The sequence below is a fragment of the Acanthopagrus latus genome, chromosome 6 (genome assembly GCF_904848185.1).
Source record: "Acanthopagrus latus isolate v.2019 chromosome 6, fAcaLat1.1, whole genome shotgun sequence".
NCBI lineage: Eukaryota > Metazoa > Chordata > Actinopteri > Spariformes > Sparidae > Acanthopagrus > Acanthopagrus latus.
Genome location: NC_051044.1, coordinates 30,888,488 through 30,960,576, shown reverse-complemented (window position 1 = coordinate 30,960,576; position 72,089 = coordinate 30,888,488). Strand labels below are relative to the sequence as shown.

General features: G+C 41.7%; 2 protein-coding genes across 7 annotated transcripts in view; both read left to right on the top strand.

Moving 5' to 3' along the window:
* The window catches only part of setd5 (SET domain containing 5), a 43,516-nt gene extending 19,697 nt beyond the window's left edge, over positions 1-23,819 (top strand). The window contains exons 1-25 of one of the 5 annotated variants that reach the window (XM_037099907.1): positions 1,210-1,228; positions 2,234-2,494; positions 4,883-4,985; positions 5,378-5,637; positions 6,257-6,312; positions 6,421-6,608; positions 6,821-6,859; positions 6,962-7,252; positions 7,611-7,759; positions 8,425-8,542; positions 8,663-8,772; positions 9,058-9,307; positions 9,492-9,575; positions 10,939-11,100; positions 11,194-11,571; positions 11,698-11,958; positions 12,182-12,299; positions 12,480-12,709; positions 17,006-17,062; positions 17,166-17,651; positions 18,054-18,146; positions 20,558-20,841; positions 20,972-21,093; positions 21,875-21,963; positions 22,281-23,819. In XM_037099907.1, the coding sequence (XP_036955802.1) occupies positions 2,424-2,494; positions 4,883-4,985; positions 5,378-5,637; positions 6,257-6,312; positions 6,421-6,608; positions 6,821-6,859; positions 6,962-7,252; positions 7,611-7,759; positions 8,425-8,542; positions 8,663-8,772; positions 9,058-9,307; positions 9,492-9,575; positions 10,939-11,100; positions 11,194-11,571; positions 11,698-11,958; positions 12,182-12,299; positions 12,480-12,709; positions 17,006-17,062; positions 17,166-17,651; positions 18,054-18,146; positions 20,558-20,841; positions 20,972-21,093; positions 21,875-21,963; positions 22,281-22,853 (4,572 nt within the window). In that variant the 5' untranslated portion in view covers positions 1,210-1,228; positions 2,234-2,423 and the 3' untranslated portion in view covers positions 22,854-23,819. Of the gene's footprint in view, positions 1-1,209; positions 1,229-2,233; positions 2,495-4,882; positions 4,986-5,377; positions 5,638-6,256; positions 6,313-6,420; positions 6,609-6,820; positions 6,860-6,961; positions 7,253-7,610; positions 7,760-8,424; positions 8,543-8,662; positions 8,773-9,057; positions 9,308-9,491; positions 9,576-10,938; positions 11,101-11,193; positions 11,572-11,697; positions 11,959-12,181; positions 12,300-12,479; positions 12,710-17,005; positions 17,063-17,165; positions 17,652-18,053; positions 18,147-20,557; positions 20,842-20,971; positions 21,094-21,874; positions 21,964-22,280 lie in introns of those variants that run through there. The other 4 variants (XM_037099908.1, XM_037099905.1, XM_037099910.1 and 1 more) reach the window with 4 other exon arrangements.
* An 8,031-nt stretch (positions 23,820-31,850) lies between these two features.
* mtmr14 (myotubularin related protein 14) lies at positions 31,851-70,131 on the top strand. Of its 2 annotated transcripts, none has more exons than XM_037100705.1 (19): positions 31,851-32,235; positions 33,987-34,135; positions 35,451-35,559; positions 37,362-37,437; positions 48,468-48,528; positions 48,772-48,894; positions 49,481-49,554; positions 52,353-52,423; positions 53,196-53,270; positions 53,724-53,790; positions 55,572-55,657; positions 56,141-56,217; positions 56,827-56,863; positions 59,959-60,029; positions 60,317-60,375; positions 61,488-61,620; positions 63,702-63,878; positions 66,599-66,802; positions 67,434-70,131. In XM_037100705.1, the coding sequence occupies exons 1-19, from the start codon at positions 32,218-32,220 to the stop codon at positions 67,612-67,614; spliced, it is 1,848 nt and encodes a 615-aa protein (XP_036956600.1). In that variant the 5' UTR covers positions 31,851-32,217; the 3' UTR covers positions 67,615-70,131. The 2 variants fall into 2 exon arrangements, with proteins under 2 accessions (XP_036956600.1, XP_036956599.1); XM_037100704.1 differs by having other exon boundaries at positions 31,853-32,713.
* The last annotated feature ends 1,958 nt before the right edge of the window (positions 70,132-72,089 follow it).

The following is a 72,089-nucleotide window of genomic DNA, read 5'->3' as shown; positions in this document are numbered from 1 at the left end:
TTCTGCAGCCGTGGCTGCTGTCTCTGGCCCTGCGTCTGACTTGGCGGCTGGGCAAGTGAGCAAGCAGGGAGGACAGAGAGGAAGAGAGAACCAGTAAGAGCAGAGGAGTGTGGGTCAACGTTTCAGAGGAGTGTGGTCACATGACAAGAGGGTCGGGCCTCATGTTCGATGACTCACCCCTCCTGGTGTCTGGAAGGAATGCGCCTCCTGCTGGTTCCCTTTGTTAGTGCGTCCTGATGGGAGCCTGAATGTAAGATGAGCTATAAAGCCCCTGTTTGATTTTCTTTTCCTTGAATAGCCCCCCCCCCCTTCCCCATGCTGAAATCCTCTGTATGCATGAGAGACATCATGTACTCACGAAGTTGTCATTTTAGATGCAGTCAGATGAAAGCTCTCTTATAGTGTCACGTAAAAGACTTAATTGTCAACATGAGTCAGCAAATTTGGGTCCTGATCAGGTGTGTAGAAGATGGATTCCTGTGTTGGGATTTTGTGAACTCGACAACCCTTTGTCAATGTTCAACTGAGATAACTGTTGTGACCTTTTATTACACGAGCCTTGTTTATATGTGACCTCACTTCCTTTTTGGCCTTCATTTTCCCTTCAGTAGTTATTTTACTAGTAACTAGTAACTGTGCCAAGGATAATTTTGATTTAGGATGATGTAGTGTGAAACCTTTTTGTAAAATAATGCTCTAAAAGAAAATGTGACTGGGAATTCCGCCTTTAAGATAAATTAAGTAACTGGGCCATCCATCTCGACCATTGATCAGCCATTGATCTTTTACTTTTACCACTTCCCAAGATGACCTATTCTTGTTTAATGGTCTTAATGATGTCACTCTGTTTATTATACAATAGAAGAACAGTTTTAGTAACAAACTCTGCTGTGTATAATTTAATGTATACAGGTAGATTTTAGCATACATTCAAGAGAATAGCCAATAAGCTTTCTATTCAAGACATTTTGATGCATCATAGCAGGAGAGGCAGTGGTGTAACTGATTAAATTTAATTGCATCTTATGTTGTCAGTTTCAGGTCACTGTTTTGTGCAATTTGAATGGACTGATAGACTAGCCCTATTCACGGAGAGACGCATCATCACTGCACAGAAGGATTGCCTTTATGTCGCCTTTCTTTGTTCACACTGAGCCAAGCAGTGCCAGCTTAAAGCCACTCCAGTGTGTCATTTCATACAGCATGCAGGCATCGCGGAACCACAGAGGTGTGACAGCACACAATGTAACTTTAACATCCGTGGTTTTAGTGCTGGGCGGTATGACCAAAAATGTATATCAAGGTACTTTTAAAAATTCTAACGGTTTCACGGTATATGAAGGTATTTTTTGTATCTATCTATCTAAAAGGGAGGTTTAATATTCCCTCTTTCCCAAAAAGCCGCCACTTAACTAGGGTTGCCATATACATGTGATGTGACGTGAAGTTGGGTGTGAACAGTGACCTACAACATATGCATTGGAAGAACTGTGGCGACACTTGATAGATTTACTTGATTATTGACCCGTGGCCCATATTCTCACCTCCACAGTCAAACACACTTCGATGTTAAACCTCCATCCGTGGATGAGATCATTAACTACAATGTCTATCCTAGCCATCTTCACCCTAACGTAACACCAGAGCTCTACTGTTTACCCTCACCACGCCTCGCAGTTTCACCACGCCTGTTTAGAAGCGCAACATTGAAAATGGTCCGGTCTGAAACAGTGTCGTGCGGCGCAGCGTAGCGTTTGGAATGTTGTGTAATCAAATTCACCTGTATGGGGGTATATTAAAAATTCATATTGTAACGAAAATATACACCGGTATTCGATGTGAACCGGTATATCGCCCAGCTCTACGTGTTTTGTTTTTTTTATGCATTCATATTTCCACCCGTTAATCTAAATCTAATATAATCGCATCAGTAAACAATGAGATAGTGTTTTCTGGGAGAAAGTTCACTGAGGTTCCATTGGGAGTGCTTACCTTCAGGTTCCAGAAACAGTAACACCATTCTCACTATCCTTTCAATGCAGGAATCGTGTGCTGTTGCTACTCCTCGCCATCTAAAAAATTGATCATGCTCTATGTGTGGTTGTTGTTTTGTTCTTGTTTTTAAGGATTTTTGATTTTATTTCTTCCAATTTCTAATATTGCTTCCAAATTCTAATAACTGAATCAACTACTGACTAAATCTGTCTCTCTGCCTGTTAACCTCTCTCCTAAGGTCCCTCATGACCGTGAGCCGTGGCCTACGGCTCGGTGGCGCCCCACCTCTGGAGTGGTCAGCTGCTCTAGTCAGGACCCTGTGATTCTTCTGTTTACCTCTCCTCCTCCCCCCATCCCATCCTGTCCCTCCCCTCCCCCTCCCCCTCCCCCCTCTTCCCCCCCTCCCACGCGCCGCTGTGCTGGACGTCATGAGCATAGTAATCGCGCTGGGAGTCACTACACCTGAAACGTCTTACTCAGATATGGCTGCTGGATCAGAGTAAGTAGCCGCTACCAGCTGTGTGGGACTTTTTTTTTTTTTCTTGACGAAAATATCTGTGCATTAACAACCCAGGTCTTATTTTGGTTGTCTTTCTCTACACTCCAACCTATTTGCTGATATCTTGGATATGGAAACATCTGGCTCAAGCAAAACATGCAATGTCTTAAGTTGTAAACAAATTGCTTTGTCCACCTGCTTATCTGCACCACCTAAATAAGTGCTGTAACGCAGTTGCTCATGCAAATCCAAATAAACAAACAAAAACTACCAAAAAATGAATGCTGAAGTTAGAAAAGAGTAGGGTTGGGCCAACGGATGATACCAACCATAAACATAATATACGTAGACGCCTCATTGACTGACGCTGCCTATTGGAGCTGACGTATCAGCATGGCCACCATCTTGGATGGGTCTCCAGTGCGACCCCCCTGCATTTATTTCTACTGAAGAAGGTGTATCCACAACTAAAATAATCATAACCTCCCGAATTTTTACCAGATTTTCACACAAACGGCAGAGTTTTAGTTATGATACAGGACGCTGTCACAAAGATTGTTTAAAAAAAAAAAAAAAAGGTAATCCCCCGCGATGTGGTAACAACACTGCGCCGGTTATTGCAACCATAAACTGCACAAAATATGGTCACAGTTGCTCGCTCTCCGTTGATTCCAATTGAATCTGGTGCTAGCCTACAGTGAGAAGACCCAACCAAGATGGCAGCGTCTCGGGATTATGTTCTAGCACGCCATGAGGCGTCTACGTATATTATGTCTATGATACCAACATCCATTGCAGACACTCTAAAAGTCATTGAGCCTTGTAACATTGTAACATCATAATTTAAGATGCCTGCCATCAGAGAGCACACCAAGTAGTGTATTAAGTCAGGAGTTGTTTCTTTGTGATATGTTGGAGAGAGAATGAAAACTTTGTTGGTGTTAAGTCACCTAATGTTAAGTCTCTATTTCACATTTATTGTTTTCTTATCAAATCTGCCCAGATGGTTTAACCCAAGTCTGTGTGTCACTGTAACTGTGTATTTCTCAACCACAATTGAGAGACCACATTTCACAAGACAATTAAACAAGTAACTTCCAAAAACATTCACTACAAATTCTTTGTAAACATGTAGAGCAAATATTAATTGATAACCAATATTGAAAACACTACAGCAACTGAAACTAAGAAAAGTTAAATCACACAACTATGTGACTGTTTTTACAGAATATTAAAACAGGCAGTCATTAACTTGTTCTTTTTTCAGAACTTGGGGTGTCAGCAGACCTTTAGACTGACTATTTATCAGGGAAACACTTAAAAAGAGAACATTTAAAATTTGTAATTTTTGTACAGTGTGTTATGATGGCAGTCACTAACCACTCACTTGTTGCCCAGAATGCTCACAAAAGCAGCAATGGTAGGTTCTTTCTTATTAAAAAAAAAACGATAAACACAATAAGATAACCAGTAATTTAGCTTTTTTGTATTTGAGCTGTAAGTTTCTAACTTGTAGCTTATTTATACCAGAGGAGGAAAAAGGCTCAGATGCAGTGCTCAAAATTGGAGGATGTAGTATTGGGTAGCTCTGATAAGATTTGTTGTTATAACAGACTTTGTTCCTTTTGTCTGAACCCCTGTGGTAAATGTATTATACATTACAATCCGTTGTATAAACTGTATAAAATGGCCACACCTGTGACAACATGTTTCTCTCTAGTCTACACAGGTGCAGCAGTTTGATGTCATGAGCACGACAGCAGCTTGTTGCACTTGTTCCTATTCCCCAACAGCTTTATCTTCTACTCTGTATTTAACTAGTGATCAGAGTGTGTACATGCTGTACATCAATGAAGGCAATTTATCGGCTAGACGTTCACCTATACGGATAAAAAGCTGGTAACATAAATTTCCAAATATCAGGCTTATTATTTATCAGCTAATAATTTATACTTTTTAGTCTTCCCAAATCTCAGTCAGTAGGATTGATTCTAACACACAAGAAAACACATCCTCTGCTGAATCTAAATCTAGGCTCTATAATATAACATTTTGTCATTTTGATTCTATTGACATTAAAGGTTGCTCCAGAAATAGAGTAGCAGGGGATGGAAGGCAAGGTTCTTCACTGTCTGAGACCCCAGTTAAAGGCCGAAAGAAGTTGCATAACATAATGGCGCCCACATTCCATTTCCTAAATTGCTGTCTTCCCTGGCTAGAGAGTAAATTCAGGGTCTTGGTGCCACCTAGTGACTGTTCTATTTTATTAAAACTGTTGTTTGCATAAGAGCTCTTGTAAAGTAGATGGAAAGTATGCACTGTTTTATAGATACAATTCCTGTTTAATTAGTATTCCTTCAAATAATACATTTTTTTTGTACTTTCCAGCCCTGAGTCAGTTGAAGCAAGCCCTGCCGTGAATGAGAAAAACTACAACAACCACAGCTGTGGGAGCGCACAGAGTCATGGGTATCGGGGACTACCATATGCTGTGAGTTCATACAGTTCTTTTCTAGTCATCAGTTCTAATCATAGCATGTCTAATTGTATGAAATTGGTAGTAATCTCTATTAATCAAGGATAAGTTACAAGCAATTTAAAAGCTAAAGTAGTAACTCAGTTAATCCGTCCAATCTTTTCTTGTTTTCTAAACTTTTCAAGTTCCTTGTTCAATTAAAATGAAACAGCAAGTGTTAAACTAAGGACTGATAGTGCTTCTAGTTTCAAGTACATGAATGTCTATCCTACTTTTAGTCTTCTGTAACCACAAACTACTTCCGTTATTAACAACTGTACTGTTTCACATACCTGTTTTGTTGCCCTCATTTTCATTCGTCTCCATTTTCCGTTTCCCTTTTTTGCCTGAACACCCGTTGTTTGAAGATGCAACAGTCTTCCGTTGTGTGTTGTCAGGATCACAACTATGGCGCACCCCCTCCCCCCACCCCACCCGCCTCCCCGCTCTCCCAAACCATCATTCCCCGTCTGGATCTCAATGGCGTGGTACACGCCTCCCGCTATCATGAACCTGAGGAAAACTCGGCTGACAGCGACAGCTCCTCAGAGGAGGACGGTGCGATGGCCAGCTGGTGTCACTGCAGCCTGACTTCGGATGGCCTGCTAATCAAATGTGACAACTGCAGGTGAGAGATGAAAAACCTGCCCAGTCTGGATGCTGGAGCATAAACAGTATCAGGCACAAACATGGAACGATCAGACAAAGTTTTGGAATTTTTTGAGAAAGGAGAGCAAAACACTGCTCTGCCATTGAGAAGAGTAGTACACCCCTTAAGGCTTAGTTATTATTAAAATGTGTTATTAAATTGTGTATCATATCTCCTGGTTTTAAAACTGCAAATGATAATGGTGGGATCAAAGCTCTGTTTCCCCTTAAGACAGCTTTTAAATGATAAACTATGTTATTAAATAACATCCACTGTGTTGAGATTGCAGTGGAATTTATTTTATTTTGTAGATACAATACTTACTTTGGTCAAACTTAATATTCTTAAACATGATGTGAAACCCCGCACAATGGTCAATTATCACTGTTTCTAAACCTCAACTGTGACCAAACCTTAGGCTTGATTAACAATCCTCTCTAAAATGTTAGGCTTGCAGAATCTACTACCATTTGCAAAAGTCAGTTAAAAGGTTTAGCTTTCTGCCTGGTCAGATAGAAATTTTGTTGCTGAGATCATTTGAATCATAGCCTATTTAAAATTATGTGCTGATGTGTTTTATTGCCTTTTTTTGTTGCAGGGGACTAGACAGGAGGAAAGGAGAAGGCCAACACAGAAAAACGGAAAATGTCTCAGGTTCATTGTTTTGTCTTGCTACATTAATTTCAAGTCTAATGTCAAGTCTCATATAAATTAAGAATGAATATTCTCATGTGATGATTTTTTTGTTTGTTTTTTGAAAAGCGGGAGAGAGCAGCGCCACTGAGAGTGGTGATGAAGAGGTGTCACCCTCCACCATCTCCTACACCGCCACCCAGCATACGCCAACCAGCATCAAACTTACTGTCAACCGGGTCAAAAGAAGCAAATCAAAAAAGAGGAAGAAGAGTATAGAGAAGGCCCGTGGAACACCAAAGGGCAAGAAAGTCAAGGTGAGCAAACTGTAGGGAAGTGGAGTGGTTAAGAGTGAGTCTAGCAAATAACAATTGACAAAGTGAAGGAATTAATAAATGTTAAGATCTGTGTGATGGAAGTTTTATCTTTTTGGTACTATATTGTCATATTAGGAATAGGTCAGTTTTGTTTTTGATTAGAGAAAAGTGGCTGTCCATGTATTGAATTGGGTTCATTTTCCCTCTTTCAGGCTTTCAGAGAGGGTTCAAGGAAGTCCATGAGGATGAAGGTGAGACTGGAGTTAACCAGACATTTATTTTCAATCATGCGTCTCCTTTTGGGTAAAGAAAAACTTGTGTCAAGACCTTGTCTATTTGTTTGTTCTGCCTAGAACTCAACAACAGAGGCCAACGTGTTGGATGAAAACACAGTAGAGGGATGGGAGAGCAGGATCCGCCAGTGGACGGACCAGTATGAGGAGGCTCTAGCCAACCAGTACAGCGCTGATGTCCAGACACTTCTTCAGCTTCACTGCGCCACAGGCACCCCTGTCTCAAAGGCTGAAAGTGGCGCCACAACACCTCCTTCCTCTACACAGATCCACACCTCAGTTGTCACCATGGATACCATCAACCGCACTGAGCTGGCTTGTAACAACACAGTGCTGGGCTCACAGATGCAGGTCAGCCACAGTCCTGATTCAAACTCACAACTGCACTATCAACAAAACAATATGTTGATTCAGCTTATGTCACAATGCAACTGTAGCAATGTAAAATTGCAACTAGCCTATAAAAACTAAGCATAAAGTAACAAATTATAGAACTGATTTTTTTAACTGAGTAGATCAAATTAGAGCAAGAAAGCCTGTCCAAGACAAGACATCACTTGCTTCAGCCTGATCCTGAGTTGCAGGATTCAAGACATGCACTGCCTGCATGGCAAATAAGCAGTGACAATGGTGTCATGATGCCTGAATACAATACAGTGAATGTTTTCCTGTAGTTGCAAATGAACAATATGTGATTTGCTGTTTATAGCTCCAGTTGGGGCGGGTAACACGGGTGCAGAAGCACAGGAAGATCCTCAGAGCAGCCAAGAACCTGGATCCAGACACACTCATCATTGAATATCGGGGAAAGGTCATGCTCAAACAACAGTTTGAAGTTAACGGGCACTTCTTCAAAAAGTAAGAGATCATGGTATATGTGTTCTTGGACTACTGTGCTGCAGACACTCAGGTCCACTGACAATGAAAAATATTACAATGTAGTTTGACCCCGTAGGTTGCCAAAAAATTATGCCTTAGCTTGCCACTCAGACAGCTCCCACAATTCCAACAAAAGGAAGAGGGGTAAAGACAAGTTGTCCATTTCAAGAGTTTTTGAATCCTGAAGCAAGAATTGTTTGACTGCTAGAGGTCACAAAACTATCTCCACTCCACCTTTGTCTGACTGCCCTTTTCCACCTGGAAACTGAAACTCTTCTCATGACACTTTCAAAATGAAACAGCTTGGTTACTAGGAGATGACAGTCACAGTTACCTACTTCCAGAGTATTACAAATGCAATATAAATTAGATTTTACACATTTTAAGTGATTATCCGCACCTCTGAAACATTTTATCTTATTGCATCACTGTAAATATCAACTGTGAGTACATCAGTCTGCAAAAATGTAAATATTCTTTCCACTTCCTCCTTAATCCCTGTAAATTTCTGTTTTACAAATGGACTTAAATTATTTGATGTTACTTACTTGTATATCAAATTAACTGCATTAAGTCTACTAAACAACATGTTCTATGACCTTTAAACTGCTTTGACACCACTGTTATCATCTTCTTTCCTCAAGACCCTACCCATTTGTGCTGTTCTACTCAAAGTTCAATGATGTAGAGATGTGTGTAGATGCAAGGACCTTTGGAAATGACGCACGCTTTATCAGGAGGTCCTGTACACCCAATGCTGAGGTCAGCCAGCAAGCTTTTTTAAAGTCTCAATATTACCAGTAACATATCCCTTCTGTGCACTGAGTTTTGTTAAGTTGCTTTATTTGGTTTGGTTTTAGTGTCATGTCTTTCCTTTCCCAGGTCCGGCATATGATTGCTGATGGCATGATCCATCTTTGTATCTATGCTGTCAGTCAAATAGCAAAGGATGCTGAGGTCACCATTGGATTTGACTATGAGTTCAATAGCTGGTCAGTACTGCCCCACAACGAGTATCTCTTCTTCCACATGCTTTTAAACCAGCAACTAGAAAGAAAGTGAAATCCATACAACATTTGCATATGTAGTGATAATCCAACTCCTTTCAGTAACATACTGTAAGTATAAATGTATCCACGGTATTATGAAGTCTAAAGGGGATATAATTTTTCCTTTGATCTATCTTAAAACACATGCTAAGCTTATTGCTCCAAGGTTTCTTGTCTTCACCCTTTGCCATTTCATTCATCATAATGTTCTCTTTTATAACAAACCAGTAATTACAAAGTGGACTGTGCCTGCCATAAGGGCAACCAGAACTGCCCAGTGCAGAAGCACAACCTGAGCCCCAGGGAGAGCTTGCTGAGTGCCCCCTCCCTGCCACCTCCCTCCCCACTTGTTGGTGCTGAGACCCGACGGAGAAAAGCCCGCAGGAGAGAGCTGGAGGGCTGTGTTGTGGGTGACAGCAACCAGACCCTGGACCAGCACCAGGAGGCCAAAGAACTGCAAGGGACCAGTGACACAGAGGTGTGTGCGTTGTGTGTGCCTGTGCCAGATAAATTATTTTAAATATATCTAAGTGAGGTTAAAAAGACTGTAAAAATTGTGCTCGCAGCTTTTGAAAATTTTTATGTCAGCCAGACACTTCCGGTTTGTATATCACATGCTATCTAAGATGTTGTCCTTATGTGCTGCCTTTTTGTGCCATTAGGAGAGATTGCTGGATGATATGAAGGCAGAGGAGGGAGACGAAGGAGAGATGGATGAAAATGGGGTTGCCATCTCCTGTAAAAGGGTATGACATTTTGAATATTTTTCTTATTTTATTAGTACCCACTGATTCCTGGGATTCAACAATATTTTCTTTTATTTGCTCTTCCCTTTAGCGGAAAATTGGAGCAGTGGTCGTGACCACTATTACCAAAAAAAGAGAAAAAAATCCTGTCTACACAGTCCACAATTTGTTTGTCCAATGCACAGAGACATACGTTTTAGATTATTGGAACTTAAAATAATGCCTTATATAATCAAATTTGGATCAGTCTATATGTTTAAATGATTGGAGTGTTTAATTATTTAGGAAAACAATAACTACTATTGGGCAACTGATCCTAATTAATACTATAAAAACCCTGGAATGATTGCGTGCATGCAGCACATGAGTCATTGCTTACCTGCTGTTCCTATATTCTTTTGCAAACAGGGCCTTATGCAGAGAGCGTGTTTTTAGGGATGGCACCGATCTGATTGATGAAACAGATGGATGGCTGCTGAGTTGTTTCAGATTGCTATGAGCGCTGCTTATGGATTTGTGCAAAAACTTCAGAGAAACACAGGCTGGTCAAATCCTGTGAGAGATGGGAGATGGGTCAGGATTAGCAGTCCTCTATGAGCTGTCTTCTTTCAATAGTACTGAAAACATAATGTCATTCATGGTCAAGTAGCATTCCTGTGCACTGCTAACCAGCAGGTAGAGCTAAAGAATGTTTTTTTGCTCTAGCGCCAAATAGATTGCATGCATATACAGATCAATCCATTCTGGTTCCTCAAGATGTATCACTCTATTAAAGTCCAAAGAATAGTTCCGTGGGGATGCATCTGGCTCAGTGAGATGGTGGACATGGGCTGGCTGATAGGTAAATGATTTGTAAATCTAAAACACACTCTCCATTTTTATATTTTTATAAAATTGCTTTTATAAAGGTTACATAGGTGACCAAGGCTATGCCCTCAATCCATTGCTGATGACCCCCCTGGCAAATCCCCAGACAAGATAGGAGCGCTCTGACAACAATGGTAGAGTGCACAATTGGAGTGTTGAAGGCCGGGTTAATGTGCCCTACAATTGTAACACCATTGCTGACTCTGTGGAAGGTTACATGTTTACGTTGTTTTATATGATTTAACAGTACCTTAATTTCACTGCTGCTGACATTCTCCCTCATCTTTCAACCCTTTTTGGTGGCATCTCTCTAATTGCTGTGCCAGTGTCTGCTTTTTGCACATGGCACAACACCTGCCCTTATATGGTGTTTAGTGGGCGTAACCTATGCTAATTAAAAATCATTGGACATGCACCATCAGTAAATCAAAAGACAAAATGTCTCAGGTACACTGCATGTGTAATTCCTCTCCTGTGTGTCTGCCTATTCATGTAGACTTGTAACAGCCTGGACAAGAGGCGGAGGAGAGTAGGAGGAGCAGAGGTAAAGGAGGAGGGTGTTGAGACTGAGGACGTGTCAGGAAACCCTGCAGGGAACACCTCCGTAACCCACAACCCTGGAGTGGGGGTCAGCACACGACGCACCACCTATGTCATGGTCTGTGACAGAAATCAAGTTGTTTCATCTGCACTTGTGAATCTTCCTTGTTAGTGTTGGATCTATTCAATCTATTCAATCCTTCCTCCACAGGAAGGGCCATCGGTTGAAGAAAAGACCTTGTTACCCCCCCTGCCTGCCCCAGTCGCCCCCCCTAAACCTGCACGACCTGCCAAACCCCGGCCCAAAAGTCGGATCTCTCGCTACCGGTCAAGTTCATCCCAACGTGCCCGGCGCCAGCGCCAAGCTCTTGCCCAGCAGGCAGCTGCTGCCGCTGCGGCCGCAGCAACGGCAGCGACACCATCATCTGCTGATCAAGGTGCCGCTCTTGATGAGGAGGGATCTCAGGGCCCATATGGTCCTGAACATGGCCATGGAGAGAGCTGTCTAGGGGGTCATCTCCTAGATGGAGATGGCCAGGGTCTAAACTGCATAAACAGAGGCAACTTGCGCTATCCTAAAACTAAGAAGGTTTGTCAACATTAGAGATTGTAGATATCATTTTTTGACTGTCAACTGAGCTTGCCTAATATTTATTGATGTTTATATTCCATGCAGACACAGAGTTGATCAGTTAATGTTTGTCTTTGCTCTCAGTACCTGGTAACAGAGTGGTTGAATGACAAGGTCCCTGGAGGGGACAAAGTCCACCAAGAGGTGCCTGTTGAACGCCCGCTGCGGATAACCACTGACCCCACGGTGCTGGCCACCACACTCAACATGCTACCAGGCCTTTCCCATTCATCGCTTATCTGCACCACACCCAGACACTACGTCCGCTTCGGCTCTCCCTTCAACCCAGAGAGACGCAGGCCCCGCCCACTCCAAATGGACGGCACTTATGGCTGCTACAAGAAGGTGAGAAGTATTGTAAAATGATGGGAGTTAGGAATATAAAATACCTATACACAGTATCTTGTCATCATACAGTGCAGCCCTTTATGCAGACTTCCACTCACGTTCTATTATAAAATGTATTAAATTCTGTTCAAACCTTTCGTCTAAAGTCTTATCTGGTTGTGAAAATGTAAACATATGTTTCAGTTTTTGTCTTTATGCTAACATTTCTGTCCTGATGCAGAGATGGATAAAGCAGCTGGAGGATGAGAGCTGTTCAGCCAGTGTGGAGGATGGCACAGAGTCCACCTCCTCCCAGCAAAGTACCAGTAGCAGATCCACCCCCAACCCTCTGTCCACCGGTATGTACAGTCCAACCTCCATCTGGATGACAGATTTACTTTTACTTAAGAAGATTAATCTTAACTGCTTCCTCTGATGTATAGTATAAAATACTCGACTGTTGTAACCCTTGTATCTTGTCATGTGTTTCCGTACATTTTTCCATATTTTTTTCCACATTGTGTGTTTCAAAATCACAGAACTCAATGCACCGTTTAAGAAGCGTCGCTCCAAGTATATGCCAGAGGTGACCCCAGCACCCTCGGACCACCTGCTTCGCCCGCTGTCACCCATCACACCACCGCTCCCAGAGGACTCCCTCCATCCGCTGCTCCACACCCATTGTGGTTCCCTGCTGCCCAATGGTCTGGCCTACTCACCCATGCCCTCACTGCCCGCCAGCCGCTGCAACACGCCACTGCAATTTGAAGTATGGGCTTACTTTGCACAACTTGCTTACATAAGTATTAGGGAGTAATTGTTTTATGAATCTTGTCCTTAATGGAAATCGTGTTGTAATCAAGTGGCTGAGTTGTCACTGCAAGCTCTTTGCTACCCAAGAGCCAGACATTGATGTATAGTTTGTGTTTATTTCTGCATAAAGTAAATGTGTATTTAAGAGATCAAAGTCTCAGTCACCAAACAAATTAAACATTAGTTCCAAGACACTCTCAGTTGTTTTGAAAAATATTACAAAAACCTATATGCCCAGATGGCCTGTAAGGGGGACAGCCTCCAGGCTCTGAGGGGTTTAGAGCAGAATGGTATCAGACTTGTAGTGACTATTAATCCCCATTGTTGCTCAGAGCATTTAAATGGGTCCTTAAGAAAGGAGAAATTCCTCCATCTTGGAGGGAAGCGATTTATAACTGTGATACCAAAAGGGAAAGATGGGACAGACTGCTCTAATTACTGCCCAGTTAGTTTGTTGAACCAGGATTATAAGGGCGTTTTCACACTTATAGTTCGTTTGCTCTGGTCCCGAATCAGTGCGTTCACATGACACTCAAGAAAACTGAATTACTGGGTTAGTCTATGATTGGATCTTGCATGCATGTATGCATGTATACACCTTAGTCTGACTAAAATCGGACCAGATCGGATTTTTCATGCGATTGATAATCGCATTACTAGAATAATTACGCATGTATATGCTCCAGTGGATCGGATCGGATTTTGTGTTCTGCACAGGCACGATATTTTTTCCTCGGGGCCGCAAGCCGGAAGTAGATGGACAGCAGTGGTGTCGTCTTTCCTCCGAAATCACCTCAAGAAAGAGCATCATTGTGCATCTAGTTTGTGCAATTATCATGTACACCATATACGAAGTGTACAAAGATGGAGCTTCGTCTCGCTCTTCGTACGCCATCCTCCTTAAATGCTGAGGCAGCTGGTGAAGTAAAGAGGTCAGCCGGAGGTGTTTCTGTTACCACTAGTTGAAATGGGTACAGCGCCACCTAGCGTACCGGGGTCTGACATGCTCCGGCCCAGTAATCCGATTTTCTCACCAGCATGTATACTGGGATAATTGCAGTTGTCTGATTGAGTGGCATAGTGGAACTATGGCTGTAATCTGACTAAGATGTGCATGTAAGCGCACTGAATGTTGTATATTGCCTCCAGTTTGGTTTGTGTTCACACAGCAGCATTTACGAGTGGACCAAAATGTGTGATGTGCGAGGAAACTGCTGTCTAATTGGTCCGAATTTAGAAAACAATACAGCAGTTAAGCTGAATTTGGCACCGAGCAAACAGGAAGTCAAGCACTGAAACAACAATATGACATCCGGTTACTTTTCAAAATAAAACACTCAATGTTGACACCAACACACGAATCTCAAAAAAAAGACAAACACAAGCTCTTCTGCTGATCCTTCGGTTGGGAACACTTCCTGCTGTTGTTTTTATGACACATAGCTATTATTGCAGTTGCGAGTGATCATGTGATTATCGCGGGAACTCCTCGGCCTTGCGACGCCAGCCGTCTACTTTACTGCGCTGTGGCAGATTCAGTACATAACCGGTGGGTGTTGCCGGATGGCAGATGGCGGCGCAAAACCGGATCGGAGCCGTGCGCAGCAGACAGTATCCAGTGGAAATTTGGGGTTAAGCACTGACACTTCCTGCAGTTGGTTTGGATCATGTTCTCACCACAAACAAACCGTACCAGAGTTTGTTTGGAACCGGACCAAGACCACCTCTTCAACAAGGTTTTGGCCCAGTTGTTTTGGTCCACACCCGAGTGTGATTGATGTGTTGACACCTTCCCAAACGAACTGCATCAAGGGGGTAAACGCTCCAGGATTCGATTCTGCTGAACTAAACAAGGCAGGTGTGAAAACGCCCCAAGCTCTTCACATCAATTCTAGCAAAACACTTAGAAATAATACTTCCAGATACTACACAGTTGGATCAAACAGGTTTCATCAAACAGAGGCAAACATAGGATAACGTTAGGAGGACATTACATGTAATTAACCATATAAACAAAGATAATTCAGAGGCTGTCCTGTTAGGGTTAGATGCAGAGAAGGCATTAGACTCTGTTGATTGGTCTTTCTTCTACAAGATAATAGATTCCAGTTCCACGATGATTTTGTTAGGGCAAAACAAGCCTCATACTATAAACCAACAGCTAAAATTTGGATCAATGGAGAATTATCAAATATTTTTGAATTGGAAAGGGGATGTCGACAAGGTTGCCCCGTGTCCCCGCTCTTATTCGCCATCTTCATAGAGCCCTTTAGTCAGTGGATAAGACAGAATGAGAAGATAAAGGGGATCATGGTGTCCCAAGAAGAACACAAAATTGCCCACAACTAGCAAAAGACAAAGGAGGCCTCTGTCTCCTGAATTTGAAAAATTACTACCAAGTGGTGCAGATAAAAATTTGAGTTAACATCTGCAACCCTTCTTATATAGCGAGGTGGAAAGACATAGAATGTCAGATATCTAGTGATATTTCGTTACAGGCAGTCATTGCGGACAGGGGGTTGGTTGCCTGTCTAAAAGACATAAACCCACTGATAAAAATGTCAATTAAGATTTGGCACAGGGTAGTCAATGAAAACAAGGCCAAAGAACCATACTGGCTCATAAGATGGATAGGATATGACTCAGATTTCTTACCAAACAGGATGGAAGCAAGATTTAAACAGTGGGCTGTGTTAATAAAACACTGTGACCTCTATGAAGGGGGCACACTTCGACAATTCCAGGGTCTTAAAAATCGATTTAGTTTAACCAGTCAGGATTTTTATTGATTTTTGCAACTTAAACATTACCTAGAGAAAATTATGAGAAAGGAAGAATTGCAACAAACTAATTTGGGTATAGTGAAGATATTTCTACTTGGCTACAGGTCAGACCCTGGACGTGGAAGGTGTTACAAGAGGCAGAAGGGAATGATACTGATATATAAAGGAGAAATTGGAGGAGAGTAACATTGTGATGCAGATGGAAATGTGGGAAAAAATAATTTCACAACAGTGGAAAAGTACATCTGCTCTGTCCTGGAGAGAATTTGGGTGGAAGAGTATAGTTAGGTTTTTTAGAGTTCTAGCTCAAAGGATTTCTCTGGGAGCAAGTACATCTTGTTGGAGATCCTGTGGCAAGAATAAGGCAACATATTTTCATGTGTTTTGAGACTGACGGGTCATTTCAAAATATTGGAATGAAATTAAATTGACCATGGAGAAATCATTCCATCAGAGTCTGTGACTTTATGTCTGGGATTAAGACCAGACACTGTGAAGGGGCCGGAAAATAAATATATGTATAATAGCCTATATACTAGTGAGTAAGAAAGCAATCACAAGGAAATGGTTGGTATAATATTCTCCTACAGTTGAGGACTGGATCAAAGTGGTTCAGGATATTTTTATAATGGTGAAGCCAACATTCATTCTCAGCCGTGAACAAGATAAGTGTGAGAGTTACTGGAAAACCTGGATAAACTTTATAACAACTTTAAGGCAAGATACTGGGTGATGTGATAAACCCCCCTAGTTTTTGACTGTACTCATCTGGTTCAGTTTTCTTTCTTTGTGTCAGTAACTAGAGAGTTATACATGTATGCAGCAAACTATCTTACTTAATCTATAATTACCATGTCATTACCATTTGTGCTGTTGATTTTGCCATGGCAGTTATTATAACCCACTACAAGATATTGTTTGCAGGAAATGTTATGAATGAGGAAAGGTATATTTGGAGCAGACAAATGTATTAATTTCACAGCTGTTGTTGTCTATTTTATTTACTGCTGTATATTTACCTATTTTATTTATTCTGTTTTTATTTTTCTAGTTATCATTACCATTTCTTATTTTGTGGACTCTTAAGTTCCCTACCAGTTCAGAACTGGTGTAGGAATACTGTTGTAATGATGTGAATTTTTCTTTCTTAATTAATGGCATGTATACAAACATGTATAACTTATCTTTCTTCAAATTAAAATATTAATAACAAAAAGAGATCAAAGTCAGTTAATTTAAACCTCCCCTTGAGTATATTTAGTGTTTGGAATTATACACCATTACATATGAAGAGCATTGTTAATCAATGAGAATAAACAACTGTTGGTATTCAAATGAACTTTTTGATGCCTGACATAGTCTTTGAATTAAATACTGTGAGAAGTACTACTAAACTTCGACACAAACACACCACCGAAACTTAATTTGCTAGTATTTGTTTCTAATAGCCTTTGCATTTTTTTCTTTAGAACATATCATCCCCCGAGGCATCTCCTGTTCACCGGCCTGAGTCCATCTCTCCTGAGGTAGGTTCCCATCTCTCTGCCACTTTTGTAATGCAAAGAGACAAACTACTGCCTTTTAGCTCTTCCTGTGTCAATTTCATCTCTGTTCTTTCTCCACATCCAGCCATGTCTTCAGACAGACTTTGACATCCCTCGGCCTCAGTTCCCAGACCTGTCACTGCCCTCCAGCTTGGAGAGCCCTGTGGCTATGACATCAGAAGACTTTTCCCTCCCTGGAGGCCCTTCAGGCCATGATTCCCATGGCCTGTCATCTGTAGGGACTTGTTCCCTTAACCCAGTGTTATGTCCTTCCTCAGACCTAACGCCCCAAAACAGGGAGCAGGCCTTCAGGACAGAGTTCAACCTCATATATACCTGCTCCCCCCTCAACGCAAACCTTGGGAACCCTGTGGCCACTGACCGCCGCCTCTCCCAGTCAGAAGGCGGTTTCTCCCCAGCAGAGTCCTTCCACAGTTCCATAAGTGGTCAGGGGATACTGGGAGATGTGGGCACTGGTTCCATGTCACCCTACGGCGAGCCTTATTATGGGGGAGGCTACCCAGATAGTGGCACACCTCCTCACACAAGCAACCCACCGCAAAAAAAGAAGGCAAGTTCTCCACATCTTAATGAGTTGAATGTGAAAACTGTTTTGTATCAGCAAGTTTTCATATAAATCGGCAGCAGTTTCATCTGCTCTTTCCAGCACAAATTTCTTTGAGTGTGATATGTGCAAACTGGAAAACCACTGTTCATGATGTGCCTTTCCCCTTGCTCTGTTGCCCGTTGACTTTGTTTTAAATATTCCAATTGTTCCTTTGTGTCAGGTCGTCAAATCCAAAAGCACCAGGCATTTTTAAAACATATTGAACCATTTATTTTATGTGTATATCTGAAATGATTTCACTCTGTAGCTTTTACCCCCCCCCCCCCCCCCCAAGTTCCCTTCCTCACCCTCGCTGCTCCTTGACACTCTTTGCCAAGTCTCTCTTCCACTTTTCTTCCAAGGCAGAGGGCCAACCAGCATACCATTAGTCTGCTGACAGGGAAGCCAGATTACCAGGCTATAGCTGTAAGAAGTGAATACAAGCCAGTACAAAATATGGTGAATATTCTCCCTACAACTACATCTTTAGAAGTGTGCATGTAAATATTGTTTCTTTGCATCTGCATTAAACACTCACTCCATGCTCCAACAGCCGCGCCCCCCACCATCCCCCCCGTCCCCCCACCCCCTCTCCAAACCAACTTTGAGTTATGACTCTATAGTTTTGAGCAGGTGTGTTATTGTGCCATTTCAGTCAAATTCATTTAAGTGTGTAAAGGTTTATCCATTGCCTTCAACATAAGAGGCCGATGGTTCATGAATTCTCATGATACTGTTGAGAATGAAGCCCCACGTGTCTTTGCTCCATCTCATCCATGGGAATTGGGGATACTACAAATGTATGTGTCTGAGAGTTTTCCTTGTTACAAAATTCATCAGTCTTGACTCAGTAAAAGTAATGTTCAACAGAGCTAATATGTAGCTATGTAGCTTGTCAAATCAAATCAGCCAATGCTTCTGAGTGCAACATAATTGTCATAAATACAAATCCCAGGTTTCTACAGCAATGTATCAGACGTTATGTAACGTTGCACACCCACTACCAAAAAACCCACCATGTCATAATAATGTGATTTTGTGAAAAGTACTGCCTTGAGGAAAACATGCAAGCTCAGCCACTGCTATAAAAAAACAAAAACATAAATCTTGTAATTAACAGCAGTTTTCCTTTAAACATATCTTTACCACAGCAAATATGTATGGTGGCATAGAGGGTTTTTACAACTGACAAATACTGTATGTGTCCTCTCTCTCTCTCTCTCTCTCTCTCTCTCTCTCTCTCTCTCTCTCTCTCTCTATATCTATATCTATATATATATCTATATCTATATATATATATATATATATATATATATATATATATATATATATATATATATATATATATATATATATATATATCTATATCTATATCTATATCTATATCTATATATATATATATATATATAAGAATGTTAATGAGGCATGTACAATGGACTCCCAAAGTCTAACAGGACTCATGTAGTAATGTGTGATTGATATTATATTGCTTGGTACATTACATTAAATATAATTTGAAAGATTAAGGCAAGAGCCATCCATGTCATCATGTGACTGTGGTCATCATCCTCTCCCTGCCTAATTCAAACAACTCCCTCTGTTCCCACAAGCCTTTTTTGTGTCATGATGACATCAAGCTAGTATGCGTGCTCTCATTGTCATCGTCAATAGTGGCAGTGTGTGTACATGTTATGTTTGTGTGTGTATTAGGGCTGTCACTTTTTATTTGAAATTCGAATATTCGTTCGAAAGTGGGGGGAAAAGTTCTCATTTGAATGTAAAGACCTGTTCCAAATCAAAATGTATAGTATATAAGCGCAACAGACCGTATGAAGTCATTTGCCTTGTGATCCAGCAGAGGGCGCTCTAAATCAGCGTGACCTATCGCACGCCCTATTAACCCTTGTTTGCTACGAAAATAAAAGGACACTAGCGAGCAAAGCCGTCCTGAGCGGACAATCACGACACCAAAGCATCTGAGATGAAGTGTATGGAAGTATTTACTGCTCTACATCGTAGATGGAAAAGTAACTAACAAAGCTGTTTGTCGACTTTGTACAAAGCAGCTGTCTTACTCTACAATGGCAACAAATCTGCAGACTCACCTGCTAGCTTACAACCTCGTCTGACTGCCTACTACTCAGCACACTTAGCTTTAGGAGGCCCCTTGCCAGCAGCTCGTAAAAATGCCATCACCGACAAGATGGCAAGATTTATATGTGAGGATATGCGGCCCATTGGTATCGTTTCGGGAGAGGGGATGCGGGATCTCGTGATGGAACTGGAGCCTAATGTCCTAGGGTGTTGTCGGGGGTGTTGCCTGTCATTTCATATTTGTTTGAAAAATTTTTTTAAAAAATTGACAGCCCTAGTGTATATGCGTGTGCTGTGGACGCTGATATGAGTGTTCGTGTAGTTATTTCAGAGTGGTTGCATCATTGTGTCGTGCATTTAAAGTTGCCTGCTCTGTCATCAAAGCTTTAGATGCTGTATGTTACTAATGGTGCATTGAGAGACACAGTGATCTGCAGTATGCTGTATTTGAGCCTTTCTCATGACTATAAGTATGATAATGGAATGGAACAAACCAAAGATGCATACAGTGTAATTTTCATGTTTTAGGCAATGTCCGTGGTGATGAAGGTGTGTTTTTGTTCTTGTCACATTGAATAGTTGGTTCCAGGTGAGTCTTCTCTGGTGTGGTGCATGCGGTCTGCCCATCACTCAGTTTTGGTGAATGATGTGATTCAGTCAGCGGCCTAGCATCAGTTTGAATGATATGAAGTAATGTTACACCTGCACATCAGAATGTGTGCCAGTCCCTCAACACACAGGTATCTAACCTTCCTGCCCCTGCTCTGTTGCTTCAGGTGTCTTTGCTGGAGTACCGTAAGAGGAAGCAAGGTGGCAGTCGGGACCCTGAGCCAGTCGGGAGCAGTTCGTCTCTCGGCGGCACCCCTACTCGGCCTGGCTCCCATTACATCCAGGACACTCATCATCACCATTCTCATCAGCAGATGCATCCTCCAGCCTCCCCACACAGCTCCTTCTCTTCCTCAGCACACAAATCCATCCCACAAATAGAAGAGGTCAGTCCTCCAGAACAACAGGGCCCCTCAGGGCAGCCTAGACGCCAGGACAGCAACAACCAGTGGTGAGAATCTTTAAGACACCTTTCAGTGCGTGTCAAATCACCTTCGGTTCTTGTGCTTTAAAGGCACGAGTGATACCTTAGTATTAGTAAAGTGGACTGACAGATAACTGTGGTTTTGGATTTCTCCAAGGATGGTCCCCACTACTGTTGAACGTCTAAGGGAAGGTCAGGGGGTTCTGGAGCGAGTGCGAAGGAGCATCAAAATGGAGCGGAATTATAAGAGGAGTGATGGTTCTACAGACAAGGAATCTGGTATGAAGACCTGAGAACTCCAGGGATCCCTGCAAAGAAATTAGATTGACAAAGCCACAACTACGAAAAAACAAGAATAAACGTCTTATCTAAATAAACTAAAACTAGAAATATAAGTAAATGTACAGAAATATACAGTAGGGTTAAAATGTGATAACTTGTTTCAAAATCTTAATATCAGTTAATTTTAATATTTGGTTTGTCCCCCTTTTGCTTTAATGACACCATGCACTGAGCTGCTGACTCATGTTACCTGAGCATGCTCTGACATTGATCCAGAAAGCTTCTTTTGATGTCACACAGTGCTTGGCTTTCTCAGTTTCCGGGTGCCCCCCATAAATGTTGAATGTGGTTGAAGTTGAGGACTGTGGAAGAAAGTCCATGACAGTCAGGATTCCATGTTCTTCTTTGGTCATTAAGTAGTTGTGCCAAAGCTTTGAGGTCTGTTTGGGTTCACAATCCTTCTATCATTAGGTTTTTATACAAACTTAATGGAATCCATACTAGCTAGAGTGCATGTTGTTGTTTAAGCCAAAGTGGGACAATACTAAGAAACACATGAACATTTTTCAGAAATCTAGCTTTTTGATCAAACTGTGAAACTGAGAATTAGCATTTGTAATGGAAAGAAATAGTATTACATTCAACCGATGCAAAACATAAGTATTTTGACTGGTGGTCTCTGACTTTTGGATCCAACTGTATGTTGTACTTTAACTTCCCAGATGACGACATATCTTTTCATCAGCGCTGGAGTTGATCCTCCTTTCTGTGTTTGCAGATGCAGATCGATATGAGATGCAGACAGTGTCCATGGCTTCTCCCATGAAGAGTCCACACAGATACAGTCCCTCTGTTTACTCACACCAGGTACCTGAAGAAACCATTTACTGTTAATCATTTTTTCCCTAAATGCCAGTAGCTAGACTGAGAATAATATTAGTAGAAAAGCTGCTTGATGAACATTTGTTGTCTTTAGAGTCTCTTTCTGTGTTGCTATTCACTGAAACATTTAAATGCTAATTATGAGTTGGTATTCTGCGTTTTTCTCAGTCATTTTAAATGAAACTCATAGCTAGTAACGGATGTTATTTTGATTTGTCCAATTGTTTCTTATCTCAATGACATGAAATGCAGCCTTAGAAATATGTCATTGTCACAAGTGTGTCGCTTATGTGTGTTTTCAGTCATCAGAAAGCCACCGGCAGACCGAAAGCCCATCGTTCCTCAAGCAAACCTCCAACTCTCCATTCCGGGGTTCCTACAGTCCTTCATCAGGCCAGAGCTTCTACCAACGCCTTAGCTCCTCTCATACAGGTCTGTCCCAGGACCACCCTCCATCGACCCATCCCAGTCATATCCCCACCCCCACCACCTCCTCAGACTCCAGGCTGCCAACGGGCTCTCTACACCAGCAGAGTGGCAGCAGTAACGTGGACGGAGGCCAGTGCTACGGTTCCAGCCACTTCAGAGCGAGCCCTTTGAATAGCAGTGGCCTGGTTGGGTCTCCCACCCCAGGACCCAGGGTCCAAGGGCAGACTAAAATAGACTCGGGCCCCCAGGCCTCCAGAGGGAGTCAACAGCAGGCATCTCGCAGCCTGAAGTCAGGCAGCCCAGGCCAGACAGCACTGCAGGCCGGCTCTAGGCTGCTGTCGGCCTCTGGACCGACGCACTACCCGCAGCGAGGGACAAGCATCAGTCAGTTCCAGCACTCCCCCCTGCAGGGACCCGGAGTAAGGACACAGTCAGGAAGCTTTTAGGACCTTGCTCAAGTGTGTGTGTGTGAGTGTGAGTGTGAGAGAGAGTGAGTATGTTTGCGTGAGTGTGTATGAAGCTGTGTACCTCCTCAACCCCTAAAGCTGTGGTGAAATGAGGCTCAGGGAGTTTGGGGAGGGGAAATGTACAGACCTGAGAGGAGCAAAGACTTCTTTACAGAAATCTCCTTTTCTTATTTTCTGTCTTTGTTTTCAGAAAGGAAAAAATGATCACCACAATCTGCACAAAGCTAATCATTGACTTTGGACATCATAATTAGTGGGAAAAGATTTGGATGACACATTCAGAAAAAAAACAAGAAATCACATGTAACTTGAAATTGTCACCAGTGTTTCCTCATGTGCCGGACTGTGCAAACAGGCTCTTTAATGTCGGAAAGTTTAAATTTCCACACAAATGTCTGTACAAAGTTATTAAAAGCCGTACCTGTCGTCATGGTACCCAGGTGGGATACATGCTTAAATGCATATGTAACTGAAAGCAAGAGTTGTTTTATTTTTTCCAATTAATTTTTCTTTTGTCAATGTTACTTTTTTGATTTGGCGAGTGGCCGAGTCTGTGCTGCAGTAAATAAGTGATGTGATTTGGAAAGGGGAAGTGAAGTGATGCGAGCAGGGGCGACATGTTAATCATCCGTTCTAAAGATGCATTGTGGAGGTGGGGAAGAGGGGTTCTCCCTATATAGGATCATTCCATATGATAAACCAGCTTTCTGTGTTCACTCACTCAACATAAAAACAGCCCTTCTCGACGTTCTGCGTCTGTTTCAGTGTACTTTTGTTTTGGGTTCTTTTCTGTTCTCTCATCCCCACTGGACTGTTTTGATTTTACATTAGGACTACTTCACTGTAGACGTCTGATATTGTACTTGAGACATACAGGTCTTATGATTCATGGTGCTGCATTCTTGTTTTTTCCAATAAATTTGAAATCCAGTTATGTTCCCCATATATGGCTGCCTTTATCTTGTCATTATATCAATTCCATTTTCTTTCTCCAAATTCATACATTGTAGTGGTGAGGTGAGAAAAAAATAGGAAATGAATAATCCAACTGCATTTCGAAACTATGGTTTTTCTTTATTTTCATGACGATTTACATTGTAAATTCTCACTGAAGGCATCAAAACAATGAATGAACACATATGGAATTATGTAGTAACCAAAAAGTGTGAAATAACTTACCCTTGGCTATGATTGCTGCTTTGCACACTCTTAGCATTCTCTCAATGAGCTTCATGAGGTCGTCACCTGAAATGGTTTTCCAACAGTCTTGAAGGAGTTCCAGAGATGCTGAGCACTTGTTGGCCCTTTTGCCTTCACTCTACGGTCCACCTCATCCCAAACCATCTCGATTGGGTTTAGGTCAGGTGACTGGAGGCCAGGTCATCTGGTGCAGCACTCCATCGACACATTCAAAGTTTTTGCAATTTTCTGGACCGACACCTTCATTTCTTAAAGTAATGATGGACTGTCATTTCTCTTAACTTAGCTGATTGGTTCTTGCCATAATATGAATTCTAACAGTTGTCAAATAGGGCTGTCAGCTATGTACCAACCTGACTTCTGCACAACACAACTGATGGTCCCAACCCCATTAAGAAGGCAAGAAATTCCACAAATTAACCCTGATAAGGAACACCTGTGAAGTGAAAACAATTTCAGGTGACTACATCATGAAGCTCATTGAGAGAAGGCCCAGGGTTTGCAGCACCGTCAACAAAGCAAAGGGTGGCTACTTTGAGGAATCTAAAATTTGAAACATATTTAGAGTTATTTCATACTTTTTTGTTTACTACGTGATTCCATATGTGTTGATCTCATATGATGCCTTCAGTGAGAATCTACAATGTAAACAGTCATGAAAATAAAGAAGAACCATTAAATGAGGTGTGTCCAAACTTTTCACTGGTAGTGTATGTGTGTATATATATGTCCATGTGTATATACGTATGTATATTTACATATGTGTATATGTGTGTGTGTATGTATGTATGTATGTATGTATGTGTATATATATGTATATGTAAATAAGCTGCTGTATGAGCATAAGACCTTAAGGTTCACATGTAATATCCCTAACTTATATGCAAACCACTACTTAAGCATAATACAACAACAAAGATGCAATATTAGTGGTGGAATAAGCAGTACAATTTCCAACATAACATTAGCAGAGGCAAAGCATGTTAAAGAGCATGATAGCTTTACATACTGACTGTTGACCACAGTACATAATTCAACCTTTAAACTCTATTAACAAATATAGCCCCAAGCGACAGTCTGCGGGTTCTAACCTCTTTCGCCCCAAACCAGCCACCCTGACCCTCGTCCCCTGCAGTTAATGACATCAGCTGCCATGTTCCTCAGAGATCTGTGCAACACATACCCATGAGGAGCCCCAGCTTTCTCCAAATTGGGTTTTCAGCTACATGCTAATGGAATTTGTATTATGCTTAGACTTTATTTGAACATTAAAATATGAATTCATATTTTACCTATTGATGCGTATTTCAAAGTTTCAATAGGTATTATAATGTTTAACCCCATAAAGCCTGAGACATCAAAAAATTGCCAGAAAATTCAATTTTTTTGGAACTGAGATATTTGTAAAATGTATTTTAGATACAAAAGAAATTATGCAAATAACATTTTGAAAAAAAAACAGTACTGTTCCAGGATAACTTTATGGCATCACTTCTTTTTAAATAACTCCACTACCATGTTCATTTTCAATAATTACAAAAACAGGATATTAAAACTTCTTCTTGCACATATGAAATTAATGTAATTGAAAAGTATTAAAACTCAGGTATATGCCTGATGCTCTGGGTGTGAGGGGGCTGTAAGGTTTTTCACATTCATGCATGCACACAGCAGCATGTGCCTGTAATCTGTCCCTAAGGGGTGAGCTCAAAATGTTTAGGTGGGCAATTGGAAAAATATTTAATGATTTGGTGCCAGTATTTGCTAAAGCCCCGCCCTTTGCAAGAACATTTTGCTTTATGGCAGCCATGTTTTTTGACCAATCGTGCTCATTAATAAGAGAAATTACTGGCTCAGTCCCCCGATGCCATATACCAAATTTGGTGTTGATAGCATAAATATTTCAAAAGTTCTATTCAGCTCCAGTCCAGTTCAATGTGCTCTACAAAAAAGCTTCTTGGACCATAAAAGTCCGTCTGACTAGATTTGTTGCCATATTTGCAGAATGTGAAAAAAAGTCAAATGAATAGAACTTTTGAGGATTGACTCTATCAACACCAAATTTGGTACATGGCTTCGGGGGATGAAAAGACAAATTTCCCTAATGAATGAGCCACATTGGTCAAAAAACATGGCTGCCACGGACCAAATGTATTTTCACAATGGGCGTGGCTTAGAAATGATTGGCCATAACTCCCACACCCTTTGCCCTATCATCACAAAACGAGTAATAGGCGAGTTCAAGATCACGCAGCGCTGCGCAGTTGCTCTCCAGGTACTGCGCGACCTTAGACCCACCTTCATGACGTCAGGACTTTGCCTTAATTGGCTCTCGTCTACGCTGACGTATATGACGTGTGTTTCGATGAATTTCCATATCCATAAGCGCCTCTTTTCTACTCAAGTATCACACACTTTCACAGGGGTGGATTGGCCATCGGGAGTACCGGGACTTTTACCAGTGGGCTGGTCACTAATGGGCCGATGGATTTTTGATTTTTTTTTTGCCATGCCTCGCTCTGGTAACTATTGTTACTCTCCCAGCCCGGGGAGAGAGACATGCATCGGCTCGGCCCACAGTGCTCAGCTGCAGACACAGCAGAGGTGAAGATTGGCCCAGTGGCCTGCCTGTCTAAAGAATACCTGGCCCAGTGGACCTATGAGAGGCTACAGAGGCCCAGGAGTCCCACCCACGCATGTTCTAGACCCCCCCTCGTCCAATCACTTTAAATGATGAGGAGTCGATGATGAGAGAGGGAGCGAAAGAAAAAACAACAACAACACACCAGCACACGAAAAACAAAAGATGGAGAAGGAAAGTACAAAACGCAAAGGCGGTGCGGAAAAATTGAGGGGAAGGAAAAGAAAAGCTCCAGCAGCACAGGCTGCTAAAAGTAGGACAGTTCCGAGGATGCTTGCTGCAGGGGCCGGCCTGGCCGGGGATAGCAGCACCGATGCTGCAGCTTCAGCAGCGGGTCCTTCACATGAGTCTGACAGTGAGTCTGAAGAGAGTGAGGCTCCCTTTACCACTGACTGCCCTTTATGGTGCAGGAGGAGGCTGAACAAATAAGTGTTGAGGAAGACTCTCCACCATGTGGAGGAGGTAGTGACACCGTGCTAAGCAGGTATGTGCCTTCTAGAATGGTGTGGATAAACATTCATTAATATAAATGGTTCAGTACGGTGCTTAACTGCCTATGGACTTTACTTGACATAATAAATGGCAAACGCTGGATGGTGTGGTGTGTTACAACTCAATCTAGTTATCTAAAGTATTGGAAAACAATTACCATATTCATATACTGTCCTGATTAATTGATCAGTTGCTTTTATTAACCACTTAAGCCCTATTTCATAATTTCATCGAAGGATGCCACACAAAATTGCACATCTACAAGCTTACAACTCACATGTTGCAATGTGATGTGTTTTGAGCATGTAGATCTGCTGTTTTTGATCCTTTCTACCTATAATGACATCCCCCAAAGAGGTCACTAGAGTTAAAGTGTGTAAAGTGCCAACATGCACCTTTCTTCATGCACACTCCAATTTGATCGTGAAGGACATTGAGCTAACAACTGAACAAATATGTATACTTTACATATTTTTTTCAGTCAGTGTTCATGGTTTATTGTCCTTTCAACAGTTTAACATTAGACATTTAAAATGAATAAAACACTGATTAACTTCTGTTACAATAAAACATCTGCATACATATTACTCATGATGCAGTACACAAATCACAAGTATTTCCTCTTACATCATGCTTCATTGTGTAAACATGTTGAGCTGTACTGTCTTTGTAATATAAAATTAGTGTTTGTCCATTTTTCAGATCATTTTACGATTGTTTTTCATATTTTAGCCAACTAGCCAAAGCTCTGATTGCATGCAGACTCATTATGTGCATGTAATCTTGTTCAAACTTAACCTATTCCACACTATTCCTCTACTTTTATTGTCCAGGTTTGTGATGAGCGACAGGCCCAGTACATTATCTCCTGTGGAGATGATCTCACCAGAGACCCCAAGCAGCCTAGTGAGCCCACCCATAGATTATTTCATCGTCCCAACCCAGACACCCTTCAGCTGTTCTATAACCCATCATCCTCTCAAAAAACTACAAAGAACCCCAAATGGCAAAAAGTTTTCTGCTGCGAGGATGGCACCATAAGAAGGTGGCTGTCATACAGTGGTGAAAGGGATATTGTTTAGTATAGTGGTGTCACTAATGGCGTGTGTGTTTCTATGTGCACCAGCGGGGCGAGTTGGCACAATATCTGCGCGTGGATTGTAGTGGGCCGGTCTGGACCAAAAAGTCCAGGGCCAAATTTTTGTCCCAGTCCATCCCTGCACTTTCAGATAAGTAGCAGCCATGTGGCTGCACCTATGGGAGAGTCAACATGAAGGAACCTATAAAATCCTTCATGTAATGCATCTTAGGCAGCTTTATGCATATTGGTTAAATGTCATCAGCAAATTCCCCTCAGCTGTGATATAATCATGCACATGAGCACAGTTGTCATCATAATAATGAACAACTGTTGTAATTGTATTGTATTGTTATTGGGCAAGACTTACTATAATGTATCAGATAGACAAAGTTTAAATGTATTTAATAGTGACATTACAAGGAAAACAGAACATGAGCATTTACAGTAAGACAACATTCAGGCTATTCATCTATTCTTGATATGCTGCTGTGTGACCATTTGAAGTGAAGCAATTAAAAAATATCCAAATTTGAAGTTGCTATTGTGACAAAGCTGTCACATTCTGTTGTCTCTAAACATGAACTGTCCACATATGTATGTATGTATGTATGTATGTGTGTATATATATTATTTTATTTTATTTTTATTTATTTATTTACTTTTTTCAAGTTGTTCAAGTTGAACTCCTTCTGACTGACTGCATCAGTGAGATGTGCTGGCGACTTCAGGGGCGGAGCTACAAACGCTGCCATGAAGTCGGACACTCTCTCTTCCTGTAGACGTGACGAGACTTGGCTGAGCTTGCGGTGTTTGCCTTCCTCGTCTGGGAGGAAGTGGAGGAAACTGAAATTCCATTAATGTTTGACGAAAATCAACAATGACTGCGATCAGTTTTCTTACCTGATATGGGAACTTTGCTGGCCTTTTTCTCATATTAATCTCCTTCGGAAATTCAATCTGAGATGTTCAACCAGACAGAATGTGACAGCTTTGTCACAATAACAGCTTCATGTTTTTTAATTGCTTCACTTCAAATGGTCACACAGCAGCATATCAAGAGTAGATGAATAGCCTGAATGTTGTCTTACTGTAAATGCTCATGTTCTGTTTTCCTTGTAATGTCACTATTAAATACATTTAAACTTTGTCTATCTGATACATTATAGTAAGTCTTGCCCAATAACAATACAATACAATTACAACAGTTGTTCATTATTATGATGACAACTGTGCTCATGTGCATGATTATATCACAGCTGAGGGGAATTTGCTGATGACATTTGACACATAAGCATAACTACAGACACATAAGATGAAGTATTTTCTTACAGCAACATTGTTCACAATGAATGAAATACATTTCACTGAATGAATGAAATCCAATAATCAGAGCAGATGACTGAGTCAGATGTCTTGTCCCGCTGCATCAACTCATCACACGCAGAATATCTCAGGATAATTCTTTGTATTATTAATGTGAAGGAAACAGAAAGGGTTAATAATAGTGGATAGTACAGCAAATATTGGCACCAAATCATTAAATCCTTTTCCGATTGTCATGAAACTTGGTTGATATCTTCATATCTTCAGAAGGGGACGAGTAAGAAGCCCACCTAAACATTTTGAGCTCACCCCTTAGGGACAGATTACAGGCACATGCTGCTGTGTGCATGCATGAATGTGAAAAACCTTACAGCCCCCTCACACCCAGAGCATCAGGCATATACCTGAGTTTTAATATTAACTGATTTTGTTAAAACGTTTTTATAAACATCTCAGTTCCAAAGAATTAGAATTTTCTGGTTATTTTTTGATGTGTCAGACTTTATAGGGTTAAACATTATAATATCTATGGAAACTTTAAAATACACATCAATAGATAAAATCTGAATTTAAATCCGATTGTTCAAATAAAATCTCTATGTGAAAACAGGGGTGTCACTAGGTTTTAAGGACAGGGGAGGCTTAGCCCCCCAAGAGATGCACACGATGTTAGTGAACGTAGCGCGAGAGCACAAAATTTATATATATATATATATATATATATATATATATATATATATAAATTTTGTGCTCTCGCGCTACGTTCATATATATATATATATATATATATATATATATATATATATATATATATATCTATATAGACACACACACACACACTATGTATAATATGTACTCTCCTCAATAAAAGCTCAAGTTAAATAAGTCTGATATGGTGCATCTTGACTGAAAGGTTTCATATTTCATACCCATATTGAGTTCCATAAAATTCTGCATGACAAATGACTATCTTGTGAAATCTTTAGACTGATCAGTAGAGGTCTCTCTCTCTCACTCCCTGTGCTCCTCTGCCCTGACCCCTACAGGTCAATAGGGGTGGTGGAGTGATTATTATTAGTGTATTATTATTATTATTATCCACTGATGATAATCACATGTGAATGACCTCAGATCCTGTTTCACGATGTGCATCCATGCATAAAGTGAGACAGACAGCTGATGATCTGTAAGGAAGTCACCCCAAAGATATATATATATATATATATATATATATATATATATATATATATATATATATATATATATATATATACACACTGAACTCTATAAGCAACCAGGGCTTTCACAATGCAGTTCCGACTAACTAGCTAGCCAAGTAGCAGCGTTCTTTTAGAGCTGGAATGACACTTTAGTCTTTAGTGTCAAAGTATAACAAATATTCCATTAGCATGTAGCTGAAAACCCAAGTTGGAGAAATCTGGGGCTTATCATGGGTATGTGTTGCACAGGTCTTTGAGGAAAATGGCGGCCGATGTCATTAACTGTGGGAGATGAGGGTCAGGGTGGCTGGTTTGGGGCGAAGGAGGTTAGAACCCGCAGATTGCCACTTGCAGCTATTCCTGGCTTATTTACTCTTTAGTGAATGAGAATAACAAGTGTTGTTGATATGTTTCACATGAAGATATTGCCCTAATCGTCATCAACGATAGGCCTACCAGTATAACAAAATCTAAACTGACAACATTCAAGGAAAATGTTAGGAGACAGCAGAGAGTGTGCTTCCAGAGATGCTTGGAGGCAGGCGGAGAGATGCTGAAGAGATCTGTTCATGGAAGAAGGAAAAAACACAAGAATGAGCTGTGGCCCGATACTCAAAAGGACTGTCGCAAAATCTAGTGATAAAATTCACTCAGGATGTAGCTAGAAAATCTCACCACCACATGATGATGATGATCCTGTAGGTTGGGGGACCGGAAAACCACAAATCAATCTGGGGGGGTGGGGGGTCACTGCTGCTGGGGGTGCTGTTGCCACTGGGGGGTGTACCTGGTCCACAATAGTATTTAGATGTTTGGTGTGTGTCAAGTGGCCTCCACATGAATGACGGCACCCAAGGTTTCCCAACAGAACATTGAAAACCACGCTAATTCACCCAAACTATATAAGAGTATAACGAGTAATAAACCAGTTTCGGAATTATGGAGCAGGAAGGAGCTCTGTCTGCAGCTCGTCTCCTCAGTAAACACGCTGTAGCTGCAGACTCCAGGACAGCAGCGCTGCTCTGGTCAACAACCAGCGTCATGTAAAGGGGGAGATGGCAGTCACGTGGTTATGTCAGCTTCCTGTTTACCGCCTGTTGTACCTTCAGACTCTAGTACACAGATTGCAACACCACCCTGGACTGCTTGGGCTTTCATCCGTACCAACATATGCAGCACTGAGACCCCGCTATCACAGGCTCCAATACTGCATTACTTTAATTCGTTTATCACCATGATCGTGGTTACTAAGGAGACATGAAGACGTGACATTGAGGAAACGTGAGCAGGCCGGCAAGGATCCGGGAGATTTCCTGACTCCAGCTGACCGGAGTTCAGTTGCTGAGAGTCGGCCATCACTTCAACAGATGCCTGGAAACAGTGGTGATGTGGAGGACTGCAAAGGTTGGATGTTCTCTCAGATGAGTATTTCGAGGTTTTGAAGTTAGTGGAAAGGAAAGCTGAACTAGCCTGTGAGCTAGTCGTGCTAACTCCGGTCGCAGCAGCTGCCGTAGTGTGAGTGACTGGCTGTCAGGGTTGGCAGTGTTGTGTTCGGAGCGTGGAGCAGCTCGCCGGTGCCCTGAATTCAGGAAGACTCCCCGGCTCTGGCCCCCTCAAGCGGGCAGTCAGGAAGAAGCTGGCTGGGAAGGGATGGCCTGGTCGGTCTTCCCGTTCCAGAGGACAAGGCTCTGCGGTGTTTGAAGGAGGTCGAGTTCGGCTCGAGGCCACCACCGCGGGTCGAGGCGCTATGATGGCAGCCTCCCCCTCCGCGGCCGGCGGCTTCACGGCCACTGGTCTGTCGGTCAGAAAGAGCGAGGAGATAGCAGATTTGATAGATTTGTTTTCCAAGATGCAATACAGAGCAAAGGAGGTCACTCCTCGGGTAAGATGGGACTCTCAATGTGTTTCATCTACTTCACAATCTGTCACTCTATTGTGTGATGAACAAGTCCAACTGCCTTGCGGAATCAAGGAGATTAGAGTGCCATTGTACAGCAGTAAATCAGCACATTCTGTGGGTAGTGATATGTAACCTCGAGGAATCATGTTTCTGCTCGGCATACATGTTACCCACTAGACTGTATTTAAAGCCTCATTAATGTCTGAAATGGATATAATTTTGATGAAGAAACACATTGCTAGGTGTAGTTAATTAAGTTTGTTCCCAGGGAATATAATATGAGAACCTCTCAAAAATATGCTATTGTTCTATCAATAAGAATTCAATAAATTAATATGTTTTGAAAGAAACATGGTCGTTTAGGTGTGGACAGCAAAATAGACTAAAGCTGTCTCATATCTGGCAAGTAAGTGCCTGATGGACAATGTCTGTAATTTTTAAATTGAAATGACCTCGAATGCCACACATAAGGACTTCATTGATGTTAATCCACATGACATAGTAACATAGAAAAATGGTAAGGGACATTCATATTACTGATAGATATGGTAGTCTGCATCTAAATTTGCTCCCCTTTGCCACAAAAGTCAGTAGAGCGCATATCTCTGCCAAGGCCCAACAGCCCCCTTTAACTTGATCAAGCATTTCCAATTGCAAGAAAATCCATATTAAATACAACATATTTGAATCCCCTAGATATGGATTTTTTCAAATCAAGATTCAAGCATTATTCTCCGAGAAATTATGAAATATTAAAATAGTCATCTCCCCTATAACAGAAAGTGGGGAAAAAAGTTTTGGATCCGTCCCTTTACTTGGATCCACACCAAAAGTTAAGGAGGTCTATTCTGGGCTGAGACCCATCCTCCATCCAAGTAATGTGAAACCCCATTCAGTTGGTTTTGTTTTGTTTTTTATTTTTGTAATCCTGCTGACAAACCAACCAACCAACAGACAGACATTGGCAAAAGCATTAACTTTTTTTTAATTTTTTTACAGGGACTTGGTAGATTCATGACCGGTGTCATTATAATAAATGTGTCATCAAGCTAAAAGTATAGTGGCATTGATCTTGAATGCTACATGATGTCTATTTTTGGACATATACCTTCCATACATTAAATTCCAAGATATTTATAATTGATCAGTTTAGTTAACCATTTAGTTCCAAGCAAAATTACTCATTTCTGTCAAGTTCTGTCTTGTAGTTGTGGTTTAAACCACAAGTTTAATTTTGTTTTGTGTTTCTTTTCAGGTAGAGGAGATAGAGAAGCATTGTTTGGAGTTATTTGCCAGAGATTACAAGTATAGTATCATCCACAACGCCAATGGAGAGGTGTGCGGCCATTATCCCCGGCAGATTGTGTTCTTGGAGTATGAATGCACAGATGTTGAGCGAGACAGGTACTTCTCCACAGATTGTCCATCATGTTAAAATACAAAGTCCAGTCCACTCAGTTACCAATTACCCTTCTGTGGTTGTTTGTGTCCCTCCTCTAATCATGCATACCTTACTGCGGTGCAGAGAGCAAAGATCAGCCTCCATCTAAAGGCCTTCAGAACACATCAAGGCAGCACAAGTATAAAGTCACTGTTCTGTCACATGAGGTCACAGTGTAGCCTGAAAAAATGAATTTGCTATGATTCAATAAATCCTTATTTCTCACTGCTGAATAATACATACTATTTTCCACTGTTGTACTGGAAATGGATGTTGTGCTCTACCAAAAGAGGCTTCTCATATACTTATGAATACATACATACTAAAAAAGCCTCCTTGTATGGCAAATCCCTCATGTGCAGAGAAAAAATTAGCGCACAGCATAATATTCCATTTCATAGTCTGGTCTGCAGTTTCCCACTGTTAAAGAAATGCAGTGGGAAACAGCTTTTGAGTCATTAATAGCAGCTTGTGTTGAGGTTAATTGAAAAATTGTGAACAATAAACACATTTACAAAGAGTATGTAGTAGTGTTGGAGACTTGTCAGTCTGTAAGATTAAATTTTATTTTATATGCTAGTACTGATATGTATCATGATACGGTACATTTTCTGGGAAATCATCAGAGAGAAACATCCAGGTTCAAAACTTTCATGATTTCTTTCAATGTCCTGACGATGAAATGATGATCAGCTGGGCTTCCTGTCTCATTCCTCACCAGATGATGGCTGCATTACTGTTTGCCAACAGAAAAGAAGAAGAGATTTAGCCATTTTCATGTTGTTTTGGTGTTTCACTGTCAATGAAAATCCCTACCAAAACTGCCTGGAAACACTGATGTGGAAGAAAATGGATTTCACACAAAACCAGCATTTAAATTTTTACACAGCTGATTTAATTAAATGTTCTTGAGGCCTTTAAGATTTCCCCTGTGACTTCTTTAACCCTTTAGAAAAACGTTCAAGTGTCTCTTCATGGCCAGAATAGCAGCAGGCAGGCAGTTAAGATGCGTTGGTGGTGAATGTAATGAGACAATCACTGGTAGTCAAGTCAAGCTGAATGTCCTACTTAACTGTAACTTGCTTCTCAGAAGATAAGAATTGATTATGTGGAGGCATCAGCAGCGTTAGCTTGTTTAAGCCGACTCTAAAATATGTACCAGTAGTTAATGCTATCTGTTGTCATTCCAAGTGCTCTATAGTGGCATTTTCTGTATGATGTGCTAAATAAGACTGAAGTGGACTGACTGATGGATAACATGCTGCGGTTTGTGTGTAGGTTTGAAAGCACAGTGCAGATCACAAAGCTGCAGGACCTGGTGAACCGGAGTAAGCTGGCTCGCTGCAGAGGGAGGTTCGTCTGTCCAGTCATCCTCTACAATGGCAAGGTGCTGCTGCTCAGTCTCTACTCAGAGTTTCATATCAGTTATATTCCACTATATGTTCAAAACCAACAAATTCAAGACATTTGGTTAAAGTCCTGTCTTTGTTGTTTCTGGTGTAAATTCTTTCCTTTCTCACTGTTTATTGAGACCTGTCATGTTTGTTTCCATTTTGTTTGTTTTCTCCAACATTCTCCAACAATTATTGTTTAAAGGTACAAGAGCCAGACTGACATAAATTCGCTGCTACTATTGTTTGGTCATGGCCTTTCTCAGATACACTGATATTCACGTATATGTTTTGTGATATGTGCTGATATGCAAACTTTTTGTAGCCATTATAAACCTTGATACCAGAACTTATTTTACTCCCTAGTATTGGTAGCGACACTGCCCCAAAAATTATTTGTAGGACAGGCTCTAAAAGGTCCAAGAGACTGTATGTAGAATAATTATGTTTCCCACATGTAGGGGTAGGTTTGTATTTAATGCTGTACGAAAATGATTTACAGTGTTAGTTACACAGTTAAACAGAACATGACCCAACAGGTTAAAATCACAATTGTTTCACAAAACTTTTCTCACAATCACAAAACGTTTCTCATGGACCACCAGACACAAAAACGCTTTATCTGTTTCTATGAAATGAAAAAAAAAAAAAAAAAAAGGTTTACTGTCTCAGATACTGTATTTCCCCTGTACTATCTCCACTAAGAACAACTAATGGGACAACAACAGACAACAACAAAACTACAAAGTCTGTCACAACATCAAATTCATGTGGTTGCATTTGTCTGGGTTTAACAATGACAGACTAACAGTACACTTGGTGAATAAGACTGAACAACTCCTTGGATTGCAAAAGAAGGTGTATTCAATAAGGCAGAGAGAGGCTGATGGATCTGTTATGTAACAAAGCAAACAAAATTCAAATGTTAGAGTTGCTGTGCACTAAAACTCATGCACTATTCTGGTATGTTTTCTATCCAGTCTATCACTCATACAAATAGCCTTTTTCTTTATCACCGGGACAAAAACTTGAATTGAATTAGGTTTTTTTTACAGCAGCAAATTGTGCCACATGTTTGAGAGACACCTTCTGTTCTCATGGGAGCGATTTTCTGCAGCTGATTACAAGTCTGTTGACAGGATCAACACTCATTTAGTTATGCGTTTAGTTCTCTCACATTCAAACCTCAATATGACTGCTGTAAAAATAAGATTATTAAATTATGATAATCATGTAGGCTTACTTCCTCTAAAAGACAACATTGATTCGTTCAAATCTTTAAATGAGTGCGTTTGTTAGAGCCCGACTGATACTTTACTTTGGAACCAATGCCGATACCAATATTAAGGAGTAAGTAATGTAATTATCAAACACAACGATTTTGTAATGAGAGGCAGGATATTTACAGTGTAACTATACATTGGGGTAACATTGACACATCAGTAAATTTCTGAATTTAATTATTATAAATCACCCCAAGCATGTTTTTCTGCAATATAAATTGTACAAATTATTCTGCTAATAATCCATGGCCAATGGATATCGTGCTCAAGTATTTGTAAGAAACTGCTCTCAAAGACAATAGCAGCACTGCAACTTTTTACTTAAACACACTGTGACAGGGATAAAAGCTGGACTGGTTATAATACAGTGCACAGATTTTCTGTGGCCACAACTACCTCTATTCTGTATCTTTAGGCTGGACAGGTGACAAGACTATTAATAATTTTTTCAAGTTCACATGCTAGTATGAACAGTAAAACAGTGCTGATCCTATGTGGTTTGTTTCTCATTACAGCATATATGCCGGTCGTCCACTCTGGCAGGATGGGGGGAGCTGTACGGACGCACGGGCTACAACTACATCTTCTCAGGTACAACACTAACAGACACATGCAAACGCACATATACTCAAAACTTAAATTTAGTCTAAACAGGGGAAGTTGTGATCGTCTTATTTTCCATGTAAGGTTTCAGTTCCCTATATGCTCTCTCCCCTGTAGTGAGCAGTTGTGGCAGATGTCTTGTCAGACAGCTGCCAAAGTTTTCCTATCTGGACTTTCCAGCACATACTGATGTGTAAGGGATGATGCCTGACGAGGTGTCCCATTATCAGGAATTAATGGGCATACTATGGTCATTTCATGTACTTTGCGATCCAAGTGTAATGTTTTTGCAAGCACTAACTCTGACACCGGAGAGTTTGACCAGTAGCTGAAAGAGCCATTACAATCCCATCAGGTACTTACTGTATTGACCCGAATATAGGAAGACCCTGATTATAAGACGAACCCTCTATTCAAGACTTATCGTAGAAAAAGACTCCAAAAAACCAAACCAAAATTGATTTTGAGAACCATGATAAGCTTTTCTCTTAGTGTTAGTGCTTTTCAGACAGTCTTTTTGGTCTTTGGACGTTACACTCCGTAACTCCATATTTCTCGGCTGCCTGACCGTTGTTTGACACCTCTGCTGCATTGACCACCATAATCGTAAAATTAGCATCATAGCTCCGCCTCAGATGTTTAACTTACACCACTTTTGATCCACTTTGCTCTGTACAATCATCGCACCTGTCCATTTTTCATCTCCTGTCACTTCTTCCCCGCTGTGATTGACAGATAACCCCAGCCACAGTGTCAGTGACGTCTCTACAATAAGCTGGCGCCCTCTGCCGCTGCGGTCATGTAGCGACCCCAGACCACTAAAAGCATGTGTCGACAGTTAGACCCCGGTTATAAGATGACCCCACCATTATTGTCATCGAAAAAAACCTCGTCCTATATTCAGGTCAATACAGTATGTAATGGAAACATTTTTCACTACTCCAGTTAATAGGGTGTACCCTAACCCTTAAGGCAGGTACACACTTCAGGATTTTCAAACCTTCACAGACTAGGAGACCACACACTTGATGATAACAAAAGACAGATGGCACAAGATCTCTCTCTGCTGATCTTATAGTGTGCGGTGTTCTCCGTAGTGCACACCACACACTAACCGATAATTCAGAAGAGTATCAGGTTCTTCACGCTCAATATTACAAATCTCGCGTGGTCAAACGTGACTTCAGTGTAAACAAACATGGCGGACGAACTGAAAGATGCAGTGGTGGTTGAAAAAAACAAAACCAAGACAAAACACTATGGACAAAGTCATGGAGACGGCAAGAGTGTATGTGCTGTATGCGTTACAGTGCGAGTTGGAGGTGAGTAAAAATTGTCCCAAGTATTAGACAGTGCGTTTACATGACACTCAAGAAAACCGAATTACTGGGTTACTCCAACTATGATCGGATTTTTAAGATGCATGCATGCACCATAGTCTGACTAAAATCGGACCGGATCAGATTTCTCATAGTCGAATTAAAGAGTCGGAAGTAGACGGGCGGTGGCGGCGACGGAGGCGGCAAATACCAAGGCAGCTGGTGACGTAATGAGGTCAGCCAGAGGTATCTCTGTTACCACTAGCTGAAATGGGTACAGCGCCACCTAGCATACTGGGGTATGACATGCTCCAGCCCAATAATCCGATTTTCTCACTGGCATGTATACTCAGATAAGTGAAGTTGTCCAATTGAGTAGCATAGTCGAACTATGGCTGTAATCTGACTAAGCTGTGCATGTAAACGCACTGACAGATAGCAGCGCGGTGTGCTCTGGCCCCTGGTATTGCGAGTCACCATGGCAACAGGTAAATAAAAGGCTGACGGAGAAACACAGCCTGGCATCTTGATTGGCTGTTGGTCCGGTACACGTGATATCACATGCTGTGCGTGTTTAGCTCCGCTCAAAACACCCCACACACTACAGGATTTATAGTTGCAAATGTCAACCATGTTCATTATATACGATCTCTCCTTCCGACGCCTTCTAAGTGGATCTGACTGGACAAAATCTCTCTTAACACACCCCACACCACAGGACAATCAGACACGATGTCCTTTGCAAACATCAAATAATCAGGCCTTTGCTGGCTTTGATCTTAAGGGGGAAATCGGGACAAAAATTGCCCCGATTATCCTGTAGTGTGTACCTTCCCCTAGATACAAGTTAGCAAAGGTAGATAAACTAGTCCACTTAACTCACTGAAACCTTTGGTTCAGCTGTTAGCCAGACAGCTAATGTTATACTAGCAAGATTCAAAGTCAATAACATTTTTTACAGTTGACATACAGTGAATATAATTTAACAGTATGTTAAACAACAAGTCAAGCTATCTAACAAGCCGTGTCCCTGTCCCCAGATAAACTTTGAAAACCTTTCACTAACAAACTTCAGCCTGAATTAGTGAGTTAACCAGTGAACCAGAGTAATCCTACCAGCTTACCTTGCACACATAATAAAACATACAGTAACGTGTAGGCACAGAAATAAAGAATACAATAAAATAGAATGAAATAAAGCAATCCATAATGAGTAGAAGATGTTAGTCGTGTGATTACCAATTAATCAAATAAAGATAAAATACAGTAAATTCAATCAGAAACCTCTACAAACAATTTTAATGACCAACTAGAGAAGGCAAGTTCTGAAGAAGTTGCGGTTGTGAGTGCTCCCTGTTGACCAGCTGAAGCCAAATGCAGATTGCTGGCCGTGAAAATTTTGAATAATTTCCAGAATATATAAAACCTGAAATAATGTAAGATTTATTGAAAAACTAAAGCCAAACTGAATTTGTGGCTTTAATTCATTTGAAGTCTCATCTGAAGAGAATGTAGTAGTTTGGTGAGAGTGAAGCATTAAAAATATAAAGAGTTTGAAGAGACGTTACAGTTAGAATTAGTCAAAGACCCTGAATCGGACTAAGAAATTCAATAAATCTCAATGTATCAATGATTGGGAATATTTAAATAAATTTAAACAGAGTTCCTGGCTTGAATGAATGAAAAAATAATAGTTAAATATGGTAAAAATGTTGGGAATAATATACCATGTGTGTTTGTGTTTGTGTGCATGTGAGTGCACGCTTAAGCATATGTGTGTATGTGTGTATGTGTGTGTGTACATCATGTGAGGTTATGTGTGCATGCTTACACATGCATATTTGTCTGCGCGTGTGTGTGTGTGTGTGTGTATTAAATTAATTGACCCAATAATTGGCCCAGTTCTCAGTTGCCACGGTGATGGTAACTGGGTTGGTCCTGGCAACAGACTGTGAGAGTTTTTTTAATAGTGTTTTCAGCTGAGACTCACCTCACATTAACATGCTTCTCTCTGCAAAACAGTAACTGCTATCACTCTAATAATGATATGGTCGAAACTATAAGAGTCTTTTGAGCATTCTGTTAAGTTTTTGTGTGTGTGTGGTCAAAAATGTGTCTTGTGGAGCAGTTTAGAAAAGAGGATGTGTTTGCCTGCCTCTGGATATTTTTCCTCTCAGTTTAATGGGACTGATATTTGAATGGTTGAATGAAAAGTTAAAGGCAGAAATAGCTTAAAATGGCTGCACACATGCTGCAGCAGGAGCAGAGCCAAAGTTGAAAATGTCCCCATAAGAATGAATGAGAAAACGCCTCCCAAACCCCTGCGATTTTTGAAAAAAGTGTAATGGTTATCACCAAAATATGTATATGTTGAATGAGAGGAGACATGGCTGAACGCACTCATGTCGTTTTTATTTCTGGAGAGTAAGAAATGAGGGCAGAAAAGTGAGAGAAAAAATCAGGTACTGTCTGCTCTCCTCCAGGAATTTAGACTCAAAATGAATATTGCGGCTTATGGGGTAGCAGCTGCAGTGCTTGTTGCTCCAGGGCTTCTAAATCCAAAATTGTACGTCCTACATCTGAAATAAGACCATCAGCTGAAAGCCAACAAGATTTCCTACATTTCTATGCATATATTGTCTATGTGGAAGAAGATTTGGAATCCAAATCAAGCTGAAGAGAATTTCGTCTTGAGTTGTTCCAGCTGCTCTACACTCCAGCAATGATGTCATGCACTCTAGCTGACGCTATACACACAAATTATAAACTCAGAAGACGGGCTAAAAATTCTTAAAAAACCGAATACAGGTCCAATAGTTCAGTGTCTTGTTGGAATGGTGTCCCTAGCTGAAAGTATGAGGTTGACAAGAAGAGGTTGAAAGTCCAATGAGTTTTGAAGAGGATTTGAAGATTTTCCCATTTGTTTCAGTGTTTTGTGTTTTTTTTGAAAAAGCTGAAAAGTACAAGGCTGAAAGATCTTATAAAGCTGAAGATTTTTATAGTTGAACGGTTTCTATAGCTGAATGTTTACTGAAGTTGTAGCAGAATGAAATTTGAGAAAATCCCCATAAGGATGAATAGGAAAAAAATTGCAGAAAAAGCTTAATATTTCCAAAAGTATAAAAGATAGAAAAGCCAATTAATAGTACTAATAGCCATCACATCCTTAAAAAGCTGAACATTTTGATATTTGAATGGTTGCCGTAGCTCAAAATTTGTAGGAGTAGAAAGGTGCCGAAAAATGTACGAAAGAAGAATAAATTCCAGAAGAACACAATAGTGTTAATGACTTTAGCATTTACATGAACAACATGTGTTGTGAATGCCTCCTGCATTTACAACCAATTCCAGAAGAATGCTAAAGGCATTCACATTATTGTTCTTCTGGAAGAAAGAATTCTCTGAAACGACGAACAAATGGTGTGAATGCCTCCTACATACACAATCAATCATAGAGGCCTCCACCTTCTTTGTGTTAGCAGGTGAGTCTGTGATGCTGCACTGTGACAGCAGACCCTCGTGTACAGCCAGCTGAAGTGTGTGAGACACAGCCCATGCTTCGTACCTCGTACCCCATAATATCATCCACTGCTTTTTTCATATTCCTTACATTGTCATGTAAAATGACGTGGACATGTTGCTTGTCTATTTCACACATGCTCTGCTGTATGAGAGCCACAAAACTGGTACGCATACCGGGGTTTCAAAAACTCCAGGTGGCGAAGAAAACCCTGATCCTCTACCACAGAGATGAGCTGGTTATTCAGAGCAATTAATTTAATTACCTTCTACCATGTCGCTGTCTCGAGAATATTTCTCTGTCCTTTGGAAATTGTCCAAGAGTGTTTGTTGCTTTGGTGTCTTTGCCTGTATTGCTTGAGTGAACTTGTTGTATTCTTTGAGTGTTTGTTTTTTATTTGCCGTATCAAATGTGTAGTATTAAATGCAGCAATGGTCGTATTGCAGACGTTTCGTGTCGCTGTTGGACTACTTTTGCTTTCTAATTTAAGTTTTTTGCACACTGCAGACATTTTATCCACAGGTTTGTCAGAGTAACATTTCGCAGGCATCTGCATTCTGCCAAAACTTGTGCTCTGACGTAAAAAAATAATATAGAATCGGGCTTGGGTCCACTTTCAAAATTCAACCAATAGTGTCACCGCAGCAAAGTGATGTCGGATGGTCTGACTCTGCACCACCACATAATGGTGATAAAAAAATAATGACAATAAATATACATATATATATATCTCCGATCCCTGCTCAGGATGTAACATCCGATTCCGATCGAGTCTGAAACCACGTGATCAGCCCCAATTTCCAATCACGTGATCCAGTTTAGTCTCCAATTGAAGTGGGTTTGATTATTGTTTGTATTATCTATGTTATGACCTCCACAATAATTGCACTTAAGAGGTCTAGCATGAAACCAAGCCAAGTTGCAGTTAAGAAGATTAATTTGTGAAATACACCACAATTGAACAAAGGGAGAACCCCAAAACAGTACAACAATATACTGATTGGCCGACCAAAATAAACAAAAGAAGGGCAGCCGGCTACCCTAACACAAAGAAACAAACTAAACCTAAACGAAACAAAGTCACCGAAGCAGGAGTGCTGAACCCATCAGATAAATGCAACAACATAACGTGTTTCTGAGTGAATTTATAGTTACAGTGTCAATCATTTATTAACTGTAAATTACTTTCCAAATTATGTATGAATGTATTCTGATGCATTTCTATGGTATTTGATGGAAAAAACTCAGCCATCTGCAACAAATGGTATATGAGTTGAGTAGGGAAAAGGTGTACACTGAGCTGGCAGGGTAAAGTCCAGTTCAATTGATTCAGACATTTGTGTTCACATGTATCGCTCCTCTGGGTAAAATCTGAACAATGTCAGGTTAGCAGTGCCTGTATGAAAGGCATTACTTATACGTGTTATCATGGTGGAGGGGTTTGAGCACCTGAATGGTTCCAGGTGCTATGTTGTCCGGGGCTTAATGCCCCTGGTAGGGTCGTCCAAGGCAAACAGGTCCTAGGTGACGAGTCAGACTAAGATCGGTTCCAAAGCCCCAAATGAATAGAAAAACAACAAGGAAGTTATGTCGCCCGGAATGGTGTCACCGGGGCCCCACCCTGGAGCCAGGCCTGGGGTTGGGGCTAGAAGGCGAGCGCCTGGTGGCCGGGTCTTTGCCCACGGGACCCAGCCAGATGCAGCCCAAATGAGCGATGTGGGCCCACTCTCCAGTAGGCTCACCACCCGCAGAAGGGTCCAGAAGGGGCAGGTGCAGTGTGATTTGGGTGGCGGTTGTGGGCGGGGGCCCCGATGACCAAATCCTCAGACGGTGACTCGAGCTATAGGGACATGGAATGTCACCACGCTGGGGGGAACAGAGCCTGAGCTAGTGTGGGAGGTTGAGCAGTACAGGCTAGAGATAGTCGGGCTCACCTCCACGCACAGTTTGGGCTCTGGAACCCAACTCCTTGAGAGAGGCTGGACTCTCTTCTATTCTGGAGTTGCCCATGGTGAGAAGCGGCGAGCTGGTGTGGGCTTGCTTATAGCTCCCCAGGCTCAGCCGCCGTGTGTGTGAGTTCACCCTGGTGAACGAGAGGGTCGCTTCCCTGCACCTTCGGGTCAGGGATAGGTCTCTCACTGTTGTCTCGGCTTATGGGCTGAACAGCAGTGCAGTGTACCTGACCTTCTTGGAGGCCCTGGGAGGGGTACTGGAGAGTGCTCCAACCCGGCACACCGCCGTTCTACTGGGACACTTCAGCGCTCACGTGGGCAGCGACAGTGTTATCTGGAAGGGTGTGATTGTGAGGAACGGCCTCCCCAATCTGAACCCGAGTAGTGTTTTGTTACTGCACTTCTGTGCTAGTCACAGTTTGTCCCTAACAAACACCATGTTCAAGCATAAGGGTGTCCATATGTGCACTTGGCACCAGGATGCCCTAGAACGGAGTTCAATGATTGACATTGTAGTCATGTCATCTGACCTCCGGCCGTATGTCTTGGACACTCGGGTGAAGAGAGTGGCTGAGCTGTCAACTGATCACCACCTGGTGGTGAGTTGGATCTGCTGGCAGGGGAGGAAGCTGGACAGACCTGGCAGACACAAACACATCACGAGGGTCTGCTTGGAACGTCTGGCGGAACCCTCTGTCAGGGAGGTCTTCAACTCCCACCTCCGGGAGACCTTTAACCAGATCCCGAGGGAGGCTGGGGACATTGAGTCCAAATGGACCGCATTCTCCACTTCCAGTGTTGACATGGCTATCCGGAGCTGTGGCCGTAAGGTCTCCGGTGCCTGTCGTAGCGGCAATCCCCAAACCCGGCGATGGACTCTGTAAGTAAGGGATGCTGTCGAGCTGAAGAAGGAGTCCTATCGAGCCTGGTTGGCTTGGGGGACTCCTGAGGCAGCTGACGAGTACCGGCAGGCCAAGCTTGTGGCATAAACTCGGGTCTGGGAAAAGTTCGGGGAGGCCATGGAGGAGGACTACCGGTCAGCCTCGAGGAAATTCTGGCAAACCATCCGGCGCCTCAGAAGGGGGAAGCAGTCCTCCACCAACACTGTTTACAGTGGAGGTGGGGTGCTGTTGACCTGAACTGGGGACATTGTCGGGCGGTGGAAGGAATACTTTGAGGATCTCCTCAATCCCACTGACAGGCCTTTCATAGAGGAAGCAGGGGCAGGGGACTCAGAGGTTGACTCATTAATCACTCAAGCCGAAGTCACTGAGGTAGTCTGGAAGCTCCTCAGTGGCAAGGCATTGGGGGTGGATGAGACCCATCCTGAGTACCTCAAGTCTCTGGATATTGTGGGGCTGTCTTGGCTGACATATCTCTGCTGCATCATGTGACAGTCAGGGACAGTGCCTCTGGCAGACTGGGGTGGTGGTCCCCCTATTCAAAAGGGGGACCGGTGGGTGTGTTCCAACTATCGGGGGGTCACACTCCTCAGCCTCCAGGGTACTGGAGAGGAGAATTCAGCCGATAGTCGAACCTCAGATTCAGGAGGAACAGTGCGGTTTTCGTCCTGGCCGCAGGACACTGGACCAGCTCTATACTCTCCACAGGGTGTTTGAGGATTCATGGGAGTTTGCCCAACCAGTCCACATGTGTTTTGTGGACTTGGAGAAGGCATTCGACCATGTCCCTCATGGCATTCTGTGGGAGCCGCTCCGGGAGTACGGGGTTGGAGGCCTTCTGTTAAGCTTGGTTTGCATTGCCAGCAGTAAGTCAGACCTCTTCCCAGTGCCTGTTGGACTCCAGCAGGGCTGCCCTTTGTCATCGGTTCTGTCATTATTTTTATGGACAACATTTCTGGGCGCAGCCATGGACTGGAGGGGCACTGGTTTTGGAGCCGCTGGTTCTCATCTCTGCTTTTTGCAGATAATGTGGTCTTGTTGGCTCCTTCGAGCCAGGACCTCTAGCATGTCCTGGGGCAGTTTGCAGCTGAGTGTGAAGCAGCTGGGATGAGAAGGTTTCCCAGCAGAACACTGCCAAAAGCAACACACTGCCTTAGCCGGCTTCTTCCCATAATGCATCCTTGTGACGTGTTCCCCAGGTTAGCAACTCGCATGCACCCAGCCATCCACATGGTGTAAAAGGAAAGGTGATTCATCAGATCAGGCTACCTTCTTCTATTGCTCCATGGTCCAGTTGTGATGCTCACATGCCCATTGTAGGTGCTTTAGTCAGTGGACAGGGTCAGCAAGCATGGGCACTCTGACTGGTCTGCGGCTATGCAGCCCCATACACAACAAACTGCAGTGCACTGTGTATTCTGATACCTTTCTGTCAGAACCAGCATTAAAGCTGCTGTCCATAGTTATGAGAAAAAAGTAGAAATTTTGAATGAGCACAGCTCCCAGGTCCCTCCTCCTTCCTCTCTGATGCACTGCAGCCCTGCCTTCAAAGCCCCTCCCTACAGAGGACCCTGCTGTGCATGAACAGGCTTGCAACCACAGTAACAGAGGAAACCAGATAACCAAGATGGCTTGTTCACATCAGGTTGAATGCTGATTGCTTTGGTAGGGCACTAACCCTAACCCTAACCCTAACCCAAGAAAATAAGCCCTGACTGTTGTTTCTCATCAATACAATTAAATTACAATGACAAGTACATATTCCTCACATTGTGGTAGGCGAGGAGTTACCAGGTTATCATTAACTATTTTTGCCATATCTTTCTGAAGCATGAAACTAATTCAACCACTTCAGAGCGTCCTGAACACAAACTAACTTCATAACTGCCCGGTCACTTGAAAGACACTTTTGCTAACCAGTAGCCATAAAGACAAAGCTAAACACTGGAGTTAACATACAAGCTAATAAGCTAGATTCATCAACAAGCTATGTAGCTTGACTGCAACATTGTTACTGTAACTGCTACCTTAGCCTTGTGGTTAAAACATAGAATTAAACTATGTTTAAAGAATTAATGTATCAAGCAGGGGTCCTTACATGCCCAGCAGAAAAGCGTTGAACTCTGCGTCGCTCTTGAGTCCTTACAAATCCAGCAGCTCCCTCCACCTCTGAAATGACGTTCAGATTTTTATCCTAGTTTTCTCTTTGACCCAATTATTTCTTTTTGCACTGCTTTTCTTCTTAAGTCTTACTATTTCCTCTCTTTGACGTGGGGAATGGTGGGGCATTTTTCGGCTCTGTTGCCTCACCAACGTATTTCGCAGCTTGAGATTGAACATATCTGAACAGGTCAAAGTAGGCACAGCGCCTGCACAAGGGAGGGGCACTGTTGAGTACACATTGCTTGAGGGAGGGGGGCTACCAGCAGTGTAAGCACGAGCATGATTGACACTTCTCAGACACTCCCCTTGGCTCTGATTAGTTTTGTTGATTTCAGAGAGATAAATTCTTGCAAATCAAATTGTGGTCACTGGGTGGACACACTGACTGGATATTTTCACAGTTGATCTTATTCTACTGTCAGATCATAATGACAATTTTTGCAAATATGAAAAAACATAGTTACAGACTACAGCTTTAACTTCTTCAGCAATTTGAGCAACAATATCTCGTCTGTTGGATCGGACCATGCGGACCAGCCTTCACTCCCCACGTGCATCAATGAGCCTTGGCCACCCATGATCCTGTCAATAGTTAACTGCTGTTCCTTCCTTGGACCACTTTTGATAGATACAGACCACTGCAGACTGGGATCACCCCACAAGAGCTGCAGTTTTGGAGATGCTTTGATCCAGCTCTCTAGCCATCACAATTTGGCCTTAGTCAAATGCACTCATAATCCTTACACTTGCCTATTTTTCCTGCCTATAACACATCATTTTTGAGGACAACCTATTCAAATGCTACCTAACATATCCCCCCAACAGGTGCCACAAGTGTTATTCACTTCACCTGTGGTCACAATGTTATGCCTGATCGATGTCTACTTTGCATAATTGAGCATTAGATAAATGTTTTATTTACGTTTGTATGTGTCCCTAAATAATTATGACATTACAGTAGACAACTCCCAAAACAATCATGTACCTTATATCTGACTTAACATTCTCAGAGTGAAATGGCTCTAAAAGATACTATACTTACAACTTAAATTATGTTCAGCCCTGAAACCAACCCAATAGGCTATTTGAAATACCAAATGTTGTAAGTTTGTGTTCTAATCATTATCCTCATTTTGAGTGAAGAACTTTTGTGTGTTTTCAGGGGGCGCTGATGATACGTGGACAGAGTCTGAGGAGGTTCTAGAGGATGACAGCGCAGTCAGGTAAACAGTTCACTTTAACTAGATTAGGGGACAATGAACTTTAGACACTGCTGTGTGACACCAATCACATGTGACCACAATAAAACACAGCAATGACTGACCTCATTGTAAAAAAGGAAACATTACTGACTGAGATATGGATTTTAAAAGTGTCCCATTTTTCTGTTAGTTTTATTTTCCTCCTTCGTCTTCTCTCCTCCTTTACTCCCTCCACACTCTTTGTCTTTCTTCCCCTCTCCCCAGGAATGGAGACTCCCAGCTCTTTGACAAGGTTCGAGGTCATGACATCAAGCTGCTGCGTTACCTCTCAGTTCGCTACATCTGCGACCTGATGGTGGAGAACAAGAAGGTTAAGTTTGGCCTAAAGTAAGGAACAGCACAGACTTGTGATTATGTCTGAGAGGAAGAAGCTTCAGATCTAGTTTAGTTTTTTCCAGTTCTGTGTACGTACACAGATCTTGGTTCTTGCTGTCACGTCATTTATCATATTTTAGGGACTAATCCACTGCAGTTACTGATATTGGCTGTGAGGTTACATGTGGAACAGATTGTGTTGGTACTGTTTTGAAGTATATATTTCACTAGAGATGGTTGACCGAAAATGCATAGTAAATGATCAAAAAAGCAGCTTACATGTAAGGACTAACCTCTAACCCTAAAGAAAAATGCAAGGAATGGAATAATGTACTCTAATACTAGAAAGCAAACAAGCAATTAATTTACAGCATCTTAAAGATGATTTTTTTACTTCTGAATTACAAGAACACTAACAATTAAAGGTTGGGTGGGAGAAAATGTGTCCACTGCCAGCACCCTCCCTTGCATGTCTACCAGAATAAACACTGATACTGCTATTGCTGTGTTTTTTTTTGGTCAGTAAAGAGACCCTGTATTCACTAAAATACCATGTTTGCCCATGAATGTTCAGTGATTCTCATCTGGCTCTCTGCAGTGTAACTTCATCTGAGAAGGCGGACAAGGCCCAACGCTATGCAGACTTCACTTTACTCTCTGTGCCTTACCCAGGTAAGCTCCTCATGTTAACGTTCTTTGTCACTCCACTTTAAACTGCCCAGACTGACACTGTTTGAATCCAGCGAAACATTGGAAGTAGAGCGGTCCCCTTATTGTGATGATGTCTACCCACAATATCCATGGGTTTGAAGTTATCTTAAGAAATGAACAGATTTCTATATTTTACTTTCTTTGTAACTTACATACTTTTGACAACAATGTTTAGGACAGTGGACCTCAATAGTCGGCCCCTGGGCGGCATCCAGCCTGCCGGCCTCCTGTTTGTGGCCCCCAAACTGTTATTCCTTCACCATGTGTTCTGGTTGGGTCAGCACTTGTACACCGGGACTTTTCTCCCTCTCAATTACACACAGACAGCTGGGTCACTCACTGCTGCGAGCGCAGTTTTTAACTGTCACTTCTGTTTTTGGAGCAGTTCACATATTCACATTTTGCCGGTCGTAAGAGATTAATAAAAGAGCTCTCCAAGTAAACTAATAAAATAACAAGTGGACAGTGAAAATCAGCAACTCAAGAAGTAGAAACTTTGAATTTGAATTCATTCTTCTTCCAACTAGGACAAGACACGGCAAACACCATTTCACTCACAGTGCCAAAATTTTTAACACCATTTAACTACAGAACAAACAACGTGAATTAACCCACAACCATCTTACATATCATCTTATGCACAAACACATTCACAAACCATAATTACACCAACACCAACAGAATACCCATGAGTCATTGCACCACAGCCCACAAGGGGAGTTACAATATGCCAGGAGAAACTGTGATGAAGATTTCCAATTTGAAACGGCATTATGAGATGAAGCATAGGAATTTTGAAGAGACATTTTAACAAAAATTCAGAGGTAAGCACAACACAAAGAAATGCACTGAAATCGTCATCAAGCTGCAAGCAGGATTCTTGTCACATCTATGACACAACAAAAAGCAACAGAGTGCTCACTTAGAGTGGTGTGGATTTTGGGAAGCACAAGAAGCCATTCTCGGATGCAGAAATGATACAATAATACATGACTGAAGTGATGGAAACATTGTTTGAAGGCAAACAAAAAGAGGAAATTTTCAACAATGTATTTTAATTTATGTTAAAATGGAAATTACATTTTATTTTAGTTCGTATTTTTCTTGTTGTTTTGAATGAAAATGACATTTTGTTTTGAATATTAGTAGTCCTCAGCAGCTTCAACAGTTGTCAAAAACTTACAAAACAAAAACCTTCAAGGCCCCACACACCACCCAGACTCAAACCAACAGCCAACTGCCTTTATCCTACCGCTCTGTTTCCTCTTGTCTGACCTGTTCGTCAGAAAATTTGCATTGAACACACACTTCGACGTGCTGCCAGCTCCATAGTAGCATGTACGTTCTGTGCTTGTGTGAGATGAAATAAGCAGGTGGTGCTGGTGTTGTGTATAAAAAAAGCTGCTGGACAAGAGGTTTATGCATGCAGCTCTCTTTACTTTCGATCAAAACGAAACTTGACTATTTCAGACAAAAACAGCTGCATACCAAACATGTAGCGAGGCATTACCAAACGAACAGTTTAATTCGTCCTGAACGGAGATAACAGCTAGTCTCGTGCCGGTACTACAAAACAACAGAATGGAGTGCATAGAAAAACAAAGCGCACACAGTATTCCACTCCTCCCACACACTATGCTCATTTGCTAGCACATCGCCAATCAGAATGGTCATACAGCTGACACACAACCAATCAGAGAATCCAATGTTTCAGACGGCCTGAAGCCAGCCCTTTCAGACTTTGCATGTTGAATCGGAGCAGACAACATCTGTGCAGTTCCTAAAGCTTCCAATGCAGCTGAACACACTGAACATATTTGTTCCTGAACTTGTCCGAGTCTTCCCAATCACGTCAGATGTCCAACGGTTGGGCCGGTGTGTTCCTGCCTTGATAAAGAGTGCCCCTGTCCGAGATTCTCTGAATGTGCAGAAGATGAAGATGTCCACAGGAAGAAGACCAATAATTATCCTTATTGTTTTTGTTTGATTAATTAATTCATCACTTGAATGCTGTGGGTTACTGTTAGGGTTAGCTGGGTGGGTGGTCAGTTTTTTTTTTCTGTTTCTCCATGATCTATTCTGACGATTGTTGTCAGAAATGTCTAATATGTAAAATCTGAATGATGCTAAGATCGCCATCTTTATAAGGTACTTTCATCAGTAACTGGGGACCACAGTTGAACGTTGTCAATCTAATTCTGTCAGCAGGCAGCAGCAGAAAACTGAGTCACTACAGCTTACACAGCTTTTTAAGACTGTAAAAATCCTCCTCAGTACATATCTGGTTAAAAATTGTTTGAAGACACGACATATATCACATACATATCACACATCCTTGTTGTTCACTATTCTTGTTGAATTTCTGAAAAAGCTGGCCAATGCTGTTTCATACACTTTCACATGTATAGCTTATAAAGGAAAAAAAAGAATTAATATGACCTACTTCTAGGAACAGACCTGTGTCACAAAGAGGGGGAAAAGTTCTTTACAAAAAATGGACAGTACAAAACGAAAGTAGGAAGTAGCAGAACTAAAGCATTTGCCATGGTTTATAATTATGGAATCATGATTAAATATGATGATGATGATGATGATGATAATAGAGATTTTGAAATGATTGACATAATGTTCAATTTAGATAAATCGGTCAAATTAGACACATCACATTTTCAAATGTCATGAAACCTGATTTTCCATGTAGTTTGTCTAAAGAAAAATCCTTCATTTATGTAAATATATCTTTCTTGTCTTTTTTTTAGGATGTGAGTTTTTTAAGGACTACAAAGACAGAGACTACACAGCAGAGGGTTTGGTGTTCAACTGGAATCAGGTAAAGAGCCTGCAGTAAGGCTGCCCAGTCTGGGATTAAAGGGATAGTTAGTGTTTTTTTGAAGTGGGGTCATATAAAGTACATATCTATAGTCGATCGGTTCTCTACTGTAATCACCGATCAGCACAGCCTCAATTTGGAGAAGTAGAGAGCCGCTCCAGCCCAGACGCTCAGCTTTGTACTGCAGTCACCTATGACAGTTCAAGTCTACGTTGTATAGAGAAAATTCACATTTGCGTGTCCCTACGCAGTTGCGCCAATACGTAGGGACATGGAGGTTCTACGGTCTGTGTCTGAAATTGTTAAGAGATACGTGCATAAACCTCTCGTCTAGCAACTGCGCCACACACTGTATTTCGCTGTTCGCAGATCACCTGTTGCGCTAATGCGTAAGGATATGGGGGTTCAATGCTTGAGAAAATGTAGTGCCAAAAGAAAGGGTGGTCTGACGGCGATGTAAAGCGGTGTGAATTTTCTCTTCACAACGTACACTTGAACTGTTACAGATTTTTTAAGGTGAGCCTTGTTTTAGGTGGTTTATTTCTCTTTTTCTCTGGACCCTGTTCACTGCAGTACAAAGCTGAGTGTCTGGGCTGGAGCGGCGCTCTACTTCTCCAAACTGAGGCTGCACTGATCGGTGATTACGGTAGAGAACAGATCGACTATAGATATGAACTTTATATGACCCCACTTCAAAAAACACAAACTGTCCCTTTAAACAATCGGTCAGCTGTGTTGTACTGATCCGGTGACACTGTGTCTCCACTGACAGGACTATGTGGACGCTCCTTTGACAATCCCTGTGTGCTTTACTCAGAACTTGAACATTGACTGGACACAATATCAGGTGACCTCTCGCCCCTCCCCTCTCCTTGTGCCATGATTCAGTTTCTCTCAGTGCTTGTTTGTGGTGTGTCACTGCCATCTGTTGTTTAACCTGCAAAGTGCTTTGCTCATGATTCATAGCCACTTGCACTGCACACATACAGTAATATTCACAGTGTGGTTATAACCTCATTGACTCACAATGAGCAGCCATACATCAACCCACAGACCTTTGTTTTAGAGGCCAATAATTGGCATATATGGAAGGCTGCATTTACATGAATGTGCAGCCTTAAACAACAGGGTTGGTTTTAGATATTTAGTTGAATTACACTAAGAGCTGGAACAAGCTAATATAGAACATGCTGTATGATTCTGAAGATGTTGTTTTCATCTTTAAGGGGCATTGTACCTGGTGTAATTTCTCTGTCGAATCAACATTGTATTTACTCGTATGTACCTGTGTGTTTTTCAGTCTTGGGACCTGGTGGAGCAGACGCAGAACTACCTGAAACTGCTGCTGCACATCATCAACAGTGATGGTAGGTAGTGGGGGTGCTGTTGATGGGAGGAGGATCAGATAAAGTTGTGTTGAGGGTTCATAGTAGTTTTGGACTGTGACTGATGGTTGACCAACTGATGGCTGATTTGCTTATTCCTTTCCTCTATTAATACAGAGCCAAATGTTTAGTCAGCAGATGTCAGTGTGAAGCTTTAAAATACTTCCTGACTTTAGCAGTTCTCAATTATGTACTGCTGTGTCCCAGAGCAACAATTATGCTAATACCGTCAGGATAATTAACATATCACAAATTACTAACCATATTAATCAGCTGCTCAAACATGTGACAGTTGGTGAAGATGTTGCAGTCCAGTATCCTAATTTAATCAGGAGAGTAACTTAACATAATCAAGTTTTACAAAGGGAGTAAGTGAAGGTGGAAAACTGAAAAAGCATTTTGACCAATACATTTTTTTTCCCCAGCAACTGAAATTAAACATTCCTGTCTTACAGCATTGCATACTACACGTCCACTGTAATCAGAGAGATACTGGCTACAGCAGACATGACATTGCGCATATGTGCCAGAGAAATACACAAGTCTTTGAGTGATATTTTTTACACAAGGTGTGAGTTGCCCTTCTACACAGAATTGTGTCATAAAGTGTCAATACTTTGTTAAAGTAGGGCGGCTGTAGCTCTCTGTAGGTTCAAATCCCGGCTCTGGGCAGGGCTGAGCTGCATGTCGAAGTGTCCTTGAGCAAGATACTGAACCCCACATTGCTCATCAGTGAGGGCCCTGCGATGAGCTGGCGACTTGTCCAGGGAGCACCCTGTCCTCGCCCTGAGACAAGGCTGGGATTGGCTCCAGCAGCAACACCCCGCGAAAGGGATAAGCGGTTCGGACAATGACATGACATGACATGACTTTGTTAAAGTGTACAAATGTACAAAAAAAAATGTCAGAGCTTAAAACAGACAGGGCTCCCCCTTTTGGCTTTTGATCAACCAGTCAGCTGGTGGTTGAATGGTGACTGTAGATGTTCATTTATCCATATGACACAAACTGAGTGATAAGTCAGTTTAACAGCACTGCCAGGTTGAGAAATTGTTTTGACCAGAGACTCACACAGCCATATGCAGTGTGTTCCAAGTGTAGCCAGTTAGAAGATACATTGTGCTCCACACTGTATGTGGTCACTATCATTAAGTTTTCAATGTAACAAAAGAATTAGGCTCCATGTTAAAACACAAATCAACAGCCAGAGGCTGATGGTGTGGGTTTTTACTTTTTTTCACTTTGATCATAGCAACTAGGGCTGAACAATTACATTAACTAACATGGGATTCACAATAAGTGCAGTATCTACATTTTTTGATAAAGGTACAGTTAAATGTGTGACGTGTGGTTCAGACCACAACAACTGTCAAATAATCGTGATCTTGACAATTTAAATTGCATTGGAAAAATGATAATTCGCTCTAATTGTGAGTCATATATATATATATAAGTATAATGTCTCTCTGTTTCTGTAAAATTGATGCTAGTGTCCTTAAAGGACAGAGTTTTATAATGTTATTTATTTAACACCGCAAAGCTGATATAGTTGTTATTTACAGTCTTCACTTCTGTCTTCATTTAGTCTTGTATCGTCTGATTTTTGGTTGTAGGGCATTACTTGCTAATGGAATTCATCAGGTGAATGTCACAAAATACTTGCTTGGCTGTTGTAATGTCTGCTGTTAACGTACTTATGATTTTAAATCAGCAAGTTCCAGTCTAGCTGTTTGTCCTGAAGGTGATGATGTGTGTGGTTGCAGATGAGAGTGGCCTCCTGGTGCACTGCATATCAGGCTGGGACCGAACACCTCTGTTTGTGTCCCTCCTCAGGCTCTCTCTCTGGGCAGTAAGTTCTCACTTTTTCTTCTCTTTTGTGCCTTTTATCTCATGTATTCTCCCCTGGTGTCTCTCCACATGACCTCCAGCCAGCCTGCAGCTCATTTGGCCTCTCCAACATTCATTAATGATTTCAGTAATCCCACATTGAATCCATCTGCCTTGACCCTGTCCACCCTCCTCATTCATATCTCTCCATATAAAACTCTTTCACCATTTCAAACATGCACTATAATGAGTTTCTTCTGTCTTCTCTGCTTTCATTTAAAATAGAACCCTCTGTTTTAAATATGTAATTTTTCTCAAGATATGATCCACACTGGCTTCTCATGAAATCACAGACCACACATGAAACTGTCTTTCAAACAGAAAAATAAATCCAGTTTGATTGTCCTTAGCTGGATGATGTCCTGTGGGGGATTGGCCTGTGGGGATTTATTTAACATGGGATGTTTGAAATATTTGATTCACTCATGTCATGTATTTTTCACAGGATGGTGCGGTGCACGCCAGCCTGGAGCCATCCCAGATCCTGTATCTGACCATTGCTTACGACTGGTTCCTCTTTGGGTAAAAATAATCATCACTATTATAATTTCATGACTTCACCACAAGCCATAACCCCCAGCACATTGGCCAGCATAAATACTTTGAAGGTGCATGTGCAGCTTCATATTGCCATCTGGTGTGAGAAGCACTGTGTTTGTCTACGACGCATACTTGAAAAGTGGCTGGTTAATGAAGCATGGAGAGCAGTGGGAGAGGGAGGCCAGGACAACACAAGGCCAGAAGTATGCCAGTTGACCAAGTCTTTTATCCTCCTGCTCCACATTCTCTCTCCCCCTCTCTCACCCCCTCTCTCTCACACACACACACACATACACAAATAGCTTATGTATAGGGGTTTTAGCACTGCTTACCATAGTACCACAGATTTCCTTGTCAACTGCTTGATAGAAACAACTCCTTGGTTCGACGATGCAGTGAAAACAGTTCTTTAATCTTAATTGGATTCTCACTGACTTATTACATCTAGTACTCATATAACAATGTTAACTAATGTTGGTTTAGGTTTTCTTCATGTTCTAAGATTCTCTGCTCTAAGATTTTCTTAAGCAATTTTTTACATAAATTAGTAACAACCAGCAAATAAAGCATCACATTTTTCTGTATTTGCAGTCATATGCTGCCAGATCGACTCTCTAAAGGGGAGGAGGTAAGTTTATCTCACTGAACTTTTAGAAAAAAATGTCTATGATTACAATGATTTAACTTTAATTTACTGAAAAGGGACATACAGGAATTCGATATTCATCCTCATCCTTGATAAATAATATTCCTTGTGGCACTCTATGAAATGAAATCGAAATGCAATTATTGTTATGGTCCGATTATGAGAAGTATTCCAAACAAAGTAGGTTTGTCAGCAGAGGTGAAAATGATTATTTGAAAACATTGGAACATATTAAATTGTGCTCCAACAGTACAGGAAGTTGCAGCTTCATCTCAAAGTTTTGTTCTAAGGGTCATCAGGAATGTTATGTGCCAGATAAAACTGCAGTTGCAGGCAAAACATATGGAGACTATAAACACAGAAAATCGCATGTCGTTCAATAAGTGGTCTAAAACATCAACGTTAGTGTCATGTTCTGGTGTCTCCGTATGCAGAAAAGCCTGTATCTGCACCATTTACAGTCTCTGTGGAACAGAATCAAAAATAGTCCATTTTTTGTACAGTGGTGCGTGAAAGTTTGTGAAGTTTTAGAATTTTCATTATTTCTGCATATGACCTAAAACAACATCAGATTTTCAAGCAAGTACTAAAAGTAGATAAAGAGAACCCAGTAAAATTTCCAATACTAGATATCTGGGAGTGGCAAAGGTATGTGAACAGTTCATTTCACTATCTGGTGTGACCCCTAAAACTGAACTTTTCCATTAACTGTTGATTAGTCCTGCACATCTGCTTGGAGGAATTTTAGCCGATTCCTTCATACAGAAAAGATTCAACTCTGGGATGTTGGTGGGTTTCCTCACATGACCTGCTCACTTCAGCTCCTTCCATAACATTTCGATTGGATTAAGGTCAGGACTTGGACTTGGCCATTCTAAAACATTAACTTGATTCTTCTTTATTCTTTATTTCTTTAGAATTTGCTGATATAATTCAGAATTCATTGTTCCATCAATGGAGGCAAGCCGTCCCAGCCCAGACATCTCATCCGTCCAACATTTTTTTTTCCAAAAGCGTTCTGGCTTGTCCTTATGATCTTTAGCAAACTGCAAACGGGCAGCAATGTTGTTTTTGGAGAGCAGTGCCTTTCTCTTTGCAACCCTGCCATGCACACCATTGTTGTTCAGTGTTCTCCGGTCTATTGACTCATGAACATTAATATTAGCCATGTTAGAGAGGCCTTTAGCTGCTTAGAAGTTACCCTGGGGTCCTATGTGACCTTGTCGACAATTATACGTCTTGGAGTGATCTTTGTTGGCCAACCACTCCTGGGGAGGGTAACAATGGTCTTGAATTTCCTCCATTTGTATACAGTCTGTCTGATTGTGGATAGGTACAAACTCTTTAGAGATGATTTTGTAACCTTTTACGACCTGGTGAGCATCAAGAACGCTGTCAATAACGTGTTGTGCAGACCAGACTTTGATAGATCCCTGTTCTTTGAATAGAACAGGCTGCCCACTGATTGTCTGACTGTCATCTCATTGATTAAAAACACTTGACTCTAATTTCACCTTCAATTTAACTGCCAGTCCTAGAGGTTCACATACTTTTGCCACTCCCAGATACATTATATTGCCAAAAGTATTGGCTCAACTGCTTTGACTCGCCTATGAACTTAAGTGACATCCCATTCTTAATCCATAGGGTTTAATATGACGGTTTGCAGCTATAACAGCTTCAACTCTTCGGGGAAGGCTTTCCACCAGGTTTAGGAGTGTTTATGGGAATCTTTGACCATTTTTCCAGAAATTCATTTGTGAGGTCACACACTGATGTTGGACGTTAGGCCTGGCTCTCAGTCTCCACTCTAATTCAGCCCAAAGGTGTTCTGTCAGGTTGAGGTCAGGACTCTGTGCAGGCCAGTCAAGTTCATCCACACCAAACTCTCTTACCCATGTCTTTATGGACCTGCTTTGTGCACTGGTGCACAGTCATGTTGGAGCAGGAAGGGGTCCAAACTGTTCCCACAAAGTTGGGAGCATGGAATTGTCGTCTCTTGGTATGCTGAGGCATTCAGAGTTCCTTTCACTGGAACTAAGGGGCCAAGCCCAGAAGAACAACCCCACACCATGATCCCCCTCCACCAAACTTTACACTTGGCACAATGCAGTCAGACAAGTACCGTTCTCCTGCCAACTGCCAAACCCAGACTCGTCCATCAGATTGCCGGATGGAGAAGTGCGATTTGTCACTCCAGAGAACGCAACTCCACTGCTCTGGAGTCCAGTAGCGGCGTGCTTTACACCACTGCATCCGACACTTTGCATTGTACTTACTGATGTATGGCTTGGATACAGCTACTAGACCATGGAAACCCATTCCATGAAGCTCTCTACAAACTGTTCTTGAGCTAATCTGAAGGCCACATGAAGTTTGGAGGTCTGTAGTGATTGACTCTGCAGAAAGTTGGTGACCTCTGTGCACTCTGCACCTCAGCATCCACTGACCCTGCTTTGTCATTTTGTGTGGCCGACCACTTCGTGGCTGAGTTGCTGTCATTCCCAATTGCTTCCAGTTTGTTATAATACCACTCACAGTTGACTGTGGAAAATTTAGGAGCGAGGAAATTTCCCACACCTATCACAGTACCATGCTGTAATTCACAGAGCTCCTGAGAGTGACCCATTCTTCTACAAATGATTGTATAAACAGTCTGCATGCCTAGGTTCTTGCTTTTATACACCTGTGGCCACAGAAGTGATTGGAACACCTAATTTCAATTATTTTGATGGGTGAGTGAATACTTTTGGCAATAGAGTGTATGTCATATTGGATCATTTTCCTCAATACATAAATGGCCAGATACTATTTTTGTGTCATGTGTTTGACAGGATTCTCTTCATCTACTTTTAGGATGTGTGTGAAAATCTGATGATATTTGAGGTCATATTTTTGCAGAAATATAGAAAATTCTAAAAGGTTCACAAACTTTCAAGCACCACTGAAGCTTCACTTCAGCTTCACTACTGTTTCATGTGAAATAACAGTATGTATGAGGAAACCTACTGGGCACACTCATTTGTCTTTGATGGCTTTGTATCTGCTTTGATCAAAAATGTGTTTTTCTCCATCAGATTTTCTTTTTTTGCTTCAATTTTTTGAAGCACATTGTCTCAGAGAAGTTCTCTGCTGTAAAGAAAGTGAGGTGAGTTCCTCTATCCATCTTTCAAAGTTTTATACATGTCTGTTATCTTTCTTTCTTTGTTCTGTTTCTTGTCGGTCTGTCTGTCTTTCTCTGTCTCTAAGCTCTCTCTGAGCTCTCTAGTTAGCATTACTTTTCTATGTGTCTTTCTGTTGCTAAAATAGTAACGCTGATACAGCAAATAACCAAGTCAGTGAACAACTGGTTTGCGGATGCAAGCGTCAATTTTTATTCTTTCTCTTCTTTTGATTCCGGATGATTTCATCATCATCATTTTTTTTTGTTTTCAGAAGGAAGAATTCCCACTTCAAAGACAGTGATTTCAATGTGGAAGAATTCTGCCAGTTAAGTGAGTCAGTGTGTCTCATATATTGCTGCCTACAAACGGGGTACCTCTGATAGACCTTTGATGGCTGTGACTCATTTAACAATAACATCATATACTTTATTCAGTGCATTCATAAAACCTTAACCCTTTTCAGATGTTATCATATTGCAGCCTTATGTTAAAATAATTTCAATAATTGTTTGCCCTCATCAATCTACATCCAGTTCAATATAACAACAAAGTGGAAACATGCTTTTTGCTCTGATATGCATTGAGACCATATATAGACAGTTGCATGTCTTTTTCATATCATGTCCAATCAATTGAATTTACTACAGGTGGACTCCAGTCAAGGTAGAGAAACATCTTAAAGATGATCGAGAGAAATGGGAGGCACCTGAGCTACATTTCCTCTTTGTCACAGCAAAGGTTCTAAATACTCATGTCAATGAGATATTTAAGCTTTTCCTTTTTTAATAATGAAATGCAATTAATCTAAAATCTAAAATTCTTTTATGGTGTATTGAGTATAGATTGATGAGGGGGAAATTATTTAAATGATTTTAGCATAAGGATGCAACATAACAAAATGTGATAATAATGAAGGGGGTACACACATGTATGGATGTATGTATGTACGTACGTACATACGTATGTACTGAAGTCGTGTCTGGGCTCGCCTCTGTTCCACTGGCTTCTATATTTCAGGGCAGTTGTCTACTCAGCATTTCTTTCATCTGTCCTGATGAAAAAAAATCATGTTCCAGAGGTTTACTTTCCTTATTGTAATTCAAATCAGTTCCACAAGCATTTGGTATTGAATTTTGAAACCATCATAATTTTAACACAGAAAACAGCAGTAACTCTGAGCCCAACAGCCCAACTCGCTCCTTTTGTCAAGCTGTGACTTTAAGCCTCCAAAAGGTACAACTTATGAGAAAATGGTGATTGTTAGAGGCAGATGTGGAGCACTGGGTCAGGATCAAAAAGGAAGTGATGTACAAAAGAGAAATCAGGTGCTTTTGGAGGACAGGGCTAAAACAGTAGTTGAGTAGAGATAAAAATCAGTGACTGAAAAATGTCTGTCATGTTGGTAAAGGGAAGTAACAGGCCTGCTGTCTGTTTTGTTTCAGAATCAAGGGATCGTGGCAGTGTGACCAGTTTGAGCAGCGAGTTCTCCCTTATCACTGAGGAGGCAGGCGGTGCCTCCAGCCTCACCAACGATACTGTGGACATGTTCTACAGCCAACCCCAGGCCTCAAGCTGGTCAGTGTCACACACAGGCTCACAGAGTCAGGGATTTATTTCTCTGTTGTACCACTGTCTGGGTGAACACTCTGTTCTGATTGGCTTGAAGGTGTGAATTAACTTGGACACTGCTGCACCTTTACTGTTCTAAATCAATGTGCTATATCCCGTATCTAAAATGAGCAGCATCCGCTGGTTGCAGACAGCTCAACACTTAAAACAAATCAAATTTAAAAGAAAAATCTGATTATTTTATTTACAACCCAAAGCGTGGTCCCTCAGTGCATCATCCTCTGAGCACCACAGGGTGGCTCTGTAACTTACAAGCTGCAACAAAAAGCCTACTCTCAGGGCTTTAGGAAATTAAAAGTTGGTAATTTATTCATAAAAAGGTGAGTAACCCTGTTTGATTTCAGAAAGCTGGTAAACTGACTCTATGTAGTTTATTCCTCACTACAGCTGCTACACTGTCCCTCTGAGCTGACAAAAGATCTCACTGTTCACTCACTATTTCAGGCTGCAGCCTGGCACTCATTTGTTGGTAAAAGGTTTTTTATTTTATGTGGTGACAGTGACACGGCTGGTTCGATGTCTTGTCTTGTTGTTTATCATGCTTTGATATTATATTTGCTGCTGACCATACACACTGTTATCAACTTTGAATGTTTCTAGCGGTAACTTGAGTTGTCTGGCTAACAGTTGAGCTGAAGCATTCAATGAGCTGAGCGGACTAGTTTATCTCCTGTTGCTAGGTCCGTCCTACAGTATTTACTGGAGTAATGAGCAATGTTTCTGTCACATGAGAATCTGATATTAGTCAGACTCTCAGTTATTTTCAGGGAAATTGAGTTACTGCTTGTGAAACTTCATATTTTTATCACAAAACAAAAAAATACACAATTTGTCATTTGTTATTTTCTTTGTCAAGTGACCATGGTATAAGTGTGATAATGCCCTTCAAGGTGTCCATTATTGGGAATTAATGGACTTCGTGGAGGCCTCCACGTCATGTATGAATTCCTGATAATTAACACCTTGTCTGACTTTTTCCCTTTCTTAATGTTTAATCATGTGTTTTGGAGAGTTAATATATGCATGTTTATCATTCATATTTAATCAATGTGTGTGAGATTGTGGATTTCTATGAACACTAGCCCTCAGAACAAAATGTATGTAAGGCCTCAGACTGAAAACTGCACCACTGTACAAAACACAAGAGGCTTCCTTGGTGATGGCGCTCTCTGCTCTCTGGTGCCAGTGAGACACTGAATTATGAGCAACTGATTCATCAGTTTGTAGGAGACACTGCACAGCTGTTTATAATAGAATGAAACAACATATTACAACGTAGCAAAGTTATCACTGTCAATGAGTGGCCTAGTCTCAATATCTACTCACACTTTCACGTCCGCATTGACATACTTATTAAAAAAGACGACGTTAGGTCATGAAGACCTTTTTCTCGACATACCACTCACCAATGTCATAGCCCTAAATACAGGCCAAAATTACCTGACAGTCCACAGCTGTACTGGAGCTGTGTCCACAATCACATGCAAAAGCTTATAACATATAAACTCCGGGGCGGTAGTTGTGGCAATATGTTGTTTAAGTCCAGGAATGCACTTCAACTTTTCTTTCAATATTGGTGGGTTAAAGGTTGACATCTCGAAAGAAAGAAAGAAAGAAGAGAAGTGCAACATGGCAACATGAGCCAGACTCATTTTAACCTTTGGTCACTCAGCACTGCATCATGCCAGAGCCTTCTGCGTTCACCATCAAAACATGAATGTTAGGTTAATTCTCTGGTCAGTTCCCCTGACCAAGGCACCAACCTTTCTCTGTTGTTGACTGCCCAGTGCTCCTCAGTGATCCGTTACATGCAGAGATCCACAACACTGTTCATTGTATGATAACTAATGATTATTCTTATTATATTCTTACTATAACAGACATTAATGTCATCAGTCATTTGGTAAACTCACATCACAGGCTGTTAACGCTGCAATGGTGCCCCTCCTCCTTATCTTCCTCTTCCTCATAGTGTTCTTCCTCCTCCTCCTCCTCTTTGGATGTTGATGTTTTCTTTCTCTCCTCAGGAGAAAAGGTACCACCTCCTCTCCTCAGATGGTTGTTTGGAATAAACAGAACCCTCTGGAAGAGCACCTCTCCCATCCACTTAACGAGGCCAGGTCTTCCAGCTCATCCTCCTCCAACCAATCAGAACACTGTGTCACACGCACTGGCAGCAGTCCATTGGCTGTCCCTGGAAGAAGGTGAGTGACTTCAAACAACTCCATCATCCAGGCTAAGTTTGCATGCTATCTTGTTTTTCTACACACAACTAACTTAAGTAATGCAAATTTTGGATGATCACCAGAAGCATGGTGCTTTCATCACCACATAGCACAAGAACCAACACCTGTGGTAAAGATCTTGTTTCGTCTAGCATGTTGATTTATTTTGAAAGTGAGTGAAAGAATGATGCAACACTATTTTGCATTTTAAACACAGCTGTCTGCAGTCACTTACATGTCCATAATGTACAATCACTAAATATAATATGATGATAGTAGCAAAGTAAAATGGACAAAGTAAACTTTGTTTAATTACCATACCATCAGACTACAGAGCATTCTTCTGCATCCTTCCTCAGGTTGTGAGGCTCCTCAATTCCTCCTCAGCACTATGCTGTAAAAACTGTTTTAATTTTATGAATTACATACAACTATATAGAAATAGCCAATTAATCTTCTTACTGCTGGTCTCGTTTCCAAATCTGCTGAATCAAAAATATACATACAGTAATTACAGGTTGGACGAGAGGTTTATGCATGCAACTCTTTTTACTTTCGATCAAAACCAAATGTAACTATTTCAGACAAAAACAGCTGCATACCAAACATGTAGCGAGGCATTACCAAACGAACACAGTTTAATTCCTCCTGAACGGAGATAACAGCTAGTCTCGTGCCGGTACTCCAAAACAACAGAATGGAGTGCATAGAAAAACAAAGCGCACAAAGTGTTCCACTCCTCCCACATACCATGCTAATTCGCTAGCACACTGCCAATAAGAATGGTCATACAGCTGACACACAACCAATCAGAGAATCTAATGTTTCAGACGGCCTGAAGCCAGCCCTTTCAGACTTTGCATGTTGAATCAGAGCAGACAACATCTGCACGGTTCCAAAAGCTTCCAACTCAGCTGAACACACTGAACATATTTGTTCCTGAACTTGTCTGAGTCTCCCCAAATGCTTCAGACGGCCAACAGTTGGGCCGGTGTGTTCCTGCCTTAATACTACCAGCACCATGCTTGATAGTAGGTGTGGTGTTTTGGGGGTGAAAGGCCTCACCTTCTCGCCTCTTAACATATTCCAGCTGTTTGTGAACAAACAACTCAACAAACAAGTTTTTGTTTAATCTGACCACAGAGTTCTCCTCCAGAAGGTTTTTTCTTTGGCCATGTGATCTGTAACAAGCTTCAGATGAGCTTTAAAGGCAGGAACACGCCAGCCCAACCGTTGGACGTCTGAAGCGCTGGGGGAGACACCAGACGATGTCTGCTCCAATTCAACATGCGAAGTCTGTGAAGGTTGGCTGTTGGCCGTCGGAGCCATTGGATTCTCTGATTGGTTGTGTGCCAGCTGTATGACCATTCTGATTGGCGGCGTGCTAGAGAATCAGCGTGGTGTGTGGGAGGGGCAGAATACTGTGTGCGCTTTGTTTTTCTATGCACTCCGTTCCGTCATTTTCTGTTTGCATGCACCTCGTGCAAGCGCAGAACGTACATGCTACTGTGGAGCTGGCAGCACGTCGAAGTGTGTGTTCAATGCAACTTTTCTGCCGAACAGGTCAGACAAGAGGCAACAGAGTGGTAGGATAAAGGCAGTTGGCTGTTGGTTTGAGTCTGGGTGGTGTGTGGGGGCCAAGTTGCTGCGTCTGGAGTAAGAGCTTCTTTCTTGCACAGCAGCCTCTCAGCTCACATCTGGCTGTGGACACTGTCACCTGTCTTCCAGCAGCTTTTAATTCATTGCAGACTTTTTAGAATCAAAATCAGAATTCCTTTACTGTCCCGCAAACAGGGACATTTCTTTGTCACAGCAACCAAAGGACAGTAATATTACAATAAATAATAATAGTAAAAGTAAAAAATAGAATAAAAAGGTAAGAAATATAATAGACAAGAATATACATATAAACATAATATTGTACAATATGAATATGTAACAAATAACAGGGTTTCCATGGGGTCTTAAAAAGTCTCAAATTCTAAAATTTGACAGTCTCAATTTTAGGCCTTAGTCTTAAATATGTCCGTATTTTGCATATAGGTCTTAAATTACATTTAGGTAGGTCTTAAATATGTACATTCATTTACCGCTTCCGTCATTGCCTTTTTTTTCGTTTATGGGAAATGTTGTTAGTGAGATTCACAGTCAGCTCCGTGTGTTTTACTTCTTCCTGAAGTAACGAGGAACGTAAGTGTCATTTTGCCAACAGACCGGTTGGAATTTATCACCGTACACTTCGCCAGTTCCGGAAAGACTTCAGCAGCAGAATCTGCTACAACTATGGGAAAGAGTAAATTTAACAAGTGTTGGAACAAACAGAATTCAGAGGGCTAAAAGCCAAACGTAAAGATGAATTTGAAGCGCAGTGCTCTGCAAGAGGACTCTCAACCTGGGCACCCTTGGTGTGAAAATGCTGGTGTCACACATAAAATTGGAAAAACACCAATTGCCTTCTAAAAGTCTCCAGCAAAGTCATGCTATCACACACTTCTGTACGCCTTTGTCACCATTTCCCAGTCCAAGTTCATCCAGTTCTGCTCAAACCTAAAAAAAAAAAATAAAAATTTCACCTGCCAGCAATGAAGATTTCATTATGCAGTGAGGAAGACCTTTGCATACCTGGATGCTTGGTATCTTAGTTCCAGATATGACTACCTGTTCCAGCTGTGAGTTTCTCTTTTTTATTTATCTCTCAGGTTAGCAGCAGACTACACCCGGTCAGGTTCCTCCCTCTCTACAGAGTACGGGAGTTGGCAGATAGTTTCGGGCTGTGGCAGCATCCATGACCACGCTCACATCCCACTACCTCTGGCTTCAGTCTCAACCTCGTCTGCTGTGGCTGCAGCCTACGACTCCCCGCTGCCCTTCAGTTTCCAGGATGAAGGACCCAGTGGACGAATGTAAATAACACATCCTCTCCATCACTGTCCCTCTGTAGTCTGTCAGTCCTTTAATAATCAGGTGTTTCAGTTCAGGGGGGTTTGACAGGGATTTAAATCCACAACACAGGTGCATGTTTTCAGTTCGGGGATCCTTCCTTTTATGTTATGATCAGCGCAGCCTCAGTTTGGAGAAGTAGAGAACTTCTCCAAACTGAGGCTGCGCTGATCGGTGATGATGGTAGAGAACAGACCGACTATAGATATGTACTTTATATGATCCCACTTCAAAAAACACCAACTGTCCCTTTAAATCTGTCCTGGCAGAATTGCTAGCAGTCTGAAAAGGCAAACGGCATCTTTGTATCTCAGTTCTGACTGAATGAGAGGAACTGGGAAGAAGAGTGAGAAGCAGAGATGATGATGATGAGCAGGGTGTGAGCTCTGTGATGGTCAATTCAGGAGTACCTTGTTGCCTAAATGGGGCTGATTCAAACTGTCTTTGCCTTAATCATTCTGTTCTTTTTCTCCTCTGATTTCTTTACAAACACTTTTTTCCTTTTCTTCTTTCTGTATTACAGCACCTTAAATATCAGATTCCCCTCTAACTTTCTTCTACCTGTCTTCTAATTGTGCTCTCTCTCCCCTGTAGGTGTCCATTACTCTCTGAGCGCCAGGCTCGTCTGGAGGCGGTGCGGGAAGTCTTTCTTGCAGCCTACAGCTCCACTGTTGGCCTTAAGTCATCAGCACCCAGCCCCTCTGGCGCCATCTCTGGCCTCCTGGAGCAGTTTGCCCGTGGAGTAGGCCTCCGGGGTACCAACGCCATCGTCTGAGCCCTCTTAATGTGACTTCAGATCCTCCTCCTGCTTCCATCCATACATCCCCAGCTGATTCTACATGTTTCGACTCGGAACAATAAAGTGCCAAACTTCTCTGTTCAGTTCAGGGGTGAAGCATTCTATTTTTTCATGAATTTCTTTTGATGTTGTTTTCAAACCTTATAAGCCAGGATGTCATTTTTTCTGTGCTTCCCTGGCTTTTCTTTGGACTTTTAATCTTCCATACTGAGTTCATCTGTCACATTCAGGGAATGAAATCTTTCAGCCACAGAATCAAAAAGGGATAAATTATAAGATGCTGAGAACATGGGATGTGTACCTGTTTCAAACAGGATAACAAGAATTCTTCCTTTATCTTTTCATAACTTTTAAAATCCCTAAAGCAGAAAAAGTTGTTTTATTCAGGTGGATTTTGAAGATGAGATAAATACAGCACTTAATGTGTTCTGACAGAAATGGTACCAGGCAGTTTTTGGTTCCTAATTCGGCACCGTTAATTGAAATCGGAATATCTTAGCTGTTGAAGATAATTGCTGAGGGGTCTAGACTTCAAGGATGATGCTGAATTTTTAAAAGATTTTGGCTGCAATAATAATTCCCTCTGGCGGTCTAGTCCGCCTTCCTCCTTGTTGTAGACAAAAAAATTGCAGTCCTAATCTGATGCTAATATTAAGCTTCAGCAGTTTGAGTAAGTGGATATGTTATGTCCTGGTTCAGTTTCAGACTAAAAGTCTACGGGGACTGTTCTTCACAGTTTTGTGGAAATCTTAATTCAGAGGCTTAAGTGTCGATCTTTTCACTTCGCCAGTCTAATGTTTCATATCCTCCACTTAAGTCTATATTCAACCATTTCTTCTTCGTCTTCAGTAGCACTGACATGGTAGCACAAAGAGGCACTAAGCATTGTGGTAGCAAATGTGAACCGAATGCCTTTTCAATGTTCTTTCTCATTGGACTCCAGTGGAGCAATGTCCATGTGATGCCTGCCTGTGCTGAATGTTCAGCCCAGCTGTTATCCCACAACTGTTGTTGAGAAACATGTGCACCTTCTTTCAGGTCACACTTTGACTTTTCTACCTGAGCGACTCTCAGCTGGATTCACATGTTCAAGTCATCCTCTCCAGGGAATGCAGTTTTTATGTTAAGATAGCTTCTCAGTGTTTGTCAGTTGCTGTACCTCAGGACCTTTTGTTGTGCCTTTTTTAACTTCAGTGACACTGGCTCAGATCTCTACTTCCTCTGGTCCAGTTTAAGGTGTTTTTTTTTGTTTTTTTTTTAAATATTATTTAAATGGTTTGAAGAGCTTGGCTTGTTTTCGGTCAAAACTGTCATCAACAAGCAGCTGCAGAGCATTAGCAGCATTAGTTTTGTGAAAAAGCTTTTGTATTGCCTGTTCATCATTTGGTTGTAGGACTGTAAGATTTTTTTTTCTTGGACAGTAACATATAGCTGTTGAGTCATGCACACCCCTAATTAGGTTGGTGAGATGGGATTTGATCTAGTTGAACTCATTGTCATGTCTGGAGAGGATTTGTATTAATTTAAGAAGTAACTCTAGGATGAGTTTTGGGTAAAATGAACCGGAAGGCGTTTAGCTTAGATATGCATAAAGACTGAGGTGGAAGTGGCTAGTTTGACTAACTCAGAAACACATCTCTGCTTATTTTATGTTGGTTTTTAGCTTGTTGAAGCAAGACACAAACAGAGACTGTTTTATCTTTGGGTTGAACAAACAAGATGTTGAGGCTCGCTGTTTCCCCTTGTTTTTGGTCTTTATGCTCGGTTAGCTGACGTGAAAGTGGTATTGATATTCAACTCTCATTCTCAGAGAGAAGTCTGGCTGTTTTGCAGTCACCTGAGTATCCCTTTATCCTTGATGCAGTAAGGAATATGTTTGAATGCCTGTGTCAGTTCTCTGCCCGGACTGTCAAAGTGATTGAATTTCGTATCCCTACACAAAATGACAGTCCGTCCAGCTTTATTTGAGACCTGACAGGGTCATCAGGCCTTGTCAGGTCTCAAGCTTTGTTTTTAAGATTCTTTTTTGAAGAGGAGATTTCATTTCATATTCATATGATTTGTTGTTATTTTGGTATTTCTACTGTTGCTGTCTAGCAGCCAATCACAGGGCACTTTCTAAAGCATTAATGTCATTTCCAAATGCCTGAAAAATGTATGTTACAAAAAATGTCTCATTCAGAGTTACTTCAGATTCTCCCAAATAACTTTCTCACTCAGTTTGTCACTTTTTCACTCACTGGTTTTGCATGACATCCTCCACATTTATCTCATGTGCGGCATATGATTTTATTTGTTTTACAAATTAATTTTTATTTGAGAATCTTTTATTGAAATGCTGCATTGCACTCATCCAATGAGTGTTCTTTGTACAGTTGATGCATTTTTAAGTAATTCTTTTTGTTTTATTCATTGTTGGCAGGTGGCAGGCTACAATGACAGCCGAACTGACCCGCAGGTAGCAATTGTGAATAAATGAAAAGTCTGAACAAATTTGGGACTTGCCCGTGTATTTTTTTGCTGTTCATAATAATTGCTTCAACACATGAAATGGGACATCAGGAAGTTTAAGGATCGGTAAGTGAAAGTGCCAGATAATGTGATTCTCATCAAAAAGTACAGGGTGAGGTCTATATGGAGCAGTGCTGGTTGTACAGTCTGACAGCAGCAGGAAGGAAGGACCTGTGATACCTCTCCTTCACACACTTAGGGTGTATCAGTCTGTTGATGAAGGAGCTGCCCAGTGCTGAGATAGTGTCCTGCAGGGGGCGGGACTCCTGCACCAGCAGCAATGACAGCTTGTCCATCATCCTGCTCTCTCCCACCACCTGCACTGAGTCAAGAGGGCATCCCAGGGTGGAGCCGGCCTTCTTGATAAGTTTATCAAGTCTCCTCCTGTCTGCTGCTGAGATGCTGCTGCTCCAGCAGACTTCTCCATAGAAGATGGCTGATGCCACCACAGAGTCATAGAAAGAGGTCAGGAGGTCCCCCTGCACTCCAGATACAGTCTGCTCTGACCTTTCTTATATGTTGTTGCAGTGTGATCAGTCCAGTGTCATTCACCTGTGATCAGGTGAACTCCCAGATACTGTCTGTTCCCTGGATGTTCACCTGTGTGCAGGGTTGTCTGTGCCTGCAGAAACCCACCACCAGCTCTTTGGTCTTCCCAGCGTTGAGCTGGAGGTGGTTATGCTGGCACCAGTCCCAAAAGTCCTGAATAAGTTCTATGTAGGCGCTGTCATCCCCGTCTCTGATACGGCCGATGACAACTTTTGTAGATGGCAGTGAGGGGATTGGTGGTAGAAGTCTGTGGTATACAGCGTGAAAAGGAAAGGGGTCCAGGACTGTTCCCTGTGGGCCACTGTACTGCAGATTATTGTGTCCGACACGTAGTCCTGAGTCCTCACATACTGTGGCCGGTTAGTGAGGTAATCCAGGATCCAGGACATGAGGTGTTGGTTCACCCCTGTGAGCTCCAGCTTGTCCCCCAAAAGTGCAGGCTGTATGGCGCTAAAAGCACTGGAGAAATCAAAGAACATGATCCTTACAGAGCTTCCAGGCTTCTCCAGGAGAGACAGTGATCTGTCCAGGAGGAAGATGATGGTGTCGTCCACTCCGATGCCAGGTTGATATGCCACGCAGGTTTTCCACAGCAGTGGCACTTTTCCCACCTTCAGGCTCATGTTGAATATATATTCCACATTCCAGCACAGTTGGTCTGCACAGGACTTGGGGAGCCTGGAGCTGATCCCATCTGGACCCATAGCCTTCTTCACCTTCATCTTCCTCAACTAATTTCTCACCTGGAGAGACGAGAGGGACACACTGGAGCAGGGGGGCTGAGGGGCCGTCCACACGAAAACGCTCCTTTGTGAAATGATGAGACTATCATAAACAGTATGATAGTCTCATTAAAGACTTTCTGTGGGCTGGAAGGAAGCCCAGATTTAAGATGAGCAAAATGTATGCACCCAAAGATAAAGGTGGGCTTGGTTTACCTGATGTTAGACTGTATAGCTGGTCATTTGAAATGGCCAAGCTAGCTAAACTCTGGAGTGGGACAGTGGATGGTTTAGAATGGGCTGCTATTGAAAAGGCTCTTGCCGTGCCATTCCACCCTATGTGTGTGATAACCCAGCAGTCAAAGAATAAGAGAGATTATAATCCAATTATTAAACACTCTTGGGAGATCTGGGCAAAAGTTCATAAAATGCACAAGATCTCACATCGTAAACAGCAATATGCCTCACTTTGGTTAAACCCAGAAGTAAAAATAGGGAAACAAACAATATTTTGGAGAAGATGGTTAGACAGTGGAATACACACTATAAGCAATCTCTATAAAAATGGTAAGAATATAATCTACAAGAGAAGAGTGACTTTTGGAAATACTTGCAGGTTAGACATTGCTTAATGAAGAAGTGTCAACCAAATGAAACCAACAACCCAAT

Bases quoted from the DNA above. Each gene is read 5' to 3' on its own strand.
- mtmr14 (XM_037100704.1), top strand. From the start codon at position 32,579: ATGATGGCAGCCTCCCCCTCCGCGGCCGGCGGCTTCACGGCCACTGGT. The intron at 35,560-37,361 runs GTGCTGCTGCTC...TTCTCATTACAG, and splicing joins TCATCCTCTACAATGGCAAG to CATATATGCCGGTCGTCCAC. The intron at 60,030-60,316 runs GTGAGTTCCTCT...TTTTGTTTTCAG, and splicing joins TCTGCTGTAAAGAAAGTGAG to AAGGAAGAATTCCCACTTCA.